Below are 72,089 nucleotides of genomic sequence, written 5' to 3'. Positions count from 1 at the left end.
CACATAACTCCAGCACATCAGAACATCATGCCCCTTACATTCAGATGCAGTCACCTACAAAGTGCCCGAAGGGGTCGCCAGGCATGTGTTACTCAGGGGCACTAAGGGGCAGATGTAGGTGGCTAAATACCGGTCGGTAACCCCGAAATTCGGTAAATTTCAGGGTTACCGACCAGTATTTAGCCATTCCTAATGTAGGTGATGATTCGGTAAACATCTAATCTGTATTTACCAAATCTGTATTTACCGAAACAGTATTTACCAATTCGGTAAATGCAATGTAGAAAGCACATAAAAGAGTGCTTACGTGCTTTGAGAATTCGTTAATTACCATCAACTTCAAGTTGGTGGTAATTAACGAATTCCTTTAAAAATTCACTTTTTAATATTTTTTTAAGTGCCACGTGGTACACATCATTGCCCTTAGGGCATGTATGTGCGCCACATATGCGCACAGGCACATTTCAGGGGTGCAACAGGGTGTCCTTTGGACACCCTTGCACCCTTGAAATACCTCCCGGTAGTACCGATTCGGTAATACCGAATTGCTAATACAGAATGGCTTTAGATTCATTCCTATGGGCCACCAAGCCCATAGGAATGAATGGGTAGGTATTCCTTATTACCAAATCGGTATTACCAATTCGGTAATAAGGAATATTAAGGAATCAGTATTTTTTACCGATTCATTACCTACATAAGAAATACCGATTTCTTAATACCTAATCGGTAAAATTTGGTACTAAGAATTTGGTATTTATGGATTACCTACATCTGGCCCTTAATTATTAGAGAATGGGCCACAGATGTTTGTGTATTCCTTTCTGTAAAACAGATCATGCTGTCACTACATTTGTGTCAGGGCGATCTCCAGGCTGCATTGCCTCATTTACAAATATATGTGGCCCCATGAAAATGAGGGAACATTTGGATTCTGTGCCCGTGCTAATTTATAGATGGGGGGCTCAGAGGCAAATTAGCTGTTGGGGTGCACTGACTGCGAGCCTCAAAGAGGTGGTGCACAGTTAGGACACCCCTGAGGAAGACCCTTGAAAGGGGAAAAATTCGTCTTTTGGGCTCTGCAGTCATCCCCTTGCAGGTAGGTGTAGTCACTCACTGCACCTGCCTTTATAGGGATTTCTGCCCCCCTTTGAAAGTCAGGCTCTGTTGCCACCTTCAATGTGGACCAGCTGCTTCAAACAATGTGTCCTCCTTGGAGGAAAAAGCTTCACTTGTTTATCTGCAGGAATGTGTCCCTTGTTGAGAGACTACATCAGTACATACTTAGAATTGATGTTATTCTGGCAAACTCTGAGGTGGATTCTGACACATTGTTTGTGAAAGTATATGTATCTCAATTTTATTTATGCCATGCAAACTGTTTGTGAATCATTCTTTCCCAACAAACCATGGAAATTGACCCTTAAAATGTGTAAGCCACTGTAACTTGATCTATTACCACTTCTAGAATAGATGTGGATTGTTTTCTTGGATTCCAATTTTTTTCTTTGATATGTATGGCAGAATCATTGCAGGTAATTACAGTTATTGGTATGAAACATATGGGAGCCAACTTTGGATAAGTCAAAGCTCACTTTTGGAAACAAACAAATTGCTGGTGAAACACGCTTGAGACATAAATATGTACATCATCTATTAGTCAAAAGAGTAGATGCTTCTAGGGCCATCACAACAGAGGAGCAGCCAGAGTTTTTGCCTCAAGTTTGCTTTTTCGAGGTCCCATGCGGACACTGGAAAACTATTAAAATGTAACAAAAGTAGACTTGGCCTTTTATGATATGTTCATGATAAACTCAGTTATCTAAGATGCCACTAGGCATTACCATAAAAGCAGATTTGAGGCCTGAGACCTAAAACACTTCTGACAAGCCTGTTGCTGGGATTCTGCTCAGGAACAGAACTATGCTTGGGACCATAGAGCATTGGTAGTTAGGGACTGAGTCACCATACCACCGCAGTACCATGAGCCTGAGTCCGACTAGCTATAGTGTCATGCTTGCCCCCCTACTCATATCCAGAGAGACAAGTGAACTGACACCGAAGAACACATAACTCCAGACCCTCTCAGGGATCGTGGTGCCATAACCTCTCTTTCGCTCACAAACTCGTACTTCTCCACAATTAGATATGACTATTGTCCTCTAGTATAAATTATAAGTGCCACAATCAGAAAACAACTGCCTAGCAAAAAAGTCATCAGTATTGTCAATAAACCATTCATTATGAAAAGCCCTATCATATTAGAAGACAGAATAGCCTAACCTCCCTCCCCTTCTACAGAAGCAAAGTGATTACACAGCAAAGATCTCTGGGGTTAGCAGCGGACCCTGTACCTTAGCATTCACAGATGAACGATCTCCATCTTAGATACAGCTGTGATCTTCTCTTGGAAAATATCTGTCTCTCTCTGTGTGTTGCATTACAATGCGTACCTATTTGCCAAGTTTTTCATCTTCATAAACAACAGCTGTGTTTCTGTGTGGTGTCTAGGTGCCATTGCCTGACCAGAAAAAATAAAAAAAGACATTGTTGTTTGATCTTGTCTGCGGTTCAGACTTAATCCCAGGAAAGAACAGAACGAGAAAACTGCAGGTTCTATGTGAAAATATGATGGGGCACAGAAGCAAACGTGTTAATATAGTAACATGTGCAAAGCTAATGCAACCTGCACCATGACAGTCAAGCTACCATAGGGAAACTACAATGGGCCTTGTATAGAACACTTGACAAGCCTAGATGCTTTCCAAACTAGTTTTTAGTAGTTTTATTTCAAAGATGTAGAAAATGTACACCTCTATCCAGAGATCTAGTACTCTCCCAAAATGTTGACAAGAAATCCGGAATGGTGTCACTGCCAGGCAATGCTTGCAGTGTTTACGTCTGATGTGACCAGCTCAGCCTTCATCCATTCAGACTTTTTTAAATGAACATGCTATTAAATTGGGTAAAGTCAATGTGTTATTACACACCATATAAACTAGTTGTTATTATTTCACATATTTCATCAAACAAGGATGTGTTTGCTATTAAAGAATGATCTTGAACAGTGGCTGCACCTACTAGTGAGTTTCAGGCATTGCATCCTGATCAATGCTCAGCATCTCAATCTACAATTCTAAAGTAATTAGAGACCTTAAAGAAAGGGCAGATACTGATTATAAGGGGAAAATCGTATAACTCTAACAAACCTGGGGTTAATATTTCTGTAATAAATTACTTGTTGCCATTCCTCTTCTCTAGCTGTGTCTTCCCTACTGCTCAGCCAGGATGATTGTTGGAATGTGTGATGATGTCACGCAATGCTTGGGTGCCTGTTTATGTCTGGAGTGTCAGTTGGTGGATGTAGGTTGAGCAGCAGGGAGGCTGCTTCTGGTGGGGCTATACTTCCATCTACTTATCTTCTTCTACTAAACTTACCCGTGCAAATAAGCCTGAATAAACCTATACTGTATTATACATCTGGCCAATGGACTTTTATTTACAACATTTTTGCGACTATTTGAAGAGAACCTACGCGTTGAGGAAGGAAGACAGTGAAAACCCTACTGAAGATACTCGAACTTTGGAGCCTACTAAAGTGATTGGAACATAAGTACTGAAACCTGAAGGAAAAGGAAACGCAACGGAAATGCCATAGCCAGCCACACCAGTGTCCCTCATCAACAGGACAGCCTGCAGCCTAGGGCGTTTGACCTTCTACTACCATCTTCAAACAGATACTGTAGAGCCTGCTGCCTGGCGTCTCCAGTAACAAGATTGTACCAGAGTTTCAACAAGTTAGAGAGCAGTTCCCGTCAACGCTGCATGATGTATATTTGCTTTTGGACAAGGTTCCTGTTTATTATAGTGTTGAAAGAGGATAATGAATCGGATTCTGAGGATTTTCAATTCTCCGGCATCCCCCAGAGGAATTGCCATGAGCTACTTATCGTGGGAAAAATTGTCACCGCGGGTGAGCCGATGCACTTTATTAAAGATGCAGAGAATGGTGATGCTTCTGAACCTGTGTGGTAATGCACAAGTGTTGTTTGTGGAGGACTTTTGGGTGAGCTCTTTTCATTTTTACTACTATCACCCCTTAAGGTTTGCCTGTTCAACTGCTGTGCGACATTTGTAATATGGCACAAGCTCTCCACCGCACGCATACCCTCAACGAGCGCAACCTTACCTGTCCTGTGATGCCTCCATGCTATCTTCTGTGACGTGTCCACCAACTCAAGGCCTCTTGCTGTTGTGGACGTTTTGGTGCACGCTGATGCCGCCAACCATCCGGCGCAACGTCATCCTTGCGTGCTGCCATCTTGTGTATGGAGTTTCATTCTTAGTTTGCAATTAATGTCGTCGTTTTCTACTCCAACCACGTTTTCAATAAAGTTTCTTGAACGACGCAACGTCCTGGTCCGCTGCAGCATATGTCGTCGTGGGATAACCCTTACAGACTTTCAACAAGTGATCGAAGAGGACTTTGCACAGTTAGCTGGTGAGAAATAAAAACTTTTGTTCCAATGATCTAGTGTTAGATTCCAACAAGGACCTTCGATCTGTGAAGCACGTTATTTGGAACAATGGAGGTGTTCTGACTCTTCATTATTGGCGGAAATTAACATGAACACACTGAAGAAACTCTAATGGTGGTTTTCTTTGATTTTAATGTACCTGTTCTCTGAGTATGTTGTCTAATGGCCTTTGTGTGCTTGCTAGTACCCTGTTACGTTTACTTTCAGGTTGTAGGGCGGTGAGTGCCCCAGTTCAGTTTTCTACGGTGGTGTGTACCCTACTATAGTGAGGTTGTGGGAGGTTCAGTTTTCTAGGGTGGTGTGCACCCTACTATGGTAAGGTTGTGGGAGTGTAGTTCCCCAGTTCAGTTTTCTAGGTTGGTGTGTACCCTACTATGGTGAGGTTGTGGGAGCTTAGTGCCCCAGTTCAGTTTTCTAGGGTGGTGTGTACCACACTACGGTGAGGTTGTGGGAGCTGAGTGCCCCAGTTCAGTTTTCTAGCTACTACGGTGAGGTTGTGGGAGTTGAGTGCCCCAGTTTAGTTTCATAGCTACTACGGTGAGGTTGTGGGATCTTAGTGCCCCAGTTCAGTTTTTAGCTACTACGGTGAGGTTGTGGGAGCTGAGTGCCCCAGTTCAATTTTCTAGCTACTACGGTGAGGTTGTGGGAGCTTAGTGCCCCAATTCAGTTTTCTAGCTACTACGGTGAGGTTTTGGGAGCTCAGTGCCTCAGTTCTGTTTTCAAGGGTGTTGTGTACCCGATTATGGTGATGTTGTGGGGGTGGTTAGTGCCCTAGTTCTGTTTTAGGGTTGTGTGTATCCTATTACGTTGAAGTTGTGGGTGGTTAGTACCAAATACTCTTAGGCATAGGCTTGCTTTGTTTTAAGCCATGCTCTAGTTCTGTTTTCAGGGATGTGTGTATACTATTACGTTGAGGTTGTGGGTGGTTAGTACCAAATACTCTGGGGCATAGGATTGCTTCTGTTTTAAGCCATTCTCTCGCTATGCCTGTTTCCTTTATTTTCCTTAAGGGAGGGGGATGGGGCATGTTTCGTGCATGTATATTTGGAATGTATTTTTACATGTATATTTTGAAATGTTCCTTCTATATTTCCTGATGTAATGATACATGTACATTTCATGCATGTATAGTTTGGAGTGTTACTTTTCATGCATGCATATTTGGAATGTTCCTACCATCTTTTCTGAATTAATGTATATTATGATGTTTCTGTTTGTTTCTTTCACTTTTGCTTTTAGTTTTCCTAAGGAAGGGGGATATGTTATACATTACTTGTTGCCATTTCTCTTCTCTAGCTGTGTCTTCCCTACTGCTCAGCCAGGATGAGTGTTGGAATGTGTGATGATGTCATGGAATGCTTGGGTGCCTGTTTATGTCTGGAGTGTCAGTTGGTGGATGCAGGCTGAGCAGCAGGGAGGATGCTCCTGGTGGGACTATACTTCCATCTACCTATCTTCTTCTACTAAACTTACCCTAGGAAATAAGCCTGAATAAACCTATCCTGTTTTATACATCTGGCCAATGGACTTTTATTTACAACAATATCATATATAAAATATATACTAACCTGGAGAAACAGGTTACCCTAAAGGGACAAATTGAGGCCAGTGGACTAGTATGTCTACAATAGTATGCATCTTTATAGGAACCTGCAACAAACACATTTGAAAAGGTTATTCATAATTTGTCATCTGGTAAACTTCTTGTAAAAACACAAATTTGATTCTGAGATTCAAAGCACACAGCAGCAAGTTCACCGATATATATCATGAAGAACTTCACACAGGCTTCTGTACAAAACTTATATCATTAAAAACAAAGCCCATATACAGTCCTTGCAGTCTTTGTAGAAAGGTGTCATCACACAATTAAAGTGGTTGTTATACTCCATGAGGTAGGTCTGAAAAATGGATGGAGGAGACAACAAAGCTAAACTTTTTAATCAGCCGGGCAATTATCCTTACAGTCAATTATTTCTCTTATTTGCAGGCTCACTTATTGGAACTCATCTGTACAATAGGTCGACACATTTCAACCCATAATTTAAGGCCTCCTCTGGGACATTTGCAAGGTCTTGTGTATATACTTCTAAAGAAATATCTAGACAATTAAATATAAGTTACCAGTGCAGTCATATCTGAAGTAAAGTTTGCACCTAAACAGAATGTCATAGTTTAAAAGATCTCTAAACATCCATGAATTCGGTACATAAAATGTGGTGGGCATAACTCAAGCAAAAAGTAGATACCATGAACACATATGGTACAATATGGTGTGATAGTGTCTGGATATATATAGTGAGAAGAACAAAAAGTGATTGATTACTTTCTTGAATTAATCTGATTCACTCGGAAATACACTGTGCTTATTGTGCAATACTGAACTACTATTTATTCTGAGCTCATCTTTCATCGAAATTACATTGAGGTGAAATTTACTCACCAGACACATCCTTTGGTAACTGCCTGAGGGTCATTCTTAAACACGATTGTTGCCTTAATTTCTATTTAGATTTTAAACTAGCCTATTTTTAGTGGAATGATTCAAATTCATTGACTAGTCCACATGTTAGCAGTGATCTTTGCAACTCATGACAAGTTTACCTAATATGACATCTGTTTGATGAACAATGGAACACTGATTGTACCATTGGGACGCCGGATGTACCACTGAAAATATTTGTGCAACTGGAAAACCTTATCTATTTTTAAAGTTCTACAAGAGATGAAGCAATGGTAATTACAAAGATAATGACAGAAATAATTTCAATATAAAACTTTTTCAAAGCAGGGTAGTCCAATGCAAGACAGTGGGGTGCAGCAACCAAAACTACGTGCAAGTTCACAATATTGCTGCCTGTCAGAAATTAGGTTTCTGGTTGGCAGAGGTATGCGCCCTGTTCCAGCATGAACTACAATACTAGTCAGGGTAAGTCAGATACACACCCTAAATTAACCTCTGCTCACTCTCTGGTAACTTGGCACAGAGCAGTCAGGTTTAACTTAATAGACAATGTGTAAGGTATGTGTGCAACACTTCAAACAGTAAAACAGTGAAAACACCACAAACAAAGATACCAGGTTAGAACACAAGAGCTTAATTTAATGAACAAATCAAGACCAAACAACAAGAATCCAGTAAGTACAACCTGAATTAAATATTTTCAAAGAATAAACTGAAATGCAGTGCACAAAAGCATAAAGCACCAATGGTCATGCTAGACCAAGTCTTATCCAAAAGTTCAGGCCAAAACCGATGGAGTATGGGTCCGATACAGGGACCAACCTTGTCCCCCCGCTGCAAAATACCTTGTTGTAACATCGAAGAAGACCTGATGCATGGAGCAGAGGAAGCAATGCGTCGTTCTCGATCCCTTTGGTTGTAGGCGATGCATCGGTTCCAAGTAGAGCAAGTCAGAGATGCATCGTCGTCGAACCACAAGATGTAGGTGATGTGTGATCATCGAGACAAGGAAGTCGAGGATGCCTCAAGAACTGGGGGTGATGTGCCGTGCAGCAGGGGATGCAATGTCTTTGGTCACTGCAGCAGTGGGAATACATCTGCGTAGATGGAGATGCACCAGTCCGAGCCATGCAACTACAGCAATCCATGGATTATGGTAGTTGCAGCACTTTATACCCACTTCGAAGGGCCCAGGACTGGATTGGCACCACTTGGCAGGGTAAGACTCTCATATGGCAGAGTCTAGGTGCTGTAAGTAGATGGGTTGGAAGTCGTTAATGCCCCCTAGACTTCAGCACCGGAGGCGAGCAACAAGCCCTTTCAGTCACTCTGGTTCTGGGTTGGAGAGATGCAGATCCAGTCCCTCTAACTCTCAGGCAAGAGGGCAGCAGGTCAGCAGAGCAGGAGTCCAGCAGATTATCAGTCCAGAAGAGTGGCAGTCCTTGTAAAGGCACAGCAGTCCTTCCTCCTGGCAGAGTATCCACTGGTCCGGAAGTGTACTGAGTTGATGGTATCTGAGGTCCCTTACTTATACCCAGTTTTGCCTTTAAAGTGGGATAGACTTCGAAGAGAGGCCTGCACTTTCTGACCTGGCTCCAAACTCACCACAGGGGGATATGTAGCCCTTTGTGTGTGGATTGGACACTGATTATGCAGGTGTAAGTGATTCAGTGCTCAGGTTCGCCCTCCTATCAAGCAAGTTAATGGCCCATTAAGGCCCATCATGCCACACCTAAGCTCCCATTGTGTGTGGATGTTGAGAGGGAATGCACAAAGCCCACCTGTCACCCACCACAGTCATGCATTCAGAGACAGGCAGCAGGCACCAAATGGCTAAAGTAAGAAAATGCCAAGTTTCTGAAAGTGGCAATTTCAGAATTATAATTTAAAATCTACCTTCACCATAAATTGGGATTTTAAATTGAGATTCCAGAGACACCAACATTGGGAGTTCCATCTCTTTCCAACTGAAAATTACACTTGTAAGATGTATTCAGGTAATCCCAATATTATCCTTCAGGAGAGATAAGCTTTGCCGTAGAGAAAAATGAATTTAAGAGTATTTCACTACCAGGACAGGTAAAACTTAAAAGTACCTGTCCTACCATTTAGGTACACCGCACCCCACCATTGTGCTGCCCAGAGTCTACATTAAGGATGACTTACATGTATTAAAAAGGAAGGTTTGGCCCTGGTGAGAGATGTAACTTGCCAAGATAAAATGGATGTTTAAGACTGCACAAACAGGCGCCTCAATGGCAGGCCTGAAACATGTTTAAATGGCTATTTCAGTGAGTGGCACAATCACTGCAGCAGGCCGACTAGTAGCATTTAAGTTGCATGCCCTGGGCAGATGTAGTTCACAATATGTACAAGTAAATTAAATATGTCAATTGTGAATAAATGAAGGTTAACATGTTTTAAGCAGAGAACACATGTACTTTAGCACTGGTTAGCAGTGGTAAAGTGCCTTGGGTCCTAGAGCCAACAAAAACAAATCCAGCAAAAAGGGGAGGAGGAAGCAAAAGGTTTGGGGGTGACCCTGCAAAAAAGGCCATTTTCAACACTGCCTACTCACCATTGTCTACCTATAAAAGAAATTTCAGTATGGATCAAAAAGATTATGCTTAGTTTGTTGGGGATAGGGAAGTTGCAAAACATGTACAGCATAGAGTTACATGTGAACATATGACGGTGCACAGCATGCAATTAGAAGTCCTGGAGGCAAGTGTGGTGGTGCATGTTGAAAGTTATATGGTGCAAAATTTCAAGATTACTGAAGTTTGGGTTGCAAGTAGTACGCTGTTTCAAACAACATAACGACTAAGCACATGTTATGTGGGTTGCAGAGGTATGCTTCAAACAATTATGTGGCTTAAACCAAATCCTGTTACAAAACATATGCGAGAAAGTCCAATGCTTCTGTTGACAATTGATTATCCACCAGTGGATATCTGTGCATGTGCCCATAGGAAATACATTTAATGCAGTGCTATAGAAGAAGTCTATATAGTAAGGACATTTATAAAAATATAGATATTTATTTCCAGAACTTCACTGATGAGGCATTGCAGATGGTTGAATTATACATAATATAGGGGTGCTCCACTTAATGGTGGATAACCCCACAGTGGTTTATCTCATGCTGGTGTTCTAAGCATGACTGAATGGTTCTATTTCATTGTACCCATCACAGGAACAAGTGGAATTTATGTTACACCACTACAGAGGGTTGTACATAGGGCCTGACAGAAGGTGTCTTTCAGAAGCAAATGTATACTTGTCAACCTCTTGATTGAAAATTGTTGGTCATGTGTATTCTTTAAGATGGTAATTATTAAGGTGGGTAGAAAATGGGCCACACGTGTGGCATGCTGAATTACATCAGGTCCATAAATCCTATAGGACGGTGTCACACACAATGATTGTACAAGATCATCAGTGATGCCATCAATGATATCATTTAAAATGTCATGAGTGATGTAAAGTGGTGGTTCAGGAGGTCTAATATTTATACCTGGTGCCAGACTTTGAAGTGGGGTTGACATCCTGGCTACCCCCACATCTGGTTCTGGAAACTTCTTTCCTTTCCCTGCCAAGACTCCAAGTACTCTGGGGTAACAATTGAGTGGCATCAAGTTCCTTTGTAAATGTGCTGGAGTCAGTCCTGTGAAATTAAGTGGGGGCAGGGAACAGGTCCACCCCACCCATTCTGCCACCACCTTGTCCCCAGTTGTCTCACTGCATGGGAAGAATAGACAAAGGAGAACTGTTAAGCTATTCAGAGTCATGTAAACCAGGACACAGGCTGAACCAAATGATCAGGACAAAAAATGCGAAATTAAATTACAATTCATTTGATTCCAAATTAACCTAATAAGGTAACCCAATGTTATCCAACGGGAGAGATAGGCCTTGCAGTAGAGAAAAACACTACAAGGACATGTAAATCTTAAAAACACATATCCCACTTTCCCTACTTTTCAATACACTGCACCCTGCTCTCTGGGCACATTAGAGCCTATCTTAGGGGTGACCTTTATGTTTAAAAAAATAAAGTTTAACTCTGGCTAAAGGTATTTTGCCAGGTCATAATGACAGCTTAAAACTACACCAAAGGCTGCAATGTCAGGCCTGAGGCTAATTTAGTGGGTAGCAAAGTGAGTGCTGCTGGTCCACTAGTAGCAATTAATTTACAGGTCCCAGGTACAAGTAGTACCACTGTACCCTGGACCTACAAGTAAATAAAGTGCAGGGTAGGACAATTTTAACATTTTTAGTGGAGAGAACACAATACCTTTAGCATTGGTAAAAGAGTCCTAATGCCAACCAAAACAAAATTCAGAACACAAAAAGGATGAAGGGAAAAGGTCTGAGGGGGGACCAAACCAAGAATGACAGGTTTAACAGAAAGTCACAAGTTAACAAGTTATAGTTAGCTCAGTAAAATATAAGTGGTGAATTTCCATGTTTTTTAACCTTTGGCTCAGTGGATTTCTGCAGGAACTATAACTTTAACTTATTTTTTTCAGTTAATGCATACATATGAACCATATATATATATCACTCATGAAGGAGTAAGCCGTGGCTGTGCCCCCCGACTGTGCATCTATGTACGGAGCAGCAAATCGTTCGGACGATGGCAGGGAGGCCGTTGAAAACACGAAGTCGGAGGACTTGTGCGGACCGTGGTCCCTCTTCCGGTAAGAGCGATTTCTGTTGTATGTTTTCCTGACGCGTTCGGGTGTGGGATTGAACTCCTGTGAAAGAAAGAAAGTATATATGACACAGCGGTGCGTAAACAGCGTTAATCTTTTTCTTACAACATGTCTACCAATGATGCACTTCGAGATAGGGAAGCGGAGGCACTTTTCCTCAATTTGCCAAATGTCCACATAGCACAGAAACCAGTAACAAGTAATTCTGTAACTAATGACACAAGATCGCTTCTGAAATCAATAGAGAAATGAGCTCACTCAGTGGTGGGAAAAGAAAAGTTTAGAAAAATAAAGAGCTGCAAACCGTGTACCTAGGGGGTAACGGGTCCTCATTGCGCCCACCTTTGAGAACGCCAACCCTAGAATTTTGAAAGAGTGGGCTGATAACAACCTTCAAGCATCTATGAATATGGTCCATATACTCATTAAATAAGCGGAAATTGAAAGGGAAGCTATTCTTTTGGAAATTGAGCGTATTAATGGGTTACTTGACACAACTGGAGATAAGGATCTAGTTATCAAAGGACGTGCAGATATTGATATCTGCATTAAAAAACACGAGGACACTATAAAAGTTTGTAAAGCTTACAAATTTGCACGTGACCTCAACGATTACACAACTGGATGGATTTTTACATTCTCAAAAAAGTTTGATAACTACAAACGTCAAGCACTCACCAGCAGAGCACCAGAATCAGTGGCAGGGACTTCTGGTGTCAAACCAACAGCTATTGAAGATTCAGACATGGATTCCATGATTTCTAATAGCGACTCAGATGAAAGTGGATGTACAATTTCAAGCACTGAATTAGTGAATATCAATAATCTAACACTAGCAGAGGAACTCAATTTTATCAGAGAGGATTGGAGACAAACCTTTCGACCGAGGAACCCTCACCCACAGCAAGGGCAACAAGGACAAATCTCAACCGAAGCAGGAGGGAGAGGTGGGTAAATACCGCAAAAAGTTCCAACAGAGCAAACACGCGAAGGAGATGGAGGAATCAAAGTACATTTCAAGCAACACAATGATTAATCTCACTAATGAAAAACTAACTAAGGTGGAAATTCTAATTCTAAACTTGGGACTTACATTCTGCCCTACCAACACTTTCTCCTACAACCAAACGAGAATTGATATGTTCAAATTCATGAGGAAAATCAAGTTGATTAAATGTTTCCAATTGAATAAGTACTCTCCTGCTGTCAATGCTGCGCCTATCAACTCTATCTCTGATGAGATTTTACAAGTTAAAGACGTTCCTCTGCTTCAAACTGTACATCAACTTTCTGATACTGAATACAATACTGTCAACAGTGAGTTCACCCAAGAAGATCTGCGAAATATGGGCATCGATACTAACCAACCAGCATTCAGCCCCTTTCGTCCATCATCTACTTTCCAACCCTTGAAGCAAAGAGATGCTGTGGACATTTTTAGTGAAAGAGTGGTTGATGAGCTCAAACAACTTAATGTCAATGTAAACTCCAAACATAAAGGCAGAAATTTCAAAAACAACCAATATCATGCCCTAATGAATAAATTAAGGAAAAAACATGATATCATCATTAATAAGTCTGACAAAGGCAATTTTGTTTTATGGCACAATACCTTGCAGAAGCTAATCGACATCTTACTGACACTTCCTGCTACAAAAAATCTTCCAGACAAGAGATCAGTCTGATCCAAGACAAAGTGACAAAATGCCTCATGCAGTGGAAAATGCAGGGTTTACTAACAAAGGATGAACTGAATTTTTTTAAAGTGGAATTCCCTGTAATTCCAGTTTTGTATTTTCTGCTGAAAGTACATAAGAAGACGGTCCCCATTCCTGGCAGGCCCATAAAATCTGCACAGAAAAGCCTACTCGAAAAAAATCTCAAAGTATTTGGAACACTTCTTTCAGCCGCACGTCTCTACCTTACCATCATTTGTCAAGGACACCCCTGACTTTTTAAATAAAATCAGCCAAACTTTTTGCTAGTTGTTATGGACATAGAATCGTTATACACTAGCATCAACCATGTTGATGGTCTGTCAGCGGTGAAGTACTATTTGTCAGAAAGAGGTATTGGTATGAGGGAACATAACAACATGTTATCGGCGATGATTGAATTGTGCCTTTATAACAATCATTTCCTCTTTTGTTATGAAGTTTTCCAACAGTTGAGGGGTGTGGCAATGGGGGCATGTTTCTCCCCCAGCTATTCATGTCTTCATGTAGGCTGGTGGGAGGAGCATGTCCTCAGGGCCAAATATCAGAGAGAATGGGCCAACAATATGATGTTTTTCTGGCGTTACATCGATGATATCTGCATGATATGGAAAGGTAGCAGACAAACAGCTAATGAGTATATTGAGTCCATTAACTGCAATGATTTGAATTTGAAATTCACGGCCAACATTGATGACAAAAGCGTTGAATTTCTAGATGTATCTCTGTATGTGAATGAGGGAGAATTACACACCAAATTACACCGTAAGGTAACTGCAGGCAATTCCATTTTGCATGCAGAGAGTGCACACCCCATCACACTATACGTAGTATACCATACGGCGAATTCCTTCGAATTCGCCATATTTGCAGTGAAAAATCTGAATGCGATGCATGCCAACACAAGGCCTTCCTCCGTTTTCTTGAACGAGGATACACTAAAACAACATTGAACCAAGCATTAACCAATGCTAACTCGTCACCTAGGGAGGAATTACTTATTCCTAAAAAGGACCGATTACTAGCTTCGGACTTGCATACACCTGATGCTGATACTGACAAAAGAAATGTGAGATTCATCACAACTTTTAGACAGCAGGAGAGCAAAATTCGCAACATTATCTATTCACAGTGGCCTATAGTGCTGACAGATATTACACACCTGCTATTTCATTCAGAAGGGCTCCCTCCATGAGGGATGCCCTAGTGAAATCAATCCCAGAAAATACACCTAAGACCACCTGGCTGACTAAGAATTTTTTTTTAAAGTGTAATTCATGCCGTGCATGCACATTTGCCACCAATAGTGTTGATTACACCACAGCATTTAATGAGAAAATAATTCCCATTAAGGAACACTTGACATGCCACACTGAATTTGCTGTTTATAAACTTCGCTGCACATGCGTCCTTGACTATATTGGCAGTACAAAGCTTCCTGTACATAAACGCATCCTGCAACACGTGAGGGCCATTGTCAACTCGGACCCCAATTACCTGGTGGTAAGACATTTTAAGCTGGTCCACAATAACAAACTCAAGGACTTGGGGTTCAGAGTTCTAGGGGCTGATCCCATTTCTGGACGGGGTGGGAACCGTGAAAGGACTCTTCGCCAGCTGGATACCTTTTTATATTGTCCCTTGTTACCAAAATGCCAAATGGCCTCAATAACAGCGAAGACTTGTATAACTTCTTATAAATGCATTCTGAATTGAGTTTCTTTCCCTCTTAAATTGATCATGATGTTTGTTGTTCCTTTTTCTAAATTGAATCATAGTCTGATATTTTCGATCTTGTGTACATATGTAATTAATTGCTAATTTTTCTTTTAACTATTAGCATTATGAGGGCATTCTGTTCAGGCTTAGATAGATTCTACATGCTGCTATGATTATATATTTTATATAATTTTTGAATTGTTTGCACTATTTTTTCACATGTATAGGCACTAGAGCATTTTACAGACTGTGTTGATAGATGTGCCGATTTTTAGACCTGACAGCTCTCCTCAATATTAATTAAAGGCATATCTAATTCTATCCCTGTTTGCAACAGTATCTGCACATCATCAGCAGAGGATTGCGGTCGCGTGAGTTATAGTTGCCTGCACTAACTATAACAGGGGAATTCCGTTGGTTTTTTACGAGGGAAATGTCCAGCTAACTATAACATGTGTGGAACCTATGGTTTTTTAAGTGAATTTGCAAGGTTTTTTAAATGCTAATTCCTAACTATAACGTGTGTGAAACCTATGTTTTTTTAAGTGAATATATATATATATTACCTACTGGCGGTCGCCAGTAGGTAGTTATAGTTAGGACCCTCTTACCATAGGAAATCCGCAACATTCTATTTTGAATAACTTTGGCGCCGGTCGACGAATCCTCGCGAAATTGTCAAAATAGGTGGGGCGTTGCGCTCCGCTCCTACCCTGAAAGTCTCGGGGGGATTCGTCAAGCGGGGGCTGAGATAAAAGGGGGGTCCCAAAACGCGTTTTTCCCATGCATTTTTCCATAGGACCTTTAGACAGAGCTACAGCCCGAACGGCTGAACAGAATTAAATGAAATTTGGCAGAGAGGTAGTCCTCAGGTCAAGGAAGTGCCTTTTGTAGGTTTGGTGTAAATCTGTTCAGTAGATTCTGAGAAAATAGCCTTTAAATCAATATATATATCTGAGCCAGCTTACGGTGCGCTTACGGTGCGCTTACCGTACGCGTACAGTGACGTGCGCGAGCGCGATTCTGATTGGCTCTTAGATCTTAGTAAACATTCGAATCGGCCGAAACCAGGAAGCGGTGGCCGCCATTTTCTCTCTCGCACTCTGAGTGGGGCAGCATAAATGAAGCCAAAAAATGTCTAAAGGGGCAGTATATTGAGATCATAACCACCCAGCAGTGATATACGGGTCCCCAAACAACCCCCAAGGCCAAAAAAAAAATTATTTATTTTTTCGAAAAATCGCCGATTACGCTTACCGTACGCGTACGGTAAAATTTAAAAAAAATAAATAAATAATCCACACTCTCCCCACCCGTGTGCAAATGGTGCAAACGATGCGCATAATATGTCCCCCATGTGCGCACGGTGCGCGAAGCGCATCGTGCGTACATGGCCCTACCCTGCATAACGTGGGCACGCAGTGCGCGCAGCGCACCACGTGACCACCGTGCGTGCACGGCACTAACTGCGTAAAGTGGGTGCGCGGTGCCCGAAGCGCACCGCGTGCTCACTGTGCGCGCACGGAACGAACTGCGTTAACTGGGCGCGCATGCCACGAATGGCGTAAAGTAAGTTAGCATTTAAAAAACCGTACAAATTCACTGAAAAAACCATAGGTTTCACACACGTTATAGTTAGGAATTAGCATTTAAAAAACCTTGCAAATTCACTGAAAAAACCATAGGTTTCACACATGTTATAGTTAGCTGTACATTTCACTCGTAAAAAACCAATGAAATTACCCCGTTATAGTTAGTGCAGGCAACTATAACTCACGCGACCGCAATCTTCTGCTGATGACATATGTGTCTTTATGAAAAAAAAATCTTTGTAATATATGTATAGTTAAAATTTAATGGAAGAAGACATGGGCAAATAAGTGTCTAAATACAGTATTAGCATCAGCAGAGGATTGCGGTCGCGTGAGTTATAGTTGCCTGCACTAACTATAACGGGGAAATTTCATTGGTTTTTTACGAGTGAAATGTACAGCTAACTATAACATGTGTGAAACCTATGGTTTTTTCAGTGAATATATATATATATATATATATATATATTACCTACTGGCGGTCGCCAGTAGGTAGTTATAGTTAGGACCACGTTTCCATAGGAAAACCTCAACATTCTATTTTGAATAACTTTGGCGCCGGTCGACGAATCCTCGCGAATTTCTCAAAATAGGTGGGGCGCTACGCTCCGCTCCTACCCTGAAAGTCTCGGGGGGATCCGTCAAGCGGGGGCTGAGATAAAAGGGGGGTCCCAAAACGCGTTTTTCCCATGCATTTTTCCATAGGACCTTTAGACAGGGCTACAGCCCGAACGGCTGAACAGAATTACTAGAAATTTGGCAGAGAGGTAGTCCGTAGGTCAAGGAAGTGCCTTTTGTAGGTTTGGTGTAAATCAGTTCAGTTGATTTTGAGAAAATAGCCTTTAAATCAATATATATATCTGAGCCAGCTTACGGTACGCTTACCGTACGCTTACGGTAAGCGTACGGTGGCGTGCGCGAGCGCGATTCTGATTGGCTCTTAGATCTTAGTAAACATTCGAATCGGCCGAAACCAGGAAGCGGCGGCCGCCATTTTGTGTATTTCACTCTGAAAAAAAAGAGTGAAAACAAGGAAAGGGGGCAATGAGGAGAGTTACAGACCCCCTAACAATTGTAAGGGGGTCAAAGAAGGACAGAAAAGTACAAAAAAAACATTTATTGATTTTAAAAAAAATCACGGGGTACGCGTACGGTAAGCTCACGGTAAGCGTACGGTAAAAAAAATAAAAATAAATAAATGAAAATCAGATTTAAGAGTTTAGAAATTAGGGAGCTCTAAAAAGAGCTGTTGTGTTTATGGAGTCATTTTTTTAGTGGTACCTACAAGTAAGTACCGATGCAGAGTCTAAGGTTCAAGAGGAAGACTCTGTTCCCTTCATCATTGAAGTGCACACCATCTCCTCTATAAATGTCTTGCATGTCGTAACGCAAGTTGTTGTGGTAAATGGCACCCATACCATAGTCACGGAGGAAAGCAGAAACAGATTTGTTGACGTGCTTTCTTGCTTTGTCAATCTGTGGACAGAAATGATTGGACCAGTTCCATTTTTGCCTTTGGCATATGTTGGAAAACACAAAGGCAGTTTTAGGGAAAAGTGTAAACAGTTGTGCAAAGGTGTCCTTCATAAGCATTTCCAGACCTACCCCAGTCAAAGTGCCTAGGTCATTGCCACCACAGTGCACTATTATGAGGTCAGGGTGTTGGATTTGCATGAAGGATTTCACCAATGGCATCAATTGGTGCCACTTTAACCCTCTCTGACCAATCCATTTAATGTCTACATTTGGCAAAGCAAGGTCTCTCACCATATCTGTTTTCTCTGCAAACTTTTCACTCCAGAAGACATAGCTGTGCCCTACAATCCACACTGTGAACATCTTCAAAGGAGAACTGGATGCACTCAGGAGGTGTCTTTCAGTAGAATGGCAATATGAAAAGAAAGACAGTTTGGAAATGGAGGCATACATATTTTTTACAAAACAAAAAGAACTGATTGGCTGTTTCATACCATTCTAGAAAAAAAACTAGGCTGTATGTGAAAATTAATAGAAGCATGTTTTGTATTGGTACAAAAAAATGTGTAACCAAAGAACAGTACTATGGATTTGCAGTTAGGTTTGAAAAGTCAAGCACTCTTGCTCTGTGGAATTGAAACATTGTGTGTCGAACTTCTGACCTAACTGCACACAGCAGTGTTCCATGAGCTGTTGCTATGGTAGCAGGCAGAAGTCAAGTTGGGGGAAGGGTACTAGGCAGAAGTCAAGTTGGGGGCAGGGTACTTTTGGAAAAGGGTTGGTTTTCAACCAATAGAAATGTGTCATTACATTTGAAAAAAAGGGGGAAGCACTGAGATTTGAAACTTACATGTATATGTGTGGAAAAATAGAGGGAAAGTTTGCCATTATCTGGTTCTGCTGAGAGGAGAGAGGTGTACAGAACAGAGATCCTGGCTCTGATAATCTGCTGTTTGAGTGACACATTTCTTTCACAACTAACTAATTTTAAAGGTGAGTTTACAGTTTGAGAGGGGATGTATGTGGTAACTTAAGAAATGAATAATAGAAATGGGAATTGTTTTTGTTGTAGTTACACATGGTGGATTCATAATGTGTCAGTCTGTAAAAGAGATTTTCACTTGGCCCGAAAAAAAAAGAGCAGTAAGTGTGCTTTCAAATTGGCAAAGAAATTTCGTTTTGGCACTAATGTGAAAACATGACTGTGTGTGCATAGAAGAATTATAGGCAGAAATGTATTGCGTCTTGCTCTGGTGATTTCACAGTTGCAGTAGATGGAAAAGAGGAGCGAATTTTTGGGGGAAGAAGCAGAGGTTTAGCACACACCCATGTGCTTGCCATGTATAGTCATGCACAGTAATTAGAAGCGAGTGGGGTTTTCAGGTTTAAGTCTGTAATGCAAATACATTCAGCATCACTAAGGCTGGTTGCCCCTGCTGGAGTGTAGGCAGTCACAGAGAATGCACACGGTGGTGGTCTGAAAAAAAAACAGCTTGGACATGTGCATTTAAATAAATTTTAAAAAAAAGGTTTCAGAATGTGTCAGTCTGTAAAAGTGATTTCAAAGTGTAAAAAGAGATTTTCACTTGGCCCGAAAAAAAAAGAGCAGTAAGTGTGCTTTCAAATTGGCAAAGAAATTTCGTTTTGGCACTAATGTGAAAACATGACTCTGTGTGCATAGAAGAATTATAGGCAGAAATGTATTGCGTCTTGCTCTGGTGATTTCACAGTTGCAGTAGATGGAAAAGAGGAGCGAATTTTTGGGGGAAGAAGCAGAGGTTTAGCACACACCCATGTGCTTGCCATGTATAGTCATGCACAGTAATTAGAAGCGAGTGGGGTTTTCAGGTTTAAGTCTGTAATGCAAATACATTCAGCATCACTAAGGCTGGTTGCCCCTGCTGGAGTGTAGGCAGTCACAGAGAATACACACGGTGGTGGTCTGAAAAAAAAACAGCTTGGACATGTGCATTTAAATAAATTTAAAAAAAAAGGTTTCAGAATGTGTCAGTCTGTAAAAGTGATTTCAAAGTGTAAAAAGAGATTTTCACTTGGCCCGAAAAAAAAAGAGCAGTAAGTGTGCTTTCAAATTGGCAAAGAAATTTCGTTTTGGCACTAATGTGAAAACATGACTCTGTGTGCATAGAAGAATTATAGGCAGAAATGTATTGCGTCTTGCTCTGGTGATTTCACAGTTGCAGTAGATGGAAAAGTGGAGCGAATTTTTGGGGGAAGAAGCAGAGGTTTAGCACACACCCATGTGCTTGCCATGTATAGTCATGCACAGTAATTAGAAGCGAGTGGGGTTTTCAGGTTTAAGTCTGTAATGCAAATACATTCAGCATCACTAAGGCTGGTTGCCCCTGCTGGAGTGTAGGCAGTCACAGAGAATACACACGGTGGTGGTCTGAAAAAAAAACAGCTTGGACATGTGCATTTAAATAAATTTAAAAAAAAGGTTTCAGAATGTGTCAGTCTGTAAAAGTGATTTCAAAGTGTAAAAAGAGATTTTCACTTGGCCCGAAAAAAAAAGAGCAGTAAGTGTGCTTTCAAATTGGCAAAGAAATTTCGTTTTGGCACTAATGTGAAAACATGACTCTGTGTGCATAGAAGAATTATAGGCAGAAATGTATTGCGTCTTGCTCTGGTGATTTCACAGTTGCAGTAGATGGAAAAGAGGAGCGAATTTTTGGGGGAAGAAGCAGAGGTTTAGCACACACCCATGTGCTTGCCATGTATAGTCATGCACAGTAATTAGAAGCGAGTGGGGTTTTCAGGTTTAAGTCTGTAATGCAAATACATTCAGCATCACTAAGGCTGGTTGCCCCTGCTGGAGTGTAGGCAGTCACAGAGAATACACACGGTGGTGGTCTGAAAAAAAAACAGCTTGGACATGTGCATTTAAATAAATTTAAAAAAAAGGTTTCAGAATGTGTCAGTCTGTAAAAGTGATTTCAAAGTGTAAAAAGAGATTTTCACTTGGCCCGAAAAAAAAAGAGCAGTAAGTGTGCTTTCAAATTGGCAAAGAAATTTCGTTTTGGCACTAATGTGAAAACATGACTCTGTGTGCATAGAAGAATTATAGGCAGAAATGTATTGCGTCTTGCTCTGGTGATTTCACAGTTGCAGTAGATGGAAAAGAGGAGCGAATTTTTGGGGGAAGAAGCAGAGGTTTAGCACACACCCATGTGCTTGCCATGTATAGTCATGCACAGTAATTAGAAGCGAGTGGGGTTTTCAGGTTTAAGTCTGTAATGCAAATACATTCAGCATCACTAAGGCTGGTTGCCCCTGCTGGAGTGTAGGCAGTCACAGAGAATACACACGGTGGTGGTCTGAAAAAAAAACAGCTTGGACATGTGCATTTAAATAAATTTAAAAAAAAAGGTTTCAGAATGTGTCAGTCTGTAAAAGTGATTTCAAATTGAAAAAAGAGATATACACTTGCCCCCGAAAAAAAAAGAGCAGTAAGTGTGCTTTCAAATTGGCAAAGAAATTTCGTTTTGGGACTAATGTGAAAACATGACTCTGTGTGCATAGAAGAATTATAGGCAGAAATGTATTGCGTCTTGCTCTGGTGATTTCACAGTTGCAGTAGATGGAAAAGAGGAGCGAATTTTTGGGGGAAGAAGCAGAGGTTTAGCACACACCCATGTGCTTGCCATGTATAGTCATGCACAGTAATTAGAAGCGAGTGGGGTTTTCAGGTTTAAGTCTGTAATGCAAATACATTCAGCATCACTAAGGCTGTTTGCCCCTGCTGGAGTGTAGGCAGTCACAGAGAATGCACACGGTGGTGGTCTGAAAAAAAAACTGCTTGGACATGTGCATTTAAATAAATTAAAAAAAAAGGTTTCAGAATGTGTCAGTCTGTAAAAGTGATTTCAAAGTGTAAAAAGAGATTTTCACTTGGCCCCGAAAAAAAAAGAGCAGTAAGTGTGCTTTCAAATTGGCAAAGAAATTTCGTTTTGGCACTAATGTGAAAACATGACTCTGTGTGCATAGAAGAATTATAGGCAGAAATGTATTGCGTCTTGCTCTGGTGATTTCACAGTTGCAGTAGATGGAAAAGAGGAGCGAATTTTTGGGGGAAGAAGCAGAGGTTTAGCACACACCCATGTGCTTGCCATGTATAGTCATGCACAGTAATTAGAAGCGAGTGGGGTTTTCAGGTTTAAGTCTGTAATGCAAATACATTCAGCATCACTAAGGCTGGTTGCCCCTGCTGGAGTGTAGGCAGTCACAGAGAATGCACACGGTGGTGGTCTGAAAAAAAAACTGCTTGGACATGTGCATTTAAATAAATTAAAAAAAAAGGTTTCAGAATGTGTCAGTCTGTAAAAGTGATTTCAAATTGAAAAAAGAGATATACACTTGCCCCCGAAAAAAAAAGAGCAGTAAGTGTGCTTTCAAATTGGCAAAGAAATTTCGTTTTGGCACTAATGTGAAAACATGACTCTGTGTGCATAGAAGAATTATAGGCAGAAATGTATTGCGTCTTGCTCTGGTGATTTCACAGTTGCAGTAGATGGAAAAGAGGAGCGAATTTTTGGGGGAAGAAGCAGAGGTTTAGCACACACCCATGTGCTTGCCATGTATAGTCATGCACAGTAATTAGAAGCGAGTGGGGTTTTCAGGTTTAAGTCTGTAATGCAAATACATTCAGCATCACTAAGGCTGGTTGCCCCTGCTGGAGTGTAGGCAGTCACAGAGAATACACACGGTGGTGGTCTGAAAAAAAAACAGCTTGGACATGTGCATTTAAATAAATTTAAAAAAAAAGGTTTCAGAATGTGTCAGTCTGTAAAAGTGATTTCAAAGTGTAAAAAGAGATTTTCACTTGGCCCGAAAAAAAAAGAGCAGTAAGTGTGCTTTCAAATTGGCAAAGAAATTTCGTTTTGGCACTAATGTGAAAACATGACTCTGTGTGCATAGAAGAATTATAGGCAGAAATGTATTGCGTCTTGCTCTGGTGATTTCACAGTTGCAGTAGATGGAAAAGAGGAGCGAATTTTTGGGGGAAGAAGCAGAGGTTTAGCACACACCCATGTGCTTGCCATGTATAGTCATGCACAGTAATTAGAAGCGAGTGGGGTTTTCAGGTTTAAGTCTGTAATGCAAATACATTCAGCATCACTAAGGCTGGTTGCCCCTGCTGGAGTGTAGGCAGTCACAGAGAATACACACGGTGGTGGTCTGAAAAAAAAACAGCTTGGTTTCATAATGTGACAGTTTGTTATACAGATTTTCACTTGCCCAAAAAAAAAGAGGAGTTTGTGTGCATTCAAATTGGCAAAGAAATTTCGTTTTGTGACTATTGTGAAAAGAAATGTAGTAATATATTTAAATTCAATAAAGAATTTTTTTTTTAGTTTTTTTGCAGGTATTGCTGAAGAACAGTGAACAAAATTTAAGATGCCTACAAAATCTCGAGTTCAAAAAACGCTAAAAAAAAAACTATATTTGAGGACAACTGGAGGACCAAAGTTAGTAGAAGATGCTGATGTTGGGAAAAAGAAAAAATCTTCTGGTAAGCAAAAAAGACAATTCCTAAACAAAATATTGAAAACAAACAAAAATGTACAAAATGTCTGTTCTCGGAAAAATGTAACAAAACCTACAGAACAGCAAAAAATTGAGGATTTAGTTAATGCAAATATACCTTCTGCAATTGAAAAGTTTAACATAAACAGAAAAACAGCATTTAAAGAGATACGTAGAAAAATGTTTCAGAGAAGAGTTATGTCCAATTTGATAAAGGATATAAAGAAATATAAGCAAAAGGCTAAATATTATAAGAGAAAAAAAGAAATTGAAGCCATTGCAGCAAAGGCATTAGAATTAAAAAGGAAACTATTCATATTAATTTTGAATAGGATGCGTACATTAGATAAAATGGTTAATGTACTGAAATCACAAAGCAAAAGCAAAAGAGTAGTGAACAGAACAAATTTTTGTAAAGTGTTTTTAGGAAAGTGGATGCATAGCTCAAGTAGTGAACCTTTTTTTAATGAAGAGAGCTATTTTCAAAGTAATAGTTTGCTGCATGCAGTTGACACCAGAGGTCGTTCATACGAAGTAAAAAATGGTTGCATAATGGAGAAGGAGATAATGGTTCCAAGAGATGAGGTACAAGTGATGGCAGATGAGGCAATGGGGAGACGTCCTAAAGCCCCAGTGTACACTTGGAATTGTAGTAGTATTTGCACTGTGCGTCAGGAATCTATTGACAGATTTCGAGAGTTTCTAAGAGAATATAGTAAAAAAAGTGTAAAACAAAAGATTAAGGTGCTTCAAAGTCTGGATCCATGCAGAGTGAGAGAGAATACTGGTTTGCAGGGTCATTCTCTTGCTTGTCTATCTAGAAAAGTGTGCAATAGTGTTTTCCATCATTTTAGGATGCTGGCTGTTCATCATACTGAAATGAGAAAGTTTGTGAGACGGTTGTATTTTGCCAAAAGTCCAGCAATAAAGTTAAATGAATTGAATAGGGCTCTGTTCCGAGGAACGGTATCAGATGTAGAGAAGGTTGTTGATGAAATTCAGTTTTGTTACTTTGGTCCTGAACAAAATAGTGCAGAGAAGGACACAGTAAATGAGGCAGAAGTGGAAGAGAATGTAGAACCTTGTGTAAGTAAGACATTTAATGATCACATAACAAAATTTGCAATAGTCTCTAATGAAAGACCAAATGTTACTTGTATTTGTTGCCGCAGAACTCATTATAGAAAACAAACTAGGAATGTTGATCTCTACAGAAAGAGTGAAAATGAAGATAATTATAAGTGGATGGATTTTGCAACATATATATTTCTTGAAAATTGTTTTGAATTGGGTGAAGATCAGCGTATTTGTAAATACTGCTACAACAAGTTAGAGGAAAATAGAATGCCGACCAGAGCTGTACATAATAATTTAGAATTGGATGCTATTCCTGCTGAACTTTCTGAATTAAATACATATGAGTCTATACTCATTCAATGTGTTCATCCGTTCCAGACCATAGTACGTATGGAGCCCAAAACTGGTAAATTACCTCCTTCAGATTTAGTGAGAGGTTTAAAAGGTAGAGTGGTGTATTTGCCCTTGGATTTGAAAAAAAATATGGAAACTATTGATGCGGATACTTTGGAAACTGAACCATTAATTATTCTGGTTAATGGTGTACCTACAAAGAATAAGAAGATTTGGCAGGAGCTGGTAGATGTGCGGAAAGTACAAAGAGCAAATTTGTATTTGAAAAAAAATAACAAATGGTATGAATCAATTTATATAGTAGAAGAAGAAGAAGAAGAAGATTTACAAGGAGATACAGAAACACCAAGTGGACAAATTGAAAAAGTGGACAAGTCAAAGGAAGAAGAAATTTATGAACATTTTAGCATACATCCTCTCCATTCGAAAGAAGTTATGGGAGACAATATTGATCTCTTTCAGATGAAGAAAGCAAAAGGAAATCCCGTGAGTGTATGGGAGGAGAGCTTGGAAGCTCGATGTTTTCCCCAGCTGTTTCCTAAAGGAAAAGGAGGACGATACGATGAACGTCCGGAACAGATTCCAGCTTCTGAGTATCGGACTACAAGACTATATGCTGAAGATCCCAGATTTCGACAAAGTATCCCTTATTTGTTCCATCTTTTATTTGAAAGCGACTTGTCTGCACTGTCTTATGCAGTAAATCACATTTTAAAAAGTGGAGTACATTTACAAAATGTGTCTGCTAAGGATTTTATGGAGAAAGTGCAGCACCGAGATGATCATTTGGAAACACAACTGATCAATCTGATGGCTTGTCAGCGTGGGACAAATGAATATTGGTACCGACGCCATGGTGAACTAAAATGCATGTTACGCAATTTAGGAACACCAACATGGTTCCTTACCCTAAGCTGCGCCGAGTACGCTTGGGATGATTTACTGGATTTTCTACGAGAGGCCAATTCAAACATTGAAAACATCGAATACAAGACAGCAGGAGAACTGTGCTCATTGGATCCGGTTAATGTTTGCAGATATTTCAATCATAGATTTGAGGCTATGATGTCCTTCATCTGCAATAAAAAAAATCCACCCCTTGGAGAAGTAGTGGATTTCTTTTGGAGAAAAGAGTACCAGGCAAGAGGTGCTCCTCATATTCATATGCTGCTGTGGATCAAGGATGCCCCAAAGTTTGGAACAGATACTGATGAAGCAGTGTTATCTTACATTGAAGAATATGCAACATGTGCTATACCTAAAAGCACAGAAGAGTACAAGTTAAAGGAGCAAGTTCTACGTTTCCAAAGTCATCGGTGTGGAAAATACTGTCGACGGAAATACAAGAGCAAAGAAAAATACTACACTAAATGTCGATTTGGATTTCCTAGACCTGTTCTTACAAATGGAAGAGTCAACAGTTTTATGTCAGCTGTGAGACATACTATCACAAGAAAATCACCTAAGAATACCTACAACCTTAAAAGAAAAGAAGAATCAAAAAATATAAATGACTACAACCCAGTCATTTTATCCATGTGGAACGCTAACATGGATATACAGTATGTTGCTGACAATTCCATTGCTGTTGCTCGATATGTAACGTCTTACATTACGAAATCAGAAAAAACAGAATTGAAGGAAATGTGGGAAGAGATTTCTCACGAGAAGACTGTCAGTAAGAAGCTGTACAGTTTCAGTTTGAAGATGTTATCGCATCGAGAAATTGGATCCTACGAATGTTCAGATAGATTATCTTCTGCAAGTCTCTACTCGAAGTCAAGAAGAATAATTTGGGCAAGTTTAGGCCTTGCAGCAATGAGAAATCGGGTACTGAAATCTGTTGGAGAAATTGAATATTTGGCACAGTTCGAACCTGAAAGTACAGATATATTGAAAACAAACATGTTGGACACATATTATCCCAAGAGAAGTCATCATCTGGAGAACATGTGTCTCTATGAAGTGCTGCAGAACTACATTTATTCACGGAAAGCTGCAGAAGACATCAATAATGGAAAATATAAAGTCGTTGGTGAAGAAGGATGTTTGGTGAAGCAAACCAAAGGAAGTTTGATAAATCACCGGAAGCTGAGTTGCGACACTACCGACAAGAAAGAATTTTACTACTTGGCTCTTTTACAGTTGTTTAAACCATGGCGTTCAGAGGATGAACTACTGGGAGAATTCCAGAGCTATGAAGATTCTTTTAATGCTTGCAAAGACAGCATACAATGCAGTACATTCTCAACTTATCTGCAAATGTTAAATGAAGAAATTGAACAGGAAACTACAATTGCAGCAGAAATTGCTAGAGACAGTTCTCAGGACAGCCAAAGTTCAGGAACATACAGTCAAGATCCCCTAGGACAACCAATCGTTGAAAATGAAGCATCAATAGCCATGAATGAAGTGGAAACGGCTATGAATCAAGCTCAAGAAGAATTTATAGACTTAGAAAATTTGGAAAGACAACTGAATCAAGAGCAGCAACAAATTTATGAAGAGATCAAAAACAAAATTGAACACGGATTTCTACATGAAAAAAAAGAGTGCTCATGCACATCATTTCATCCAATCAGGATGTATGTAAGCGGACAAGCTGGCACTGGAAAAAGTTTCCTAATTAAAGTCATCAGAAGCTACCTAAAGCAAAAAACAGATTCTACTTTGTCTTGTGTGGTTACTGCTCCAACTGGGTTAGCAGCATATAACATAAAAGGAATCACCTTACATCGTTTGCTAATGTTACCAGTGGAGCATGAGAACAAAATACAATTCAACAAGCTAACTGGAGAAGCATGCTTGGAAGTTTCAAGAGTATTGAAGAAGATGCAAGTTCTCATTATTGATGAGGTGAGCATGGTATCAAACTTAATGCTTGCCTTTGTGCATTTAAGAATGCAGCAAATTTTGAAGACAGACTATGACGTGTTATTTGGTGGAAAACACGTCATCGTTTTTGGGGATCTTTTGCAACTTACTCCGGTTAAAGGACAACCAGTGTTTAATACTGTGACACATGAAGACACGAAGAAGTCATTGGGAAGCATCGGTAATACAAATATTTGGTCCTTCTTTGAGTACAAGGAACTTACAACTAATATGAGGCAAGCAAACGATGAAGAATATGGAAGTATTCTGAAAGATATCAGGATTGGACTACTCACAGAAGCTGGCAAAAAAGCATTACAGACTCGGCTGCTACATAATTTATTTCCAAAGGAAGAAATAGTTGCAGAGAAGATATACAAGAACATTGCAGAAAACAAAAGTGTCATCTGCTTAATGCCAACTCTACGTGAATGCTCAATATTCAATGAGGAGCTTTTGAAATTGGAAAAGGAAGAGATCATGAAATTGGAAGCAGTGGACAAAATTGAGGATGGAAGAATTACTGTCACAGTAACAGGCAAACTGAAAAATAAATTGGACTCACTAGAGAAGAACATCTCCAAAACAGCAGGATTAGAAAAAAATCTATATGTTTGCATGAACTGTAGAGTGTTTTTAAGGAGAAATTTGGATGTTGAAAAAGGCTTAGTAAATGGAGCGATGGGAAGAGTTGTGGGTTTTATTAATTATCAGAAAAAAGATGGAATTGAATGGTTAAAAATAAAATTTGATCAGATAGAGGAAGTTAAAGACATTTGTCGTTGTTCAGTTCGTTTCATGCTTGTGAAAGACTTATATGTACGTAGGAAGCAGTTTCCGTTTTCTCTAGCATATGCTGTAACTATTCACAAGTCTCAAGGATTGACTGTAGATTGTGCATTTGTGAACATTGGATCTAGTGTGTTCAAAGAAGGTATGGCATATGTTGCTTTGTCACGAGTCAAAACATTATCAGGTTTATTCATGATAGACTTCGATGACTCAAAAGTTAGTGCTGATACAAACTGTGTAAAGGAGTATAATAGATTAAGAAGAAGCTATGCTCCTCATTTAGGTCAGTATCCTGTGTTGGAGAAACGTGTAGTTTCTCGTAAAAGGAGAAATGAGAATATCTGTAATGAAGATGTAGAGAAGAGGAAAAAAAAGAGGAGTGATGTAATTGCAAGCAAAAAGAATAAGGAAAATGAAGAACAGGTTGTAGGATGTCATTTTGAAAATAGCTCTGGTGTCAACTGCTACGCAAATGTAGTGCTGAATGTTGCTTTTTATCTGGAAAGTTTGCAAGAGCAGATAATAATAAATCAGGGAAAAAGATTCTGTTCAGAGCTCAGTCTCCTTTTTCAAAAGCTGAGTAAAGATAAAACTCAAATAGAAAGTGCTACTGATATTAGAAAACTTTTAGATGTATGTTCAGGACGAACACAGTTTTCTCAAAATGAACAGCAAGATGCTCACGAATTTTTGATGTATTTTCTTCAGGTAGTGGAAGAAGAAGGAGTTCCCATTGACATTTTTTTTGGTCTCTCTTATAAATGGGAACATAGTTGTGATAATTGTTATAATATAAGTGGTTCTATTGTTGATAATGAAAGGTTTATTTATTTGACATTGCCAGAGAGTAAAACAGTCACTTTTGCAAACTTAGTTAAAGATGCTAATCATAGCATGAAATGTGGTGAGTGTAATTCTGACATGTTATCAACATTAATTTTAAGGGAATACGGACAGTATGTAATTTTAATGATGCAACGATGTAGAGCTGATGGATCAAAATTGGATACTTTAATAAAGAAGTTTACAGGACAGCAATTATCAATTTCAGGAAAAACTTTTGTAACTGTTGCAATAATTTTCCATGATGGACCTACTGTTACTTCTGGACATTACACAGTTTATCTAAAATGTGAAAAAGGATGGACACTGTGTAATGATTCCCAATTGATTTTCAAACAACGTTTGCCTTTTGATTTAGCAAATTCCTATCTAATCTTCCTGAAACCTAAATTTTAGAGAGACTTGGCAAGATCTGGACAAAATAATTTTACCATTTTACAGGATTACCATTGCAATTTTGTAGAAAAAAGATTTTTAAAATTATCATTTGGCCTAAAGGAAAGATAACCAATTGTAATGTGGACTTTTTAAATTTTTAATGCAATTTTGAAAAACCAATAATTTAGAGATTATCGGTAACTTCTGCACATTTTAAATTTTGGAATGTTATTGGACTGCCACTGGAAATTTTTTCAAAAATAATTTCAAAAATTACTATTTGGCCATGTGGAAAAGTAAGCAATTCTATTGTGGACTAAATAAATTATTCGAAAAATTTTCGTGAACCAAAATGTTACAGAGAATCGGTGAGATCTGGACAGATTAAACTTTAGAATTTTAATGGTTTTCCCTTGGAAATTTATTCCAGGGAAAGAATAAAAAATACTATTTGGCCTAAAGGAAATAAAATCAGATGTATTTTGGAGTTATTTGAGATATATTATTGTGAATGTACTTCTGAAACAAAAATATCAGACGGTATTTTAAAGAAAAAAGTATTGTTTTTAGATGACATTTTTTAAGAATAATATGCATTTCTGTAATGATAAGTTTAAGTGAGAAGAGATTCTGGGCTTTTTTAATACAATCTTTGAGATTGTTATTTTTTTTTGCCCGCTGTAAAATGATGAATGCAATTGCTTTCACAATTTATAGTGAAATGCAATATATTCTGAAAACAGCAAAAATAAGGCAAAAATATTTTTTGGGAAAAAATGTAAATATGTGTACTGTATTATAAAATGTTTTAAAAATATTAATACTTTTTTCTTTTTTTTCAGATCGATATAGAAAATTTTCGTAAACTACAACCATTTTAAAAACTATTTTTTAAAAAAACAAATGAATAAATATTTTTTTCAGTGAGTATGGTAAGTCAATAGTAATAATTGTAGTCTTTCAAGGACCTTGTAATGTGAAAAATGATTTTTAGTGTTTTTTTTAAAAAATAAAAAAAAAGGTACGCTTACCGTACGCGTACGGTAAAAAAAAAAAGTTTTTTAAAAAAAATGTAAAAAAAAGATGAAAGATAAGGTTGGCTCTTAAAAGAACCGTTGTGTTCATGCAGGGACAGAGGAAAGGAACCATGGGAAAATCATTCAAAGCTACAAATGTGCTGATCTATTTTGTTATTCACTAGGGAAACACTGGTCTCCCTATAACAAATTAGAGCTTTACAAAATGTGCAATGAATATCAACCTTCCGAAATCGAGGGTTCATTTCCAGAGGGCCAGCAAAAGGAGATTCTCCCCCCACAGATGAAGGGCTCACCTGAGCTGCAGAAGAAGGAGTAAGCTCTGCAGGTGATGGTCCAGGCTGAGCTGCTGTGGATGTACTGGCTCGTCTTTCTGAAGAGTTACCTCCAAAAAGTTGAGCATGTGTCCTTTTGTGTACATCCTTGAGGTGCCTCATCATGGTGTGATTCCCAAAGGAATACTTCCTGTCAGGATTACCTCTAGAAAGTACACGCTGACACAGCTTGCAAGTAACTAAGGGTGCATTCACCTTTTGCTGGCCTTCTGGAAAAGTAAAATAATCCCAAACATAAGAAGGTTTTACTTTCCTCGCTCTCTGCCTCAAGACAGTGCTGCTGGTGCTAGCCTCACTCTCAGAAGAGCTCTGCTGTTCTGCCATCGTATCCCAAAGACAAACCAGCTCCTTCTCCCAAGGGATCACAAGCAGAAATGAGGGGAATGGGTGTGGTGTAGGAGAGTTCTAGAACTGAAAGTAGTTTCAACCAATCAAAAGTTGTGTTTCAAGATCACATGACCTACCGTACGCTTACGGTACGCTTACGGTGCGCTTACGGCAAAAAGTACGCGTGCGCGTAAAAAAGACACGCGCTTGCGCACATGCGCATAACAGTCATTTCCCGGCACTTCCGCGTAACGTGCGCGTGTTGCGTAAGCGCGCACGCGTCCCACGCGCAGTACGCGCGGCTACGCAAAGTGCGTAACTATACGCAAGCAGCGTAGATAGATTACGGACGTTGCGTAAACCGTACGCTTACCGTGAGCTTACGGTACGCGTACTATAAAAAAAAAAAAAAAAAAATCTGGAAATAAATTTTACATGTTTATTTTAAAAAATATATATAAAAAAAATATTTAAGGATTTTAAAAATTAAAGCATAGTCTTTATAAAAGATAAGAAAATTAAAATAAAAATATGTTTGAAAAAAATGAAGAATATAAAAAAAAAATAGCATTTAAAAAACCTTGCAAATTCACTGAAAAAACCATGGGTTTCACACACGTTATAGTTAGGAATTAGCATTTAAAAAACCTTGCAAATTCAATGAAAAAACCATGGGTTTCACACACGTTATAGTTAGGAATTAGCATTTAAAAAACCTTAGAAATTCACTGAAAAAACCATAGGTTTCACACACGTTATAGTTAGGAATTAGCATTTAAAAAACCTTAGAAATTCAGTGAAAAAACCATAGGTTTCACACATGTTATAGTTAGCTGGACATTTTACTCGTAAAAAACCAATGAAATTGCCCCGTTATAGTTAGTTCAGCTAACTATAACTCGCGCGCCCGCAATGCACTGCTGATGACGTCACATATTACATCACTCATGACATGGTCAGTGACATCACTCATGACATCACTGATGACATCTCAAATGACATCACTGATGACATCACTGATGACATCATCTAGTGAATGTGTGTTATTCTGAAAATTAAATATGTTTTATATATGTATATCTCATGGTCGATGGAAGAATAAATGGGTATATAAGTGTCTAAATGGATGATTTGTTTTTGAAAAATTGATTGTGTAACTGACTGATTAAGTGTATCATAGTGAATACATGGCTTAGTGAATAATGTTTAAATATGTAAATATCTGTATCAGTCTCTCACTTTGTGTATAAGTGGCTGCATGGGTTGGTGAGTAGCTACATGGGTGCCTATTTAGGTTATTAGTTGTTTTTTTGAGTATCAGTCTGAGTGTCTGCATGGTTCGGTGGGGGGTATTACGTAGTGCATCGGTGCATGAATGAGTGACTCACTGTTTGTATGTGTTGAACACAGCATGTGTGCAGGACTGTATGGGTGGATGAGTGTGTGTATGGGTGTGTTAGTGAGTGAATGACTGTCTCAATAGTGTCTTCAGGAGTAACTACATACGTTTTAAACTAGTATATGTGACTATTGGTGTATATATGTGAGTATATGTGAAAGTGAGAGATTGAAAGAGTTCCTGTATGAATAAGTATGTGTTTCTATAAGTGATTGTTTAAAAGACTAAGTATGTGTAAGTTTCCGTAGAAGTAAGTGTGGTGGTGTGTGTATAACTGTATATGCAAGTAAATGTATGTTTGATTCTTTATTAGCATGAGTGACTATGTGTGTGAGTAACTCTATGGATGAGTGGCATTGTGTAACAGGATGTATAGATGTATGAGTACATATGATGAGTGAGTACATGTATGAGTGACTGTATAGGACTGTTGGTGAATGAGTGGATGTGTATGTGGATCTTAGAATTACTGAAGAGGTTGTTGTAACTGGTATTGGTATGTCCATTGTTTTGAAATTTTTAGTCTCTATTTTTGAATGTGTGTATCAAAGCTTATATTAAGGTGAGAGGAGGTCTGCCACTCTATCACAAGGATGATGTCATCAGTGATGTCATCAGTGATGTCATTTGAGATGTCATCAGTGATGTCATGAGTGATGTCACTGACCATGTCATGAGTGATGTAATATGTGACGTCATCAGCAGTGCATTGCGGGCGCGCGAGTTATAGTTAGCTGAACTAACTATAACGGGGCAATTTCATTGGTTTTTTACGAGTAAAATGTCCAGCTAACTATAACATGTGTGAAACCTATGGTTTTTTCACTGAATTTCTAAGGTTTTTTAAATGCTAATTCCTAACTATAACGTGTGTGAAACCTATGGTTTTTTCAGTGAATATATATATATATGTATATATATATATATATATATATATATATATATATATATATATATATATATATATATATATATATATATATATATATATTACCTACTGGCGGTCGCCAGTAGGTAGTTATAGTTAGGACCGTGTTTCCATAGGAAATCTTAAAATTCTATTTTGAATAACTTTGGCGCCGGTTGACGAATCTTCGTGAAATTTTCAAAACTAATGGGGCGCTCCGCACAGCTCCTACCCTGAAAGTGGGGGCCGAGAAAAAAGGGGGGTCCCAAAACGCGTTTTCCCCATGCATTTTTCCATAGGGACTTTAGTCGCAGCTACAGGCCGAACGGCTGAACAGAATTATGTGAAATTTGGCAGAGAGGTAGCCATAAGGTCCATGAAGTGCCTTTTGCAGGTTTGGTGTAAATCTGTTCAGTATTTCCTGAGAAATTAGCATTTAAATCAATATATATCTGTACACGCACAGCGTGCGCGCACTGAGCAAGTCCTGTGCGCGCACCTTGCCGTGTGCGAACGCACTTCTGGTTGTTAGATGTCAGTAAACATTCGAATCGGTGGAAATCAGGAAGCGGCGGCCGCCATTTTGTCTCTCGCATAAAGAGGGGGTGATAAACAAAGGGGGAGAACTTGAAAAGGGGGCAGAGTGGGGAGATTTTGACCCACTAGGCATTGTAAGGGGGTCACATTAGGACCTTGTAGGGCAAAAAAAAAGATTTATATATTTTTTTAAAATATCGCCGAGTGCGCGCACCCAGCGCGCACCCGAAAATTTTTAAAAAATAAAAAAAAAATTGCAATTAAGTAAAAAGATATAAGGTGGCTTTAAAAAGAGCCCTTGTGTTTATTGTGTGTTTTTTGGTACCTACAAGTAAGTACCGATGCAGAGTCTAAAGTTCAAGAGGAAGACTCTGTTGCCTTCATCAGTGAAGTGTACACCATCTCCTCTATAAATGTCTTGCATGTTGTAACGCAAGTTGTTGTGGTATATAGAACCCATACCATAGTCTCTGAGGAAAGCAGAAATAGATTTGTTGACGTGCTTCCTTGCTTTGTCAATCTGCGGACAAAATTGGTTGGACCAGTTCCATTTTTGCCTTTGGCATATGTTAGAATATACAAAGGCAGTTTGTGGAAAAAGCGACATCAATTGCACAAAGGTGTCCTTAATAAGCATTTCCAGACCTACCCCAGTTAAAGTGCCTAGGTCATTACCACCACAGTGCATAATGATAAGGTTAGGCTGTGGGAGATGTAGAAAGGTTTTCACCAAAGGCATTAATTGGTGCCACTTTAACCCTCTCTGACCAATCCATTTAATGTCTACATTTGGCAAAGCAAGGTCTCTCACCATACCTCTTTTTTCTGCAAATTTTTCACTCCAGAAGACATAGCTGTGACCTACAATCCACACTGTGAACATCTTCCAAGGAGATCTGGATGCACTCAGGAGGTGTCTTTCAGTAGAAAGGCAATATGAAATGAAAGACAGTTGAAAAATGGGGGCACACATAGTTTTTTAATAAAAAGAACTCATTGGCTGTTTCAAACCATTCTACACTAAAAACTAGGCTGTATGTTTAAATTTTAAAAAGCATGTTTTGTATTGGTACAGAAAAATGTGTTACCAAAGAACATTACTATGGATTGGCTGTTAGGTTTGAAAAGTCAAGCACTCTTGCTGTTTGGATATAAAACATTGTCTGCTGAACTTCTGACCTCTCTCTTCACAGCAGTGTTCCATGACCTGTTGCTATGGTAGCAGGCAGAAGTCAAGTTGGGGGAAGGGTACATTTGGAAAGGGGTTGAAGTTTTCAACCAATAGAAATGTGTGATTTCATTTGAAAAAAAGTGGGAAGCACTGAGATTTGAAATTAACATGTATATGTGTGAAAAAAGAGAGGGAAACATTGCCATTTACTGGTTCTGGAGAGAAGAGAGAGGTGTAGAGCTCTTATATTCTGACTCTGATAGTCTGCTGTTTGAGTGGCACATTTCTTTCACAACTAACTAATTGTAAAGGTGAGTTATGAGTTTGAGAGGGGAAGTATGTGGTGATTTTTGAGAAAAATATTAGAATTGTGAATCTTCTTCAAAAGTTATGTTTTACATTTTGAGGTTTGCGAGATATTTAACTGTTTTGAACTTGTAAGATATTATGGAGTATGTTTTCACAATAAGTTAATGTGTACTGATAAGAATGAGGAATACTGTTTTGTGCCTACCATCAAACCATGAGTCTGTGTGCAGAGAAGAATTGTTGACAGAGATTTAATTTGCGTTGCTGTTGAAAAGTAAGACTTGCAGTTGAAAGGAAAGGACAGCTTGTTTTTAATTGTGATGGTTAGGATTTAGCAGAAATCACTTTGAAAGAAAAGAGAGGAAAATGGTAGCACATTTGAAATTAGCATTAGTTCTGTAAGAATTGCAGACCCAGGAAAGGGGCAGCCTGTGTTTTGTGCCTACCAACACAGCATGAGTCTGTGTGCATATAGGAATTGTTGTCTGAGATTTAATTTGTGAAGTTGTTGTTCTGTAAGGATTGCAGACCCAGGAAAGGGGCAGCCTGTGTTTTGTGCCTACCAACACAGCATGAGTCTGTGTGCATATAGGAATTGTGGCCAGAGATGTATTTTGTGTTGCAATTGTTCTGTAAAACATGCACTTGCAGGAAAGGGACAGCTTGTTTTCTTCAAATGTGGTGGTTAGCAGTCAACAGAAATCACTTAATCTGAAATGAGAGGCAAAAGCTAAAACATTTGAAACCAATAGGGTAGATTTTCAATTCAAAATAGCAAAGGCACAGGTAGTTGCCATATGTTCAAAACTGAAAATAACCCTTAGCACACATGCACTGTTACATACATCCCAGCAGTCTTCATGCAGTTTTGGAAGTCTCTTTGCTCATCTGTCTTGTACCAGACAATACGCAGTCTCAAGAAACAAACTCTTGGCAGACACGCAGCAGCTTCTCTCACACTCCCATGTGTAGTACTCAGGTCTGTGTGGTGTTTCAGATAGCACTGTGTAACGCAAACACATTCAACGTCATCAAGGCACATTTCGTTTGCTCTAGTGCAGTCACTCACTCAGATTGCACATGCTCATGGTATGATGTAGCTGTTAGGACATGTGGTCTTTTCTGCCTCTGTGATCTAGAAGGAAAATGTGTCAGGCTGTAACAGTAATTATCACTTGTTCTACCACAGTAGTAAATGTGCTTTGAAATCGCAAATCAAATTCTGTTTTCTGCTTAGACGCACACTATGAGGTTGTGTGCGCACAGGAATTGTGGCCAGAGATGTAATTTGTGTTGCAGTTGTTCTGTAAAACATGCACTTGCAGAAAAGGGACAGCTTGTTTTCTTCAAATGTGGTGGTTAGCACTCAGCAGAAATCACTTAATCGCAAATGGGAGGCAAAAGCTAAAACATTTGAAACCAACAGGGTAGATTTCCCTTTCAAAATAGCAAAGGCACAGGTAGTTGCCATATGTTCAAAACTGAAAATAACCCTTAGCACACATGCACTGTTACATACATCCCAGCAGTCTTCATGCAGTTTTGGAAGTCTCTTTGCTCATCTGTCTTGCACCAGACAATACACAGTGTCCAGAAACACACTCTTGGCACACACGCAGCAGCTTCTCCAACACTCCCATGTGTAGTACTCAGGTCTGTGTGGTGTTTCAGATAGCACTGTGTAACGCAAACACATTCAACGTCACCAAGGCTCATTTTTTTTGATCTAGTCTAATCACTCACCCTGTAACACATGGTTATGGTCTCAAGGAGCTGTTAGGACATGTGCTGTTTTCTGCCTCTGTAAATGATAAGGAAAATGTGTCAGGCTGTAACAGTAATTTGGTACTATTCAGGAACACTGTTTTGTTCCAAAAAACATAGCATGCGTCTGTGTGTATACAGGAATTGTGGGCAGAGATTTAATTTGTGAAGTTGTTGTTCAGAAAGAAATGCAGTCCCAGGAAAGGGGCAGCCTGTGTTATGTGCCTAAAATGATGATATGAGTCTGTGTGCACACAGGAATTATGGGCAGAGATTTAATTTATGAAGTTGTTGTTCAGTAAGAATTGCAGTCCCAGGAAAGGGGCAGCCTGTGTTATGTGCCTAAAATGATGGCATGAGTCTGTGTGCGCACAGGAATTGTGGGCAGAGATTTAATTTGTGAAGTTGTTGTTCAGTAAGAATTGCAGTCCCAGGAAAGGGGCAGCCTGTGTTATGTGCCTAAAATGATGGCATGAGTCTGTGTGCGCACAGGAATTGTGGGCAGAGATTTAATTTGTGAAGTTGTTTTTCAGTAAGAATTGCAGTCCCAGGAAAGGGGCAGCCTGTTGTCTTTACACAAATTATCCCTTAGCACACATGCACTGTTACATACATCCCTGCAGTCTTCATGCAGTTCTGGAAGCTCATCTCTCTTGCAGCTGACAATACATAGTCTGCAGAAACACACTCTTGGCACACATGCAGCAGCTTCTCCAACACTCCCATGCGTAGTACTTAGCTCTGTGTGATGTTTCAGAAAGCAGTGTATAACGCAAACACATAAAAACATCATCAAGGCCTCATTTTCTTTGCTCTACTCTAAACACTCACCCAGGTTGCAGATGCTTATGGTATGAAGTAGCTGTTAGGAAATGTGCTCTTTTATGTCTCTGTAAACTATAAGGAAAATGTGTCAGGTTGTAACAGCAATTATCACTTGATCTACCACAGTAGTAAATGTGCTTTGAATTTGCAAATCAAATTCTGTTTTCTGCTTAGAAGCACACCATGAGGCTGTGTGCGCACAGGAATTGTGGCCACAGATATAATTTGTGTTGCAGTTGTTCTGTAAAACATGCACTTGCAGGAAAGGGGCAGCTTGTTTTTTTTCAACTGTGGTGGTTAGCACTGTGCACAAATTAGTAAATCACAAATGAGAGGCAAATGGAAAAACTTTTGAAATTAATGAAAAGCTTAAAAAATATTTTAATGAATTATAATTACAAAAAAGATTTTTTTTAAGTTTCTTGCAGGTATTGCTGAGCAACAGTGAAAACATAAAAAAATGCCTTTAAGGACAAGAAAGAGGAAAGAAAAGCAACAACAAGTATATCTGGACAAAACTGGGGAAAAAAAATAGGAGGAGAAGCTGGTGATGGCAAAAAGAAAAAGTCTACTGGTAAGAAGAGTAGATATTTCTTAAAAAAGATCTTCAAAAAACAAAAAAATGGCAAAAATAAATGTAAAACAAACAGTGTTTTATGTGCAAAGCAACAACAGAGTCAACAGCAAAAAACAAAAGCTAATGTACAATCAGAAGTATGTAAAACTGATTTAACACGAAAATTAGATTTTAAAAACATTAGTCGAAAAATGTTTCAGAGTAGAGTGATGTTAAATTTGCTAAAGGATGTGAAAAAATATAAGAAAAAATCAAAATTTTTTAAGAAAAAAAATTTATAGAAAATATTGTAAGTAAGGCTTTGGAAATAAAAAGAAAACTTTTTATTCTAATTTTGAATAGGATGCGTAGATTAGATAAATTAATGAATGCAATGAAGTCACAAGCAAAAGGAAAAGAGAAGTGAAAAAAAGTAACTTTTGTAAAGTGTTCTTGGGAGAATGGAAACATAGTTCAAGTACTGAACCATTTTTTAATGAAGAGAGTTATCTTCAAAGTAATAGTTTGTTGCATGCAGTTGACACCAATGGTAGAGCATATGAAGTTAAGGATGGTTGTGTGATGGAAAAAGAGAAAATGGTCCCAAGAAATGAGGAAGAAGTAATGGCTGCTGAGGCTATGGGGAGACGTCCAAAAGCCCCAGTGTACACTTGGAACTGTAGTAGTATTTGTACTGTGCGTCAGGAATCTATTGATAAATTACGTGACTTTCTAAGAGAATATAGTAAAAAGAGTGTAAAACAGAAGATGAAGGTGCTTCAAACACTAGATCCATGCAGAGTGAGAGAGAATACTGGTTTGCAGGGACATTCTCTGGCTTGTCTATCTAGAAAAGTGTGTAAAAGTGTTTTTCATCATTTTAGGATGCTGGCTGTTCATCATACTGAAATAAGAAAGTTTGTGAGAACATTGTATTTTGCTAAAAGTCCAGCAGTAAAGTTAAATGAGTTGAATAATGTTCTGTTCCGTGAATCTGTATCAGATGTAGTGAAGGTTACTGATGAGATTCAGTTTTGTTACTTTGGTCCAGAACAAGAAAGTGCAGAAAAGGGCACAGTTAATGAGGAAAATGAGGAACAGAATGTAGAACTCATTATTACTAAAAATTTTGAGGATGAAATGACACAATTTACTATCATCTCTAATGAAAGACCAAATATTACTTGTATTTGTTGCCGCAGAAGCCATTATAAAATTCAAACAAGGAATGTTGATCTGTATAAAAAAAGTGAAAATGAAGATAATTATAAGTGGAAAGATTTTGCAACATATATATTTCTTGAAAATTGTTTTGAATTGGGTGAAGATCCGTGTATTTGTAAATACTGTTATAACAAGTTAGAAGAAAATAGAATGCCGACCAGAGCTGTACATAATAATTTAGAATTGGATGCTATTCCTGCCGAACTTTCTGATTTAAATACATATGAGTCTATACTCATTCAATGTGTTCATCCGTTCCAGACCATAGTACGTATGGAGCCCAAAACTGGTAAATTACCTCCTTCAGATTTACTGAGAGGTTTAAAAGGAAGAGTGGTGTATTTGCCCTTGGATTTGAAAAAAAATATGGAAACTATTGATGCAGATACTTTGGAAACTGAACCATTAGTTATTCTGGTTAATGGTGTACCTACAAAGAATAAGAAGATTTGGCAGGAGCTGGTAGATGTACGGAAAGTACCAAGAGCAAATTTATATTTGAAAAGGAATAATAAATGGTATGAATTAATTTATATAGATGAAGAAGAAGAAGATTTACAAGAAGACACAGAAACACCAACTGGTCAAATTGAAAAAGTGGACAAGTCAAAGGAAGAAGAAATTTATGAACATTTTAGCATACATCCTCTTCATTCAAAAGAAGTTATGGGAGACACTATTGATCTGTTTCAGATGAAGAAAGCAAAAGGAACTCCCGTGAGTGTATGGGAGAAGAGCTTGGAAGCTCGATGTTTTCCTCAGCTGTTTCCTACAGGAAAAGGTGGACGATACGATGAACGCCCAGAACAGATTCCAGCTTCTGAGTATCGGACTACAAGACTATATGCTGAAGATTCAAGATTTCGTCAAAGTATTCCTTATTTGTTTCATCTTTTATTTGAAAGTGACTTGTCTGCATTATCTTATGCAGTAAATCACATTTTAAAAAGTGGAGTACATCTACATAATGTGTCTGCTAAGGATTTTATGGAGAAAGTGCAGCACCGAGATGATCATTTGGAAACACAACTGATCAATCTGATGGCTTTTCAGCGTGGGACAAATGAATATTGGTTCCGACGCCATGGTGAATTAAAATGCATGTTACGGAATTTAGGAACTCCTACATGGTTTCTAACCCTAAGCTGTGCCGAGTACGCTTGGGATGATTTACTGGATTTTCTACGAGAGGCAAATTCAAACATTAAAAACATTGAATACAAGACAGCAGGAGAACTGTGCTCATTGGATCCGGTTAATGTTTGCAGATATTTCAATCATAGATTTGAGGCTATGATGTCCTTCATCTGCAATAAAAAAAATCCACCTCTTGGAGAAGTAGTGGATTTCTTTTGGAGAAAAGAGTACCAGGCAAGAGGTGCTCCTCATATTCATATGCTGTTGTGGATCAAGGATGCCCCAAAGTTTGGAACAGATGCTGATGAAGCAGTGTTATCTTTCATTGAAGAATATGCAACATGTGCTATACCTAAAAGCACAGAAGAGAAAAAGTTAAAAGAACAAGTTTTACATTTCCAAAGTCATCGGTGTGGAAAATACTGTCGACGGAAGTACAAGACCAAAGATAAATTCTATTCAAAGTGTCGATTTGGATTTCCTAGACCTGTTCTTTCAAAAGGAAGAGTCAACAGTTTTATGTCAGCTGTGCGACATACTATAACCAGAAAATCTCCCAAAAATACATACAACCTAAAAAGAAAAGAAGAGTCAAAATTTATAAATGACTTTAACCCAGTCATTTTATCCATGTGGAATGCTAACATGGATATTCAGTATGTGGCAGACAATTCTATTGCTGTTGCTCGGTATGTCACATCTTACATCACTAAATGTGAGAAAACAGATTTGAAGGAAATGTGGGAAGAGATTTCTCACGAGAAGACTGTCAGTAAGAAGCTGTACAGTTTCAGTTTAAAGATGTTATCGCATCGAGAAATTGGATCCTACGAATGCTCAGATAGGTTATCATCTGCAAGTCTTTACTCGAAATCCAGAAGAATAATTTGGGTAAGCTTAGGCCTTGCAGGAATGAAAAATCGGGTACTGAAATCTGTTGGAGAAATTGAATATTTGGCCGAGAATGACCCAGAAAGTACAGATATTTTGAAAACAAACATGTTGAACACATATTACCCAAAAAGAAGTCATCATCTTGAGAACATGTGTCTCTATGAAGTGCTGCAGAACTACATTTTTTCACGGAAAGCCACAGAAGACATCAACAATGGAAAATATAAAGTCATTGGTGAGGAAGGATGTTTGGTGAAGCAAACAAAAGGAAGTTTGATAAATCACAGGAAGCTGAGTTGCGACACTACTGACAAAAAGGAATTTTACTACTTGGCTCTTTTACAGCTGTTTAAACCATGGCGTTCAGAGGACGAACTACTGGGAGAATTTCAAAGCTATGAAGATTCTTTTAATGCTAGCAAAGATAGCATAGAATGCAGTACTTTCACAACTTATGTCCAAATGTTAAATGAAGAAAATGAACAGGAAGCAAAAATTACAGCTGAAGTAGCTAGAGACAGTTCTCAAGACAGCCAAAGTTCCGGAACACTTAGTCAAGATCCCCTAGGACAACCAATCATAGAAAATGAAGCTGCAGTAGCCATGACTGAAGTAGAAACGGCTATGAATCAAGCACAGGAAGATTCAATCGACTTACTAAATCTGGAACAACAACTGAATGAAGAAAAAAAACAAATTTATGAAGAAGTCACCAACAAAATTGATCATGGATTACTACATGAAAAGAAAGAGTGCTCATGCACATCATTTGAACCAATCAGGATGTATGTGAGTGGACAAGCTGGAACTGGTAAAAGTTTCTTAATAAAAGTCATCAGAAGCTACCTACAGCAAAAAACAGCTTCAAATTTGTCTTGTGTGGTAACTACTCCAACTGGGTTAGCAGCCTATAACATAAAAGGAATTACCTTACATCGCTTGCTAATGTTACCAGTGGAGCATGAGAACAAAATAGAATACCACAAGGTAACTGGAGAAGCATGCTTCGAAGTTTCAAGAGTGTTGAAGAAGATGCAAGTTCTCATTATTAATGAGGTGAGCATGGTTTCAAATTTAATGCTTGCCTTTGTGCATTTAAGAATGCAACAAATTCTTAAGAGAGACTATGACGTGTTATTTGGAGGTAAACACGTCATAGTTTTTTGAGATCTTTTACAGCTCACTCCAGTTAAAGGACAACCAGTGTTTAATACTGTGACACATGAAGACACGAAGAAGTCATTAGGAAGCATTGGTAATGCGAATATTTGGTCGTTCTTTGAGTACAAAGAACTCACTACCAATATGAGACAAGCAAACGACGAAGATTATGCAAGTATTCTGAAAGATATCAGAATTGGACTACTCACAGAAGTTGGCAAAAAAGCATTACAGAGTCGGTTGCTACATAATTTATTTCCAAATGAAGAAATAGTTGCAGAGAAAATATACCAGAACATTGCAGAAAAAAATACTGTAATCTGCTTAATGCCAACACTACGTGAGTGCTCAATATTCAATGAGGAACTTTTGAAATTGGAAAAGGAAGAGATTAAGAAAATGGAAGCAGAGGACAAAATTCAGCATGAAAGAATTACTTTGACATTAACAGGCAAACTGAAAAATAAATTGGATTCACTAGAGAAGAACATTTCCAAAACAGCTGGATTAGAAAAAAATCTATATGTTTGCATGAATTGTCGAGTGATTTTAAGGAGAAATTTGGATGTAGAAAAAGGTTTAGTGAATGGAGCTACGGGAAGAGTTGTGGGTTTTATTAATTATCAGAAAAAAGAAGGAATTGAATGTTTAAAAATAAAATTTGATCAGATAGAAGAAGTTAAAGACATTTGTCGTTGTTCAGTTCGTTTCATGCTTGTGAAAGACGTAGGAAGCAGTTTCCGTTTTCTCTAGCATATGCTGTAACTATTCACAAGTCTCAAGGATTGACTGTAGATAGTGCTTTTGTAAACATTGGTTCTACTGTGTTCAAAGAAGGTATGGCATATGTTGCTTTGTCACGAGTGAAAACATTATCTGGTTTATTTATGATAGACTTTGATGACTCAAAAGTTAGTGCTGATACAAACTGTGTAAAGGAGTATAATAGATTAAGAAGAACCTATGCTCCTCATTTAGGTCAGTATCCTGTGATTGAAAAACATGTTGTTTCTCGGAAAAGGAGATTTTAAAATATCTGTAATGTGGATGAACAGAACAAAAAAAAAAAGGACAGTGATGTGATAGCAAGGAAAAAGAAAAAGGACAGTGTTGAAGAGGTTGTTGGTTGCCATTTTGAAAATAGCTCTGGTGTCAACTGCTATGCAAATGTAGTGCTGAATGTTGCATTTTATCTTGAAAAGTTGCTAGAACAGATAATAGTGAATCATGGAAAAAGATTGTGTTCTCTGCTGAGTCTCCTTTATGAGAAGCTGAGTAATGATAAAACTGAAATAGAAAGTGCTACTGATGTTAGATATCTTTTTGATGTATGTTGTGGTTCTACACAGTTTAAAGAAAATGTCCAGCAAGATGCACAGGAATTCTTAATATATATTTTGAGTGTACTTGAAGATGAAGGAGTAGAAGTAGAAAACTTATTTGGTGTCTCTTACAAATGGGAACATTGCTGTGAAAACTGTATGAACACATGTAGTAGTAATGTTGATTCAGAAAGGTTCATATTTTTACCATTACCACAAAGTAAATCAGTGACTTTTAGTAAATTAGTTAAAGATGCCAATCACAACATGGAATGTTCGGAATGTAAATCTGACATGTTTTCCACGTTATTGTTACAGAAATATGGTCAGTATGTAATTTTAATGATGCAACGTTGTAGAGCTGATGGTTCAAAATTGGATACTTTAATAAAGAAGTTTACAGGACAACAATTATCAATTTCTGGAAAAACTTTTGTTACAGTTGCAATAATTTTTCATGAAGGACCTACTGTAACTTCTGGACATCACACAGTTTATCTTAAATGTGAAAAAGGCTGGACACTGTGTAATGATTCCCAATTGATTTTCAAGCAACGTTTGCCTTATGATATACCCAATTCTTATTTAATTTTTCTGAAACCTAAGTTTTGAAAACTAAAAACTGCATCTGAACAAAGCATTTTTTGTAATTTTAAAGGATTATAATTGAAGATATCACTTAAAAAGGATTTTGAAATTACTATTTGGCCTAAAGGAAAAGTAATAAAAACAATTGTGGACTCCTTTGACAGAAATTATTTTGGCATGTGTGCTTTTGCGACAAGGTTTAAAGACGGTTTGTCTAGAAAAATTTTATTCATCTAGAAAAGTACTTGTAATATATATGTAATATTTCTAACAAGGTATATTTTAGTGAGGAAAGTTTTAGGGCTTTTTTTAAACAATCTTTCAGATTGTTTTTTTTTTGCCCGCTGTTAAATGATGAATACAATTGTTTTCACTATTTTAAGTGAAAAATAAAAAATTCTGAAAACAGCAAAAAAAGGGCAAAAAATTGCTTTGTAAAATATGTAAAAACATGTAATGCTTTTTGTAATGTATGATTGAATATTAATACTTTTTTTCTTTTTTTGCAGAACTGGAAAGAAAAAATAAAAAATAAAATTCTGTTCCCTTGCAAAATACTTTAAAAAAAAATGTTCAAAATAATTTTTTTTTTTTTAAAATAAGTGAAAAATATTTGTATTTCTCAATCCTCCCTTTTCATGCTTCCATTTCTTCACCTATTTTTGTACATTAAATTTAAAGAAAAAAAAAAAAAAATCCCCCCAAAAAATGTTTGGGGTTTAGTTTTTAAGTGGCTCTTAAAAGAGCCCTTGAGTTAATGGAGGGAAACAGGAAGAGAAAAACGAAAAAAAAGAAAAAACATCTATGGCCTACTGCACTCATGCACATCAAATTTTCTCTGAATGAGATCAAGACTGGTCTCACACACAGAAATAAGTTTTTCGCAATCAGTGCAGCGTGTGGACAACCTCGCAAAACAAGGTGGTCCAAAACGAGGTGTGGAAGAAGGCAAAGGCACCACTGCAGAAGAAGTGCTCGCCTGAGCTGCCGAAGATGTGCTCGGCTGAGCTGCTGCAGATGTCGTCGGTTGAGTAGGTGGAGGGTTTGCTCCAGAAGCTCGACGAAAAGTCACTGGATGCATTTTGTCAACATGCCTCAACATAGTGTAAATGCTAAAAGAATACTTCTTGTTAGGATTCCCACGTGACAAGACTTTTTGACAAAGTACACAAGTAACTTTAGGTGCATTTACCTTTTTTTGTCCCTCTGGAAAAGTGAAAAACTGCCATATAAAGCTGTCTTTCTGCTTCCTGTTCCTCTGCCTCTCAAGAGTGTCCTGGTCACTGTCTGAAGATGGTTGCTGTTCAGCCATTGTCTCTCAACAACAGAATAGCTCCTTCTCCAAAGGAATCAGAACTAATAATGAGGGGAGTAGGTGTGGTTTGGGAAGAATCTGGAACTGAAAGTATTTCAAACCAATCAAAAGTGATGATTCTTGATCACATGACTTGCCATGAGGGGATTGGGTGTGGTGTTGAAACAATCAGAAACTGAAAGTAATGATAACCAATAAGAAGTGTTGTTTTATTAAGCATATAACCCGAGGTGCGCGCACTGCGCAAGCTCCGAGCGCGCACCTTGTGATTACGCATGCGCGAAAGCGTAGGAGCGCATGTGCATACGTCATATGCGCGTACGTAGCGCGCATACGTTGAACATGCGTATACGCGAACGTTATTGCGCGTAATTTAAGCGTATGCGGAAGTGAACCGCGTGGAGCGCGTAGGACGCACGCACGCATGCGTACGTACGTACGCATACGTACTGGGTGCGCGCTCCCAGCGCGCACTATGACGTATATATGCGTACGTAAATAACGTACGACGGTATTCATAAAAAACTTACGAAATTGTACTAGGAGCGCGCTCAGAGCGCGCACCCCAAGAATTTATATAAAAAAAAAAGTGGAGAAAAATTAATTGCAAAAATTTAAAAAACTGTTCAACTTTATCCTAATTGAAATTTAAAAAAAAAGCAAAAACAAATAAAAGGATACAGATAATATATAAATGAATACATAGGAATTTTATTTTTATTATAAAAAAAAAAATATTTAATTAAATAATTCAAAAATTAGCATTTAAAAAACCGTACAAATTCACTGAAAAAAACAAAGGTTTCACACACGTTATAGTTAGGAATTAGCATTTAAAAAACCTTGCAAATTCACTGAAAAACCATAGGTTTCACACATGTTATAGTTAGCTGGACATTTCTCTCATACAAAACCAATGAAATTCCCCCGTTATAGTTAGTTCTGTTTGATTCTTTATTAGCATGAGTGACTATGTGTGTCTGTAACTCTATGGATGAGAGGCATTGTGTAACAGGATGTATAGGTGTATGAGTACATATGATGAGTGAGTACATGTATGAGTGACTGTACAGGACTGTTGGTGAATGAGTGGATGTGTATGTGGATCTTAGAATTACTGAAGAGGTTGTTGTAACTGGTATTGGTATGTCGATTGTTTTGAAAATTTTAGTCTCTATTTTTGAATGTGTGTATCAAAGGTTATATTAGGGGGAGAGGAGGTCTGCCACTCTACCACAATGATGATGTCATCAGTGATGTCATCAGTGATGTCATTTGAGATGTCATCAGTGATGTCATGAGTGATGTCACTGACCATGTCATGAGTGATGTAATATGTGATGTCATCAGCAGTGCATTGCGGGGGCGCGAGTTATAGTTAGCTGAACTAACTATAACGGGGGAATTTCATTGGTTTTGTATGAGAGAAATGTCCAGCTAACTATAACATGTGTGAAACCTATGGTTTTTTCAGTGAATATATATATATATATATATATACATACATATATATGATGAACCACAATCCAACGGAAATCAGGTACGGACTACAGCGTGCGTGGATATAGAAGTGCTTTATTGCGGAAAATTCACAGCATGACACATTTCGACCGGGTCTCCCCGGTCTTGATCATGTGACGTGCTTGAACCTGTAACAGTGTTATATAGTGAAACAGTGATTACTTAGACCCTCCCTCTGACAGGATAAAGCTAAACAAAATACTATATGTATGCACACATTGATAATCAACTCAATATATATAGAAGGATGCAGCGACTACCAGCATAAATTGAACATGCAAAACAATATTGTTTTATACAAAAGCCAAGTGGCTAAATGCGGCAGTGTACTATCAAAGCATAATAATAACATGGAAAAACTGTAATTAATTTGAAAACAGTTATCCATAGTTCAGCAGTTATCGTATATGGGGAAGAAAATAGTGCATAATAGTTAAAGTGCTGGCGCTTAAAAAAGTGCTTATGTCAAAAGTTAAAACAGCTATTTACTTCATCATAGCTGAAAATGTAATACAAATACATGGATAGCCGTGCTATGCCTGTAAACATATATTCAGTTTATAAAAGTGCTTGTGCAAATATAAATAGAACATAGTGCAAAAAACGGACATCAATGAGTGCCATTATATACTGCAACAACATTAATTCACAGCTAGTGGATAAATGGGGTGCAGATTCAAAGATAATATCAGCTTAATGTGCAAGTAGGCAGTGCAAATAAGCAATTGTCAGACCTTACTGCTGACTAGTGCAGATATTGATACAGTACATAGGTAATTCGGGAATCATATACAGTTTTCTAAAACCGATTAAAAAGCCAGGAAAAACCAGGTAAAAACTGGGCTAAAACAGGGCTAAAATCAACTGGATAAAAAAACTGAGATATACAAATCACCACAATTCATATTCAGAGGGAAACAGATGCAGAGCCATGTATACATTAGATTACAAGAAATTATGCAGATCCTCTCCCGTATTGAGACCATTTGGCATCTGTGTGTCAAGTTGTAAGATATATTGTGTTTCCAACTGACGCAATTTATTTTCTCTATTGCCTCCCCTTATTGACCTTGGTACTGCATCAACTACAAAATAGCTCAAATCATTCAGGTTGTTGTTGTGAACAAGCTTGAAATGTCGTGCAACAGGGTAGCTGGGGTCAGAATTGACTTTTACGCATATGTGTTGCAAAATGCGATTGAACACCTGCAGCTTAGTACTGCCCACGTATTGTGGGGAGGGAGTATGTTCAAATGCATCGGTGTATTCCTGTTTATTGACCCCAAATTTGCACGCTTGGCATGAGCTACACTTGTAAAAACCGGTCCTATTAGGTAGCCAGTTGCTGGGAGCAAATACCTCAGGGCTGGTTTTAAGCAGTGTAGCCCTAATTGAGGATGCCCTCTGCTTTATGCTAAAAGGTATGGATGTAACTGCTATATATATATATATATATATATGTTCGTACATTCGTTCTTTTCCTTGGAGAAACCTGTGAACGAAGAGTGTTGATATATATATATATATAGGGAGGGGCAGGCTCTCGGGGCTGCTCACTCAGACATGTATGACAAACATGTGAAACATTTCTTCAGGTACATTGACGATGTGTTCATTGTGTGGCATGGGGATATGAACAGTGCAACTACCATTGTCAATAATATGAATACCAACAATGTCAACCTCTGATTTACATCACACATTGATAAAGACAGCGTAGAGTTCCTAGATGTAAAAATATACATCAAGGATGGGGCCATAGCAACCACCTTGCATAGGAGAAAGCTGGCAGGGAACTCCACGCTTCATGCTGACAGCGCACATCCGCACCATCTTATAAGGAGTATCCCCTATGGGGAACTCCTTCGCTTAAAAAGAATATGTAGCACTCAAGAGGATTTGGTTGTGTGCATAAAAGACTCAGTGACCAGGTTCAGAAATAGGGGCTATAGTGAAGCCATACTTACAGAAGCAATAGCTATAACAACTGCTAGATGAAGGGAATCACTGTTGAAATCTAATATCCAAGAAAACCACAAGAGAGAAACTGAAGACGGTACACCTAGATTGATCACAACATACAATCGGCAGGAGAGAAAAATAAGATCAATCATCAAACAAAACTGGCCGATAATGCACACAGATGCAGTAAAGCTCCTATATTGGTGAGTGATCCCATCATCACGTTCAGAAAAGGAATGTCCATGAGAGCCCAAATAGTTAGGAGCAATCCAGAATCCAATTTGAAGAAAAAGATGTGGCTGCAACCCAGACAAGGGTTTTTCAAATGTTCCACTTGCAGGACGTGTAAATTTGGAGAAAACAAATCCAGGGATAACACCCCCTTCCAAGAAACTGAGATCCCCATTAAAGGCACCTACAATTGTAGGACAGAGTATGCTGCATATGTTTTGACATGCACCTGTGGCTTACAATATGTGGGAAGTACTAAGCTGCAGGTGCATGTCAGAATACTGCAACATCTTAGGACAATAGTTAATAATGATACAGCTTACCCTGTTGCTAGACATTTAAAGGCATGTCATGATAACAACTTGAGATGTCTTAAATATTTTGTGATCTCAGCAGTGCCACCTAAGGCCAAAGGAGGAAATAGGGAGAGACTCCTTCGTCAGTTGGAGTCGCGTATGATTCTGGAACTTGACTGCAAGGCTCCCAATGGATTAAACAACACAGAGGATCTTCACAACTTTCTATAAAAACATTATAAAATGTTTTTAATTTTCCATGTGTACATTATCAGAAAGACTTACCCAGCGCCCGAAAAGAAATACAGAGTAATAAACAGGGAGAAGGGAGTAAAATATGCATAAAAAGAAAGGATGCATGCTATCAGTAGTATTTCCCTTCACATATTGCTATTAGACCTCAGGCAGCTAAATGTAGCCACATTTTAACCTCACAGTGAATATATATATTCATAGACATATTTATTGTTATTTATTATTTTTTTGCACTAGCACTTTAATTATATGGTGGGACGGCTGTCCTACCGGATTTATTGGGAAAAGAAAAGAAAACAAGAGAGACAAAAAATTAATGAGCCTTTTTTCACATATGCACCTTAGTATGAATTATAAATACAACCGTGCGTTTTTTATGTCAGCCAACAATGTTCAATCATGAGGAATTGATAAGACCAGGGAAGTCCAAATTACATTATATTTGTTACTAGCATTAATGCAGACATATAGCAAGGATACTCAGAGGCGCAAGTTCCCAATGAAGATCCAAACGAAGCACTCCTGGTCTAAATGACATGTTATATATTAGCGAATTTTGCACATGTGTATTTTTATCAGATTTTATGTATCTGATTTTAATGACTAATAATTTATGCATTGAAGCAAAAATAGCAGTTATTATTTTTCAATTTTGTTTTATAAATTATTAATTGTAAATAGGAATACATATACATATGTATATGTCTATTTATATATTTATTTAAACAAAATATCTACATGGTAAATACCGCAATTTTGAAACATCGGTTGTTGGAAAACAGACTATCAATATGGTGCATGATCACGATTTTTTCTATGTCTATGAAATCACATGCCACTGGGGAGGTGGTATTGGAAGAATATAAAAAGTAAAAGTGGACTGTGTTTTCCGTATGTGATCAAGAGCACAGAGGTGCTCGAAACGCGTCATAGTGGCTTTTAAATAAAAACCTACTTTGCCACGCATTCTGGAGTCCGGATCTCTCTCATCGCCGGAATGGAAGTTGGGAGATTGAGCATTGTTTCATATATATATATATATATATATCTATTCACTGAAAAAAACCATAGGTTTCAGGGGTGTTATAGTTAGCTGGACTTTTCACTTGTACAAAACCATTGAAATTCCCCCATTATAGTTAGTTCAGCTAACTATAACTCGCGCGCCCGCAATGCACTGCTTATGACGTCACATATTACATCACTCATGACATGGTCAGTGACATCACTCATGACATCACTGATGACATCCCAAATGACATCACTGATGACATCACTGGTGACACCATCCTTGTGATAGAGTGGCAGACCTCCTCTCACCCAAATATAACCTTTGATACACACATTCAAAAATAGAGACTAAAATTTTCAAAACAATGGACATACCAATACCAGTCACAACAACCTCTTCAGTAATTCTAAGATCCACATACACATCCACTCATTCACCAACAGTCCTATACAGTCACTCATACATGTACTCACTCATCATATGTACTCATACACCTATACATCCTGTTACACAATGCCACTCATCCATAGAGTTACTCACACACATAGTCACTCATGCTAATAAAGAATCAAACATACATTTACTTGCATATACAGTTATACACACACCACCACACTTACTTCTATGGAAACTTACACATACTTAGTCTTTTAAACAATCACTTATAGAAACACATACTTATTCATACAGGAACTCTTTCAATCTCTCACTCTCACATATACTCACTTATATACACCAATAGTCACATATACTAGTTTAAAACATATGTAGTTACTCATAAAGACACTATTGAGACAGTCATTCACTCACTAACACACCCATACACACACTCATCCACCCATACAGTCCTGCACACATGCTGTCTTCAACACATACAAACAGTGAGTCACTCATTCATGCATCTATGCACTACGTAATACCCCCCACCGAACCATGCAGACACTCAGACTGATACTCAAAAAAACAACTAATAACCTATATAGACACCCATGTAGCTACTCACCAACCCATGCAGCCACTTATACACAAAGTGAGAGACTGATACAGATATTTACATATTTAAACATTACTCACTAAGCCATGTATTCACTATGATACACTTAATCAGTCAATTACACAATCAATTTTTCAAAAACAAATCATCCATTTAGACACTTATATACCCATTTATTCTTCCATCGACCTTGAGATATACATATATAAAACATATTTAATTTTCAGAAAAACACACATTCACTGGATGATGTCATCAGTGATGTCATCAGTGATGTCATTTGAGATGTCATCAGTGATGTCATGAGTGATGTCACTGACCATGTCATGAGTGATGTAATATGTGAGGTCATCAGCAGTGCATTGCAGGCGCGCGAGTTATAGTTAGCTGAACTAACTATAACGGGGGAATTTCAATGGTTTTGTACAAGTGAAAAGTCCAGCTAACTATAACACCCCTGAAACCTATGGTTTTTTCAGTGAATTTCTGAGGTTTTTTAAATGCCAATTCCTAACTATAACGTGCCTGAAACCTATGGTTTTTTCTGTGAATTTCAAAGGTTTTTTAAATGCTAATTTCTAACTATGCCTACAGAGATAGGACATGTGAAGAAAGAAGAAAAAATGCACAGAAAGAAAAAAAAGAAGTGCAGAAAGAAGCAACAGAAGTCCTCAAAGACGAAGAAAAGTGCAGGAAGAAGGATAACGTGCAGAAAGAACAAAAAGAAGAGCAGAAAGAAGCCTTGTTGCAAAATCATCCTGTACCGTCAACTTTTTCAGACGGATACTGGTGGTAACTGAGTCTGACTAACCAGTCCTAGAGCCAGTGCTATGTTAAAAGACACTTAGAATACAGTGAAAACACCTACATACACTAGGGAAAATTATGCGTTGGGGTCCCCCTGTGATTAGCATGACCTCCTCTGTAAGCCCCTAGTATATAATAGGGCAGGGGGATTACAACTACCTCTTAAAACAGGCCACAGGGCGTTTTTGCACATGTTAACTCAGGCCCCGTCCCTTCCCTTCACCACTGTGTAAACACGCCCTGTGTCCGTTTTTAGTTGGGAGATTAAGTTCATTTAAATCCTGAGGGTCCCTAGGGTCCAACTAGCCCACTAGGTACCTCCAGTCAGTGCCACAGAGCTGCGTTGCAGAGAGGTTTAAAAAGTGGCACGGCCTGGACCACCTCTCTGCAATGCAGCTCAGTGGCGCTTACTGGAAGCACTTGGTGGGCTAGTTAGCCCCCAGGGGCCCTCAGTATTGAAGGGAAATTATATCCCCAATTTAAAACGTGCCATAGTGCGTGTTTGCACACGTCACCTCAGGCCCCGTCCCCTCCCTTCACCACTGTGTAAACGCGCCCTGTGGCTTTTCTAAGTTGAGAGATTAAGTCCCCTTGAATCCTAAGGGTACCTAGGGTCAAACTAGACCACTAGGTACCTCCAGTAAGCGCCACAGAGCTGCGTTGCAGAGAGGTGTAAAAAGGGGCTTGGCCTCAGAACACCTGTCTGCAGCGCAGCTCCCTGGCGCATACTGGAGATGCCTGTTGGGCTAGTTGGCCCTCAGGGACACTCAGTATTGAAGAGGAATTAATTCCCCAACTTACAACTCGCCAGGGGGCGCGTTTGCAGAGTGCTGCAAGGAGGGGGCGTGGCCTCCGGCACAATGCCAGTCTTTTATTTATTTTAATTTTTTAAGAAGGGGGGCTGTGTGGTTCCCCTTCTTATTCTAATTTATTGGCCCTGATGACCCCATCCCCCAGGGCCTGTCTCCTAATTATATTTTTTTTACCCCAATCCCCAGGGCCGGCCACTGTTTTTTATTATTTTAAAAAAATATATATTTATAGACACACCTAGGACATGCGGACAAACCGTACGTACCTATCACCATGACGATTTGCGTGATATTCATTAAAAGGCGACTATGCATACAATGAATCCACGTGGAATGTATTTACACCACTAGTGAAGCTCTGACATGTCTGATGCCCTACCGTGCCTAATCCCGGTAGACACCCTTGTCGTTTATTTATACAAACATGGGTAGCTATTGACGGGCACATTTAATACACATGCACACCAAGCCATTCAAAGGGGATTCGACAAAAATTCGACCAAAACTATGCAAGAAACCCCCCTCACGGTTAATAAAACACACATCCACTGCCGGATGTGTAATACTTTTTATTTTACTCTCTGGAAAGGGGACGAACATCACTTGAGAGTCACAGCGCGCTCCTGGCAGAGCCCAATGCTGTGTTACACCCACCATTGCCTGCTGAGTGCCACACACCTCTGTGTTGTATTCCACCAGCTAGTGCATATGCTATGACACTCTCTAGCCCATGTGCACTGTAACACCACCCCGTGAATATGTCATGCCACACTTGTCTTTGCACGGGTTATATTGCCCCATCTAACGTGCCTTCCTCGATGCCTATGTTATAACGCACAGTGTTATGCCATACATATTACAATCTGGGATCCATATCTTTGTCACAGTGCATATGCAACGTTACACTCCCCAGCACATATTTTATATTACAACTTTAGAGACTAGTTAGGTTACACAACACTGCCCTGTGCATATTACACTCCAAGGCGCATATCGCATAGCACGCGCTAGTGCCTGTGCTATCTCGCGCTCTCCAATGAATCTGTAATTGCGCACAATGTATTGCATATTATATTTCACGCCCGGTTCATCTTATATCACACTTTTTGGTGCATAGTTTATGCCATACACTATATCTAGTTTTCATTTTCAATCGTGCTCTCAGGACTATGTTCTATATAACACTGTGTTCACCTACCCTTTTCACGGGCATTACATTTTGCGATAGGGGGTGGAGGGTCAGGGAGTGTTTCTGCCAAGTGAGCCCGGAGTCACAGTCACAAACGTCCTCTTCTTCCTGAATAAAAGTGAGATTATGCTGCATACTTGTTCATATTTTAAGTAGTTCGCACAGACACACGTTTTAAAAACAATAAAGTTCCTAATACCCGCCTTCTCTGAACAGTTAGCTTGCTGCCCCATCCCCCTCCTCCCTATCCTCTGTTGTGTGAATCCATGGACTAGCCTCCTCCCTCCTGCCATGCATGGTCTGATGTGCTGCCACTGCCCTCAATTTAGTATGATGTACCAGTCCACTCCTCCTGCCCTCCATTGCCCAATTCTATGCCCCATCATTGACCTCCTGCTTAAACTCTGTGCTTAGCTTGCTGCCCCTATTCTCCTTCCCCCGCCCTACGATGTCTTTGTGCATGCCCCTGCTCCATCCTTTTTGCCCACCATGTTCCATGGACCTGCCACTCCTATCTACTCTGAGTGTTCTGTTGAGCTGCCACTCCCCTCCCACCTGCCTAGCATTGTCAGATGACTGTAACCTGTCCCTGCCACCTCCACCCTGCCTGTCCACATGCCATGCCCCTATCCTCTTCCTCCTGTCCTACATGGTCCATTGTACTGCCACACCCTTCTGCCCTCCCTGGTCTGTTGTGCTGCAACTGCTCCTCCTGCCTGCCCCGTGCGGTCTGTTGTGAGGCCCCTTCCCCTGAACTTTCTTGTCTGTGCACAGGTCCTGACCCTCCCTTCTATCCTCCATCGTCCTTTGTGCATGCCCCTGCACCCTCCCTCTTGCCCATCATAGCCATTGTACTGCCACTAACCCTCCCACTTGCCATGCATGGTCTTCTGTGCTGCCATGGCCCCTCCCACCTTCCCTGTGTGGTTAGTTAGCTGCCCCTGACCCCCTCCCACCTTCCCTCCTTGGTCTGTGTGCATTCCATCACAGTCTCACTGTTGCTCTTCATGGTGTGCCCATCCTGCCTGACCTCCATGGCTATCTTGCTGCTCCTGCCCTGCCCCCTTGCCCCCAGCCCTCTGTTTACATGTGCAGACCCCTACTCCCTCCCTCCTGGCTTGTCTGTTCCATTGCAATGCCCCTGATCCGTCCCTCCTGCCATTTATGGTCTGTTATGCTGCAGCTTTCTCTCCTGTCTGTCCATTATGGTCAGCTAGCTACCATTGCCTATTGCCCCTCTGTTCTCTGTTGTCCATGTGCATGGTCCTGTCCCCTCCCTCTTGCTTTCTATGGATTGTTGTGCTGCACTCCCGTCCCGCATGCCCTGTGTGGTGTATTGTGCTGCTGCAAACCCTGATGCCTGCCCTGCAGGGTCAGTTTGGTGCACCTCTGCATGTCCCTCCTGTCCTCTGTTATCCAAGTCCATGTCCCTACCCCATTTCCTTCCATGATCCAATGTACCATACTTGCAAACATTTTGAACTTGGTAAGAGGGAGATTTTGAAAAAAAACTGGGGTAATGATTTTCCCCTTTGAGTTACATTGAAAAAGAGGAGTTTGTAGACAGGAGACAGATCAAGTAAAGCCCATTTGAGCTTAAAAACATTGGACGTTTCCTGGCTGAATCGGGTCTGTTGGCATGTATGGTTGTACTACCATTGCCTCTTCCTTCTGCCCACAATGGTCTATTACATTGCCACAGCCTTCTTGAAAGTCCTGTATTGTTGGTTTGTTGCCCCTGCCCCCCTTTCCACTGCCCTCCATAGTCTGTTGTGCTGCCACGGCCCTTCCTGCCTGCTCAGTGTGGTTAAATTGTTGCCTTTGCACCCTCCTACCTGCCTTCAATTTTCAGAGTCCGTGCCCCTGGCCTCTGCCTCTCAACAGTATCCTAATGAACAACTAGATTGCTAACATTCTATATTTATTACAAAAGTGTGGAACGCCTCACGTCATCTTGATGTAATCAAAACTGTAATACCTAGAGCATTTCCTTTAGAAATTACATATATGAGAGGGTCTTATAGGCATCAGAATTATGGTTAGTGCTCTAAAAGACTAAAATAAGGACATATTTTCTGAGTTTTCAAATAGCGACAAAGCACTTTTAAATTATTTGTTATCTTTATGTTTTTTTATCCAGTTGACCACTTGATTAAATGTTGCACTTAGGGGAAAGGATGTGGTGTTACTTCCAGAACTGCAGACTTTGCAACTGGGGAACCAGGTTGGAGTTTCTGCTTCAGCTCGACATTCTGTGATTCTGGTCAAATCACTTAGTCTCCCCATGTCTACAACCAAAATGAATTTGTTCTTGTGTGATGTAACCAATGCTCATGTAAAGCACTCCAATATCTGACAAGTCTGCACTATATAACACTGCAAAAACACAAAATAATAAGTGTTTTGCACACTTCTGTCATTGGGCTATATTTGGGCTACATCTGGGTGATTTTGGGCTACATTTGGGCTCTTTTGTCTCCGTTGGCCATCTTGGGAGATTTATTTGTTATGAAGTTTCCTAATTTCCTCATGTACTGCAGTCTCCTCAGTAGGAAATGTTTTTAGTTTTTTACTTTGATTCCAGATTCCAGGTATTCAGATATGTCACACATTTGCCATAAATTCAGAATGTTAGCACTCTTGTTGCTCATTAGATCACTGTAGTAAAGCTACTGCTCACCAGGGAAAACTGCTGCTGGTATTCAAAGTGCATGTTTCAGTCTGCATGTCAGAATTTTTCAATGAAATAGAAGAGGATTTGAGAAGTCACTCAAAATTTGCCCTAATTTTTCTTTCTGCAGCACTAATCATACTTTTTATGGAAAAATGAACCCCCTCATTTTGTTCCTTTTTAAATTAAATGTTTTAAGAGTTACCACTTTAATCCAAGCAAGACGGCTTCAGGTGTGCCATACCTTTATCATAAGTAGGACTGTTAGCGCTCTAGTTGTTCTTTGGAACACTCTGGGAAGCTGCAGTAGAACACAAAGGAATCAACTGACAGTCTCTGCCCTTGTTGGATGTACATGTTTTACTGAGAATGTCAGACTTCATTCTCACATGACTGAGAAAGATAATGTGAATTTACAGAAAATAAGCTCTCAGTTTAGCTTATAGATCACCTTCCAAACCTCTGTGGGAAAGGCATGAGAAAATATTTTTCTCTCAATCATGATATCCCAGCAGAAGGCTTTTTCACATGGTGAAATCACCTTTGAACATACCACAATTCCTAAAATGAGTATGGTACCATCAACAAATGATTTATAATGTAACTAAAGTCTTAAAACCTTCTATTAACTGCAATGCTTTTTAATGAGGTGCTATCATGTATATTGGTCCCAAGATGGCTGCCAACACTTCTTGGATGAAGTGCTGACAGACAATCAGATCTCAGGATGAGATGTGTGGTTAGGCTCCGCCCACATATATATATGATTTTACTTTTGATTTTCTCAGGAACTACTGAACAGATTGACACCAGACCTGCAAAAGGCACATCCCTGACCTGAGGACTACCTCTCTGCCAAATTTCAAGTAATTCTGTTCAGCCGTTCGGGCTGTACCTTGGACTAAATGTCCCTATGGAAAATTGCATGGGGAAAACGCGTTTTGGGACCCCCCTTTTTTCTCGGCCCCCGCTTGACGAATCACCCCGAGACTTTCAGGGTAGGAGCGGAGCGCCCCACCTATTTTGAAAAATTTGCGAGGATTCGTCAACCGGCGCCAAAGTTATTCCAAATAGAATGTTGCGGATTTCCTATGGAAACACGGTCCTAACTATAACTATCTACTGGCGACCGCCAGTAGATAATATATATATATCTATATATATATATATATATATATATATATATCTATATATCTATATATATATATATATTTATAGATATACTAACAGCAAACAAACCCTCCATTGAAGGGGGCCCTAGACCCTACAGGGCGGCTCCAACAAACAGGAACAGAGAACCCGTAGCTGAATTCAACAAAACACTTACTGCCTCATTACGATGTAGGTTGGTAAGCCTCTGACCGCTAGTTTGAGGCTTACCCACTGACATCGTAGGTTTACAGTCCGATCAAAGAATTTCAATGTTGCCCGTCAGAGTATAAACTAGCCAGTCAATCCGACTGAGTTGAGCACCTAGGCCAGTCGAAAACCTTCCATAATCCCTTCATAACGGCGTTTCATCCATCTGCATTATTATGAAATTTTCCGACAGCCTTTCCATGTTGGGCTTTCAGACATGGAAAGGCTGCTGGAGAATGACTTTGTGTGGCCCTAGCGGGGGCCCCACCGTTCCGCAGTCTACGGCTCTCGCAGTGGCGAGTGCCTATAGTGCCCCCTAAAATTCGGTGCAGGGATTTCCACAAACTCCCATTTCTCAATCGGAGCTTATGCTACTGGCGGTCCCATAGTCAAATGGGAGTTTGCGGCTGCATATGGTGCTAACAGGGTGTGCAGAACCACCAACCTATGGTTGGTTGATTCGTACACAGAAATGGTGTCGGTCAGAGGCAACTCCAACTGACATCGTAATAGGGGTCAAAGCGCCAAAGCCAGTTTAATGTTTCCCAACTGTTGTTTATTCTGCAAATAAAAAGTGGAAGCATGCATCTCTATTAAAATCCTGACGCATTTCAGCTCCATTCACCAGCCTTGTTCACAGGTGTAAAGAGTTACCAGGTGAATCAACGACACACTTTAAATGCTGATGTAATGCGCTCGGTAATCCTTCAGAAAAAACACCTAGCATGCACCATAGGTAAAATACTCAGTTCTCAGCACACTTAACAGTACTTATGTGTCCAAATGAAGTGAAATTATTACGGCCTATTAAAGTGACTCCATTTATTTCAAATGTCAAATATCCATTTTTCGCCTCCTGTATGAAAATGCTGGGAAATCTGTGTGTGTGTGTGTGTGTGTATACACACACACATACACACACATACATATATTTCTATTGTAACCACTAGATAGTTATAGCAGCAAGTTGAGCTATTTCATAGGTAAAGTATTTGTGTTTTAACTTTGACTGTTTGATGAATCTCCATGAAACTTGTCAAAAAGTTTAAGCCACTACATTTTTCAAGAATATACTAGCCCATTGAGTTTGCAGACTTTGGAGTCTGTCACTAAGTGTTTTTGGAATTCTAACCAGATAACATTAGAAGAGTTAAGGCGTGCCATGACCAGGATTGGTCTAAACAACAGGAAGACAATTTCAGATTTGAAAATTAATCCTTTAAACCACTGCATTCAGTTGGAGAGAAACTTCAGCTCAGGATTGAATCGAAGTACCAGGTTTACATTTGGTAAACCTGTCAGGGTGTACCAAGACGTGAAGGCACAGGGCACAGATTTTGGGTCATTTCCTCTTGTCACCAGGATTTCAGTTCTGGTTAAGTTAATTCATACTTTCCAAATCTAACTGCGATATCGAATTGAATTGAATTGAATTTCATTAACTGTTAGATTAATTAAAATCATTACAGTAAAAGCAAAAACGCAGTTCAAAAAGAATTATAATTGAACTAAGCAGTTCCTCCCTCCTGCCCCTGCACCCTCCCCTACCCATCCATAACCTGGCTTTGTGCTCAGCCGTATGCCCTTAGGCACGTAATACAGTCCACAGTGTTATTCGAAATTCATTTTTTTTAAAAGCAAATTGTTCCCAAAAAAATGTATAAATACTCAGACTTAATAGTTCTGATTAACAGAGTGACACTGCTCGGTGCCTGTCGGGGACCAGCCTGCTTGGTACAGCGAGATTTGGCGTGTCAGTACAGGAGCAGGATTGCATTCCTGCGAGTCCTTTCAGGCAATCCTGATCAGGTGCGTAAATTTCACCAATCTTGCTAAAATCATTGTCTTTGATTTCGAAAAGCATAAGGCTGAGGCTTCTCTGCAGGTCTTTGCTCCATTGACAATACAGATCGGACGAAGGAGGCGCCGACGTTCATTATCCAGTTTGGGGCAGCAGCACAAGAGGTGCCGCCAGGATTCCTTCGGGAAAGAGCACAGCCCACATTCTGTATGTTACCCCTTACGTGCCCATGCTGGATTAACCGCCCCAGTATGCCGTCCAGCTGTCCCGTTGTACTGCCACCCCCCCACAAAGCTTGAGGGCGTGGGGGGAGGGTTGATGTTAGGTGGCAGCAGGAGGCGGGGCGGAGAGAGAGCACAGCATCCACAAAGGACAGAAGACCTGCAGGACATGGCAGGGCATTCCAAGGCAGGGGGGGAGAGCAGCTTTGCACCAACTTGCAAGCTGCACCTGCCTGACACCGGTCGCCCCGCTACCCGCTACTGCCGCCACCTGGTACTGCCTCCACCGCCACGAGCTGTCACTGTACCTCTGAAGTTGGCTTTGCGGCTTCACGGCCCTTGATGGAGGATAGTGCAGGGTGACACAGGGCAGTCAGTCAAGGTGGCCCCCCTCAGACCGTAAAACGGTTGCACAAAGCACGGAGCCGCCGCCAGTTGCAGAGCCCCCTCTGCTTCCTTTCGGACTTTATCTGCTGCCCACAATGAATCCAATAGGTCTGTTCATTTTGACGAATCTTCAACAGCAGTTCCTCACCAGGGGTGCCTTTTCAGCTGTATGTCTAGCGAATGGGGCACAACACGTGAACCGCAGGACCTAACGGGCCCCCTCCGCAGTCCCCGGGGGCGCGCACTCAGCAGGAGCCGAGTACGACTCCTCCACTCGCAGCAATCACGGTGAAAGATAGTTGAAATTCTAGGGGCTGGCTTGGTTTGACTTGAGGAGCGGCGCTTGTGCTCGGAGAGTCGTGAGCTGCTCTCCTGGACCCACAGCTGCTCCTCGGCACTTGATGCTCCTCTCTGCTGCTCTGCTTCCGGCCACTCCTCTGCGTTCCGGCCGGGTCAGTGTGAGTCAGGTATGATACTGCGGTATCATACCACAATGGCTTTGTTGTTACTCTTAGAGAACAATCCATGTTCCTGTGTTCCTCAATTCCCTATATCAGACTTCCTAAGACACATTTGTGGCTTCCTTCAGGTCGCTGCCCTACAGTTCCACCATATGCACAAAAAATGTTGCACTTTAAATCTTGCAGATTTAAAAAGTAATCCTTTGAGGTACCCATACACACATTTTACAAGTGCTCTCAGTTATGTGCAGCCAATATTTTCATCCAATCACGAATAAATTGTGCACCTGTCAGTGAACAGTGAACAGTGACATTTCTTTCAACTGGAGAGAGGATGTGGCCTAAGGGCCAGAGTTGCCGACTTTGGAGTTGGGGATCCAGGTTTGAGCCTCAGTGTCGGCTCAACATCCTGTGATTCTGGGCAAATCACTTGATCTCCCTGTACCTAGAAACAATGAATGTGTCCTTGTGAAACGTAGCTGGTGCTCATGTAAAGGGCCCCAATAACTTAGGGTCGAGTTTGTGCTATACAAAAAATGCAAAAAAATAAGAACAACGGCGTCACCTCCTACATATGCACCAAGTAGTATATATTAATAATGAACGCAATGTAACACCAACAATACCAGCAAACAAACTCCAATTCATCCAAATAAAGCTGAACTCAGAGATTTAAATCAAGTCAACATGTTATGAAAATCTATGGGGCATATTATCAAGCACGGCGTTAGAATTATCGCCGCTTTAGCGACAGAAAACTGCCGCTAAAGCGGCGATAATGGGCTTGATAATATGCCGCAGAGAATTCCAATATAAGACCATGTTCACACCAGAACATGGGCTTCTATGGGAATTCTCTGCGCCATATTATCAAGCCCATTATCGCCGCTTTAGCAGCAGTTTTCTGCCGCTAAAGTGGCGATACTTTTAACTCCGTTTCTTGATAATATGCCCCTATATTTCCTAGATTTAAAAACTCATCGTTCGCGTGTTGCTGTACCTCCCTAGAACGAGACCTTTTTAATCAGGTTCGCCTATTTCTAAAAGTTCAAAGCTTCTTCAGACTTCCATAGTCGTTTTCGATAATTAAAATTCAACATCACTTTTGTATTAATCAACGATATGATTCCAGAGCCCCGAGTCTCTTTATCTAACCATAGCTTCTAACTTTAAATATCACACAGGGAATCTACAAAGCAAGAACTCTAGTACTAACGTAGGACACAGCGGGAAACTGGGAGATTATGTTTTGACTGCGAGTTTTCTGTGTAGCTGTATAACAAACAAGTGCATTTTAAACTTTAACATACTGCAATTCTATGTTAAATATTCAAGAGACATGCTGAGATATCCCACCCACTTTGTTCCAATGTTCAATGGGCTTTGCTATTTCAAACAAGATAAGTACACTGAAAAGGGCTTCAGTGACATTTTTAGAATGTTCCAAACGCCCCCACTGGGACTCCATCATACTACATAAGGAATATTCAAATTACAAAAAAATTGTGAAAATGTATACAGCTATAAAAATAATCTATGGCCGTCTTCACTTCTCCAGAAAAGCACGAAAAAGAGATTGTTTAATCGTTTGACTGGCAGAACTGTCAATGCATTTTCAATAAGGGAGTATTATTTTGTGCAGACAGCACAGCCAAAAGAACCATGTTCAAAAAATAGATAATAAAATACAGATCATTTAATGTAGGGTATAATTAATATACGTTGATTTAAAATATTTTTTTTAACAGCTATAGCATGAACATTTCTATCGCTTAAACCTATATAGTTTTCTAATGAATCCAAATTCTCATATTCTGAAAAGACCTGACCATGCACTAGAATGCGGTTTGATCCATGACCAAGATGCAACAATTTTTCCTAAATTAGATGCTCCTGAGGATTAAAATGTGTGCCTACTTTTATGAACCTGTGCGCAAGTGCAGTGAGGAACTATGGGTCAGATGTCTGAAGCGTTTTTACATTAGAAAACGTCCCGATTGACAGAATTGAGCCATTTGCGAACGTAAAATGGCATTTTCCTATGTGCCAAGTCCAACTTGCGAATCGGTAACCTGTTACTGAATCACAATTTGGGTTTACGATTCGGTTTTAGGAAAGGGTATGTTTAGGGCATCCCTTCCTAATACTGAATAGCAGAGGTGTGTATGAATGTTTTGCAACTGAATCGCAGATTTTGGGCCAGATGTACATAGGTAATCGTTTGTGATTACCTAATAACAAATTTTCGCGATTAGTAGTTCGCAATCGCAAACACCAATGTATAAATGTGCCTTTGACACATTTTGCAATTCACAGTAGGTCACAAATAGAACTATTCTATCACATAAGGGGAGAGATATAGGGCATTTAGTGGGTTCACGCCTGCCCTAAGTCGCTAATCAAAAACACAAAGATTAGAGTGACACCGCAGTGAATGACTCAGTGCTCTCCTTTTGCGAGACCTGTGAAGGAGTTGTGTTGACCTCCACGCTACCGCTACCTACTTTTACTCCTAGCTTCTGGAGCAAATCCAAGAATTGGACAAGGATGGCTCACTCACAAAATGTGACATACTTCATCATTTGCCATCATTTTGCGATTCTCAGTGAGTCGCAAATAGACTTACCTTATGAATATAAATGAGGTAGGTATTTGTTTGCAACTCTTTGGGAATCAAAAAATCACAGCCATTGTGGCCTGCTGGGATCAGCAGATCACCATATCAGAGTAGGGGTGGGCGGAATTTGCGAAATTAACTTTCGCAAATTATCGCGAACATGTTTAAAATTATCGCAAACAAGCGGAAATATCGCGAAGATGCGGAAGTTTATTTCCCGCATGTTCGCGAGATTTTCTGCATGGTTGCGGGTCACCAACTTACCCATGTGGTTGCATGCGGGCGCGGCCATCTTGTTTTGAGTTGTCTCCCGGTGCATGATCGCGAGAAGAAAGACGTGATCGCGCGACGCATGACGTCACTGCGGGCGCGAACTGTCGCGAGACAGCGCAAATGGCTAAAAACAATACAACATCTCATGGAGAACGCGACCGGATCAAGAAAACTTGTCGGCGAACGCAGGGATTCAGGTAAGGCGATCGCGCGCGCAAGAGAATGTATTATTTTACAGCGCGATCAAGAAACAAATTATCGCCAAGCTGCGGAAACCGGAAATTTTGACATTTTCGCGCTCTCCGCGGAACGCGAAAATGTCAAATTATCGCAATTTCCGCGACCGGAACGAAATTTTCGCCCAGGCCTATATCAGAGTTTGTAAATGCAGCCTGCTTTCCTTAAAGGAGAACAGGATGCATTTAAAAAAAAATGAAAAATGTTATTTTCATTTTTTAACTGTAGGCAGTGGTCTGTGGGATAACTGCCTGCTCTTAAAAAATGTTTTATAAACATTCATAAAGGGGGAGGGGTCCCTTGGGAACTCCTTGTCATTTGCGAATGGGTTAAATGCAAATGTTTTGCAACCACATTTTGGTCAAAAATCATTTGCACATACCATTGCAATTTGGCATTAGGAAGGGACTCCCTAACCACGCTTTTCCTAGTACTGAATCCCAAACCTAATTAGCAATTTGGTAATAGGTTACCCACCGCAAATAGGTCTTTGTAAATTTAAAAAAGAAGCCAGTTTGAGAACGTAAAAAAGCTTTGTACATCTGACCCTGAACAACACTCTCATTTTCCTATAAGAAGTCCAAGTGACAGGTGATAGAGCAGTTCCTGGCTCAAAATAATTAATTGTTTTTCAAAACAGAAGGCAACATCTTTTTACAATAAACTTCAGTGTCCCTCTTTAATTTTATTCTAGTAGCCAAAGACTGAAAGCTGGTTAATGAGCCTGAATCGTCAAGATTTTGCAGGCCAAACTTTCTCTATTTAATGCACAATTTCTCTAACGTAGCTTCTGGCATCTCCAGAGAAGCTGCAATTCAGTATGCTCACATTTTTTTCAGATGTTGACATGCTGTACTCTCATTTATATGCGTATTCCCCATCTTAAAGAAAGAGCAGCTTTTTATTACTCGCTGTCTCATTTTAATACATTTAGCAGCCAAAAACCTCCAAAGCTGTTCACATACTTATTGCATAAGTATTGGCATTCTCCAACATGCCACTATGGGCTAGATGTATGATGTAAAATTGCATGCGCAAACCGGTTTGCAACCCATTTGCGCATGCAATTTTAGTCTGGGCCATGTACTTACGCTATTTTGTGAGTCGCAAAATAGTGTATTGCGACTTACTATTAGGAAGGGGGAGTTCCCGTCCTAATAGCGATCACAGAGCCATGTATGAATGTTTTGCAGTCGCAAATTACCGCCCTCTTACCCTTTATGACTGGCTCCAAAAATATTTTTTAAGGGCAGGCAGTGATTTCAGGGAACACTGTCTGCCCTTCAAATATGAAACGAAAACGTTTCATTTTTTTGTTGTTAAATGCATCCTGTTTTCCTTTAAGGAACAACAATAATGTAAAATGTTAATGTGCGTCAAGGCCTATAATACATATTAATTCTATCAACACATTTAAAAGGACCTGCGCATTACAGTGTAGTTACAGATATTTATCAATATTTACTTTAGCAAATAGTATTTAAAATGTTTCCCTTGGACACTTTATGGTTAATTTACAAAGTACAACTTATGGAAAAACTCCAGAGCCAAGATATAAGAAACTGGGTTGCTGGTCGAGGGGGGCAGATGAAATGCTACTCAACCAGCAATCATAATCCTTGTCCGGTTGAGGTACAAGCAAACCCCATATTATCCAGTGCTCAACCCTCTGGTAGCTTGGTACAGAGGAGCCAGGCTTAACTTAGGCAATGTGTAAAATATGTATGCAGCATTTCAAATAATAATAAAGTGAAAACACAACAAAATAAAAATCCCACACCATATTAGAAAAACAGTGTTAATGAATAAGACAAGACCAAAACAACTAAAATCCAATCAGTAGATCTGCATATATGCAATTTTAAAGAATGTAGTGAAAATAGCACCAAAAAGAACAAAGTGGCAACTGTAGATATCAGGTTTTGCCAGACCAGATGGACCACAATGGAGTCCAGGACAGCTACAGGGTCACGGTTAGGCCTGCTGCACAAGAGTAACTTAAAATACTGGTTGCGGGGCATTGCAAGGTCACGCACTGAGGATGAGTTTCACAGCTAAAGTGATTTATATTTTCTGAGGAGCTGAGGAGCTGCGGAGCTGCGATGCGAGGGCCTGCATCATTGTTGAGGACCCCGTCAATAAGGGCTAGTGAGATGAAGTCCAGCATCGAGGATAACTTGTGCAGTCAAAGCAATGCATCGTTACGAAGAGCTGCACAGCTACAATGCAAGAACCTGCATCATTGTCGAGGCTGCAGTCAATGAGATATTCACGATGCGAGGGCCTGCACCAGGGAAGCGTGGCACAGTTCTGTTTCCAATGTGGGCTGTGAGGTCGATGTGGAGTAGGGAGAACACTCACAGCAGAATCAATCCATCGGTTCTGCTCAGTATTGTGCCACACAGCAGAGGAGATGCCTCTGTTCTGGTTGGTCCACAGATGGGCTGGCAGATCACCTTCAGGCCTATCTTCATAGGTCCAGGACTGGGGTGTCACCACTTGGCAGGCTAGGACTCCCTGTTGCTGGGTTCAAGGCTGTTGAAGCCTTGTGTCCCTGAGACACTAGTCAGCCAACTAGCTCTTGGAGTCACTCTGGGGTCCTGGGTTCAACAGATGCAGGTCCAGTCCTTCTCATGAAGACACGAGGGCACAAGGCAGAAGGTCAGCACAGCAAGGAAGAAGTCCTTCAGAGCAGTAATCCAGCAGAGTGGAGTACTTTCAGCAGCACAGCAGTCCATCTTCCTGACAGAGTATTCACAGGTCCAGAAGTGCACTGAAGAGGTGGTGCCTGGGTCCAATATTTATACCTGGGTATTCCTTTGAAGTAGAAGAAGCTTCTTGAGGTATCCTGCTTTTCCTGCCCTGGCTCTAGACTAACTACAGGGCGTATGCAGCCCTTTGTGTGAAGGTAGGATACAGCCTATTCTAGTGTAAAAAGGGCTGTGCCCAGCTTCGCCCTCCTATCCTACCTGTGATGAGCCATCCAGGCACACCTAAGCTCTCTTCATGTGAGGCTGTCTAGGATGAATACACAAAGCTCAAGTATCACCCTACAGGTGAATTATATGTGAATTATATGTGTGAAAAAGGAGTTTGGGGCCTGACAAAAGGTTTATTTTGCCACGTTGAAAAGGCATTTTAAGACTGCGCACACAATCTGCAGAGGCAGGCCTGAGATAGGTTTAAAGGGCCACTGAGGTGGGTGTCACAATCATTGCTTCAGGATCACTGGTAGCATTTAACTTACAAGCCATGAGCACATGTAGTAGCAATTTACTAGGCACTTACAAATACATTTAATATGCCAATTGGGTATAAGCCAATACTGCATGTTTAAAGCAGTGAGCGTAAGCACTTTAGCACTGGTTAGAAGTGGGATGTTGAGAAGAGTCCTAAATGCCATAAAATGAGTTTAGAAAACAGGAGGTTAAAGGCAAAAGTTTAGGGGTTTGGGGTTGCCCCTGCAGAAAGGCCAAGTCCAACAGAAGCTGTGGTTGATTTACTTCTAACTAGTGAGCCAGGATGTTTTGTTGCTGCACTCTTACTCTATTAGAGAGACTGGTGCACACTAAAATTGCATCACACACCATTGTAATTACAGCAATTTGGGAAAGGACAATTCAAATCAAAGGAACACTTTGTAGTTCAGGAAGCCAGATATAGCCTTTAAAGGGAAACTCACAATTAGAACAAAGACTCTTGAGGTCTCAGTCTGTACTTATGTTCTGTCCTTCACTCAGAAGGATACAGATTAATGAAATACCTGATGAGGCAACAGGAGATGAATAAAGTTTGCCATAAAACAACATACAGAGACCTAGTCGTCATAAGTGGGAAAGGATTATTAAAATAAAAAGCTTTCCGGACAACTTAGAAAGACCGAAAAATCATACAACATAAACAGTCAGAGAGTAGATGGCTTGGCCCACTGTAAGTAATGCAGAGAGGGCTAGGATGGAATTTCATGATGAACATCATGTAAAACAGTTCATGTAACTGTTATGATGACAATTCCTTCATTAATGTGTGGAAAAGAAAACCCCTTTGGATGCAATAAACCAGAGCAAAACTCTAAAATTTAATGTCAGAGAAACCTGTGAAACATCCAACCTAAAGGTAACATTTGTAGACAGCTGTGAGATCTTTCATTACCTACAAAATATAGTAGAACTCAAATGGACATGCTCCATTCCCAAAGTTATGTTCATAACTCTTTCTGCTAGCTAAAAGAAACATACTATTTGCCTTCTGCAGAACCACAACATGCCCTTGGCATCAGCGCACTGCCCTGGCATTTTGAATGAAAGTGCAACCTCGCCTGGAGTGTATAATTTGCAAAGCTGCATTGAGATGTTTGGTTAGATTAGAAACTTTCTCCTTCTAACTTGGTTTCACTTTGCAGGCTCCTTAACGATTTCCTCCATGAAACTCACTTTTTCCTCTCTAAACCTTACTTCATTTTTCTTCCACGTTAACCTCTTTTCCCTACCTTTTTCATCCCAGCTTTCTCGCTTCATCACCTGCTTTCTCACCTGCCCTTTCCTTCCGGCTTCCCGGATTCCACTGACCCCACCCATTGTCCTTCCCGCTCCCGGGAAACCTACTTAATGGAGGCCACAGCGCGTCTGCGCAGGGAATGCGCCATTGACATGCAGAAGGCATGCAAAAGGCAGGCCCATCCATGCCTGGACCACACCCAGCGCTCGGATCCCTCAACCCCCCACCCATCCACAAATGCACCAGCACGGAACTCTTAGCCATCAACACCAGACAACAACACTAGACAACACAATGACAACTGCAACCTCACGCCTCTCCTCGATCAACAGCAGGACCATTTTCCCACTGCAACTGCTGCACAGTCGCCCGTAATACTATTCAACCCATTGCACAGGCATAGTGTTTACTCTTGGTGACTCTTTTTTAAGAACCACAGATCATAACCACTCTGCCTCTGCAATGGAGATTGAAGTAAGGCAAACATTAAATGAAATTAAAGATATAGCATCCACCTCTGAATGAACCCTGTGGTGCAGTTTTAAGGGAGGTAGCCTACCACATTCCTCCACATGTTGCACGTAGTATGCCCACATTTCCTAATTTGAGACGAATTGTTCAACACCAAAACAGGCAAGTAACCCACAAAGAATAACACCATACATCTATTCTGACATATTCATTCCACCTGAACTCTCTGTAACTGTTTCTAATGAGCCTTTCCTTTTGCGTGACAACCAAAATCCTCAAAAGAGAATTCTAATCTTTAGCACACTCCATAATCTTGTAAGGTTGGAGAACAGTGATATTTGGATAATGGATGGAACGATTAAAAGCACGCCCCATCCATTCATTCAAATATACACTATTCAAGCATAAATTAACAACACATTAGTTCCCTTAATTTACAGTTTACTCCCTGATAAAAAAATCCTCAACAAACACTGAATTATTGTCAGTAATAAAAGGCAAAATATCAAACAAAATTCCTAGAAGAGTACTAATTGACTTTGAATTACCTATGATTAATACTATTACCAAATTGTACACGGATACCTAAATTCAAGGATGTTTTTTCACTTTTCGGAGGCATATTGGTGAAAAATTCAAAAAACATTCTTAATTGATTAATATCATATAGCAAACTACAGTTTGAACTAAAAAAACGAACTGCCCTTTGCTTTGTTCCTCCTGACAGTGTAGGCGAGTACTATACTTCCATTACAGAATCTGAAAACTTTACCTCAAACGAACAAAAAATTGGCACCTATTCAAAATTATTTTAAAGACACTTGGGGGCTGATTGCGATGGCGGACGGATCGCCACCACCGGCCCGGCGGTGGCAATCTGCCCGCCATCATAATCTGATTTATCCCCCACCATATTATAATGGCGGGGGGTATCGCGGCGGACGCATAGAGCATCCGCTGCTTTTCCGCTGGTCAGTAATTGTTCCAATTGCCGGCCGGCTGGACTTGGGCCACTAATATGGTAGCGGTGCCTAGCAGGCACCGCCATCCATATTAGGATGTGTGTGGAGAAAGGCCTTTCCATGGCAGCGATGCCACCATGGAAAGGCTAGAGGGGAGTTGC

The 72,089-nt window shown here is 39.8% G+C and overlaps 1 long non-coding RNA gene across 1 annotated transcript; it reads left to right on the top strand.

Annotated features, from left to right (window-relative positions):
* The first annotated feature begins 20,987 nt into the window (after positions 1 to 20,987).
* On the top strand, positions 20,988 to 30,988 carry LOC146829452 (uncharacterized). Its single transcript, XR_014961986.1, has 2 exons — positions 20,988 to 23,752; positions 30,927 to 30,988. It is a non-coding gene; the product is annotated as an uncharacterized LOC146829452 (long non-coding RNA).
* The last annotated feature ends 41,101 nt before the right edge of the window (positions 30,989 to 72,089 follow it).

The sequence above is a fragment of the Triturus cristatus genome, chromosome 5_2 (assembly GCF_964204655.1).
Source record: "Triturus cristatus chromosome 5_2, aTriCri1.1, whole genome shotgun sequence".
NCBI classification, from domain to species: domain Eukaryota; kingdom Metazoa; phylum Chordata; class Amphibia; order Caudata; family Salamandridae; genus Triturus; species Triturus cristatus.
Note: the sequence above shows the minus strand (reverse complement) of the source record. Positions and strands in the feature narration are given on the sequence as shown.